This window comes from Mustela erminea, chromosome 2, assembly GCF_009829155.1.
Source record: "Mustela erminea isolate mMusErm1 chromosome 2, mMusErm1.Pri, whole genome shotgun sequence".
NCBI classification, from domain to species: domain Eukaryota; kingdom Metazoa; phylum Chordata; class Mammalia; order Carnivora; family Mustelidae; genus Mustela; species Mustela erminea.
The window spans coordinates 41,031,417-41,103,505 of NC_045615.1; the positions used below are offsets into that span (position 1 = coordinate 41,031,417).

The window sequence follows — 72,089 nt, forward strand, 5'->3', positions numbered from 1 at the left end:
GTAGTAGCTGCTCCATACCATGGGTGATGACCTGGCCACCCAGGAATCAAATGTTCTTCATATCCCCCACTTTGATCCTTTCTCTTCCTGAATCACATGTTTTCATGAGCAAGGACTATGCTAGCAAATCCCACTTCTCTAACACCAACTAAATGTGTTCTGGTACCAATTCCAATGTGAGGGAGTGTCCCCACACTGACAAGTTATTCTGTGGCAGCAGCTAAGTGTCTTACAATTCAAGTCCATTCTGACTCCCCGGAGATAGCTCCAGATTCCCCAAGATGAAGGCTTGGTTCTATAAGACTGCTTCCTCCCCACGTCAGGTACCAGTAATAAGCCCAAGTTGTCATCTGTGCTTCTGACAGCCTATAGATCAGAGGTTCCCAGGACTCCCTCTTCAGGTTCAATTAATCTGCTTGAGGGGCTTCCAAAACTCAGAGGAATATTTTACTTTCTAGATTACGGGTTGATTTTAAAAAGATGTGATATGATGGACACTGGGTGTTATATCCACTGATAAATTATTGAACACTATAGCTGAAACTAAGTGTGTACTATATGGTGGTTAATTGAATTTAAGTTAAAAAAATAAAGATTTAAAAAAGATATAACTTGGGAACAGTAAGATGGAAGAGATGCATAGGGCAAGGTATGAGGAAAGGACACAGAGCTTCCATGCTTTCTCTTAGCACTCTACTCTCCCTGAATCTCTACATGTTCCCTAACACAGAAGCTCTCCAAACCCTGTCCTTTTGGGGTTTTATGGAGGCTTCATTACAGTGGCCGAGTTGATTAAATCATGGGCCAGTGGTGATTAAACTCACTCTCTAACTCCTTTCTCCTCCAAGGAGGTGGGAGGGGAGTGCTGCTTATCATTGATATTCAGAAAGTGGTTCAGGATAATGGTCGGCACAATTGACAACTCCTGGCCAGACAAAACCAGCATAGGTTCACCTTGCTAAGGCCTTGGTATAAATCTTTCAGTGATTTGTTGAGATGACAAGCACAGAAGGACATGTAACAGACAGATGGTTATCCTATCACATGGTATCTGAATACGGACAACCAACCAGGCTTAGAAACTTCCCAAGAACATTATTTTAAAAAAGGAAAGTAAGGATGATAGAGCAGAATTCTATTAGGACTAAGAAGGAATTGGCAAACTAAGAACTTTGAAGCTGCCAATAAATGGCACCATATTATCTTTTTGAATCTTACATAAACAGTGGCTAAAGATGGAGGGGATAGTCTCTTTCCCGTGACCCCATATCTCTAGAAGGTGAATACCAGAACAAAATTGATACTTATGGTAAGAGTTATAGAGACTATAGTTGTTGGAACAAACCATGTATGCCTAAAGCATGAATCAAGATGATACGCATAAAAAACACCTCTAACTTGGAATGGCAGGAAGACTGTGAAGAAAAGGATTGAATATGATGTTTAAACAGTGTGGTAAAAGATTATAAAGAGCTATGTATATTATATTAAGTAATTTGCTTTTGTTGCCTGTACCTTTGTGTCATATTTAAGAATTTATTGTCTAAGCCAGTGTGATAAAGCTTTTACCCTGTGGTTTCTTCTAAGAGCTTTATACTTTCGGGTCTTATGTTCAAGTCTTATGTTCATACAGAGTTTATTTTTGTGTAGGGTGTAAGAAAATAGTCCAATTTTTTTTTCTTTTTCTCTTTTTTTAAATGCAGATATCCAGTTTTCTCAGGCCTATTTGTTGAGGACACCACTCTATCCCTGTTATGTATTCTTGGCACCATTAGGAAGGTCAGTTCATTGTATATGCATGGGTTTATTTCTGGCTCTCTATTCTGTTCTATTGATCTATAAATTTGCCTTCACACCAATATCATATTCTTTTAATTACTTTAGCTTTGTAAGATATTATGAAACCAGGAAATGTGATGCATCTAGCTTTGTTCTTCTTTTTTCAAGATTGTTTTGACTCTTTAGGGTCCTTTGTAGTTCCATGTGAATTTTAGAATGGTTTTTCCTATTTCTGTAAAAAATGCTATTGTGATTTAGATAAGGATTGCACTGAATCTATAGATTGATCCCGCTAGTATTGTGGATATTTTAACAACAATAAATCCTCCAGTTCTCAAGCATGAAATATTCTTCCATTTCCTTGTGTCTTTAATTTCGTTCATCAATGATTTGTAGTTTTCAGTGTATGCATGTTTTATCTCTTCAGTTAAGTTTACACTTAAATATTTTATTCTCTGGTGATGCTATTGTAAGTGGGATTTTTTTTTTTAAAGATTTTTATTTATTTGTCAGAGACAGAGGGAGAGAGAGTGAGCAAGCACAGGCAGACAGAGAGGCAGGCAGAGGCAGAGGGAGAAGCAGGCTCCCTGCCGAGCAAGGAGCCCGATGTGGGACTCGATCCCAGGACCCTGGGATCAGGACCTGAGCCGAAGGCAGCTGCTTAACCAACTGAGCCACCCAGGCATCCCAGGATTTTTTTTATAATTTATTTTTCAAATAATTCATTTTTTTTTTTAAAGATTTTATTTATTAATTTGACAGAGAGAAATCACAAGTAGACGGAGAGGCAGCCAGAGAGAGAGAGAGAGGGAAGCAGGCTCTCTGCTGAGCAGAGAGCCCGATGCGGGACTCGATCCCAGGACTCTGAGATCATGACCTGAGCCGAAGGCAGCGGCTTAACCCACTGAGCCACCCAGGCGCCCCTCAAATAATTCATTTTTAACGTGTAGAAACACAACTGATTTTTTGTATGTTGATGTTGTATCCTGCAACTTTACTGAATTCATTTATTTATTCCAACAGTCTTTTTGTGGAGTCTCTAGGATCCAGCAATACCATTCCTGGGTATTTATTCAAAATAATTGAATTTAGAATCTTGAAGAGATCCTCTGCTTATATAGGGCTAAATTTGGGTGACTCCATTTCGGACCTTAGTCTGGTTACTCTAACACTATCTTGGCCAAGTATGGAACATGCATTAGAGTGGGGCAAGGCTAGAAATAAAAGTCCACTTAGGAAGGAGTTTCAATGCTCCTCACCTAAGCACAAACTGAAGCAGAGGTGGTAGTGATGAAAATAGATGGACTCTTGGAAGGATTTTTATTGTAGAAGATGGGAGAATCCAAGATAACTCTATAGTCTGAGCTAGAAGTTGAGTGCTAGTACACTTAAACACTATAGAAAATACAACCAAGACAAAAAGACTTGTGAAGAGTTTTTAATTTCTCGAGAGGAAGAAGAAATTTTGACAAAATTTGAAACTTTTCTGTGCCACCTCTGGATATCTTGTACCAATTTGTATCTTTGGTGCCTATCACAAACCATTACACCTAGCTGAGGTTGATTAGTCGTTTCATAATCAAGTCTGACAAAACTGGTTATTTGAAGGTAGAATGTCCTTAGTTAGAACCTGATAGAAAATGGTTAACTTTGAAGGCATGGTTTCTAGCCATCTCATGCGTAAAGATTCTTTCATATGATCTAAATAAAATTATGGATCTCACTGGAGTAAAATTATGCTTTTGGAATGTGTTGATAAAATGTCTAATGACAAAATGTTATCCTGAATCTTTATTAACCAAAACAGAATATCATGCACTTAAAATAGAAGATTGCATTTGTGTATGCAATGCATTATTTATTATTTATTCAATCAACAATGATTAGTGTACATATGGAGTCACAGACCTCTTGAAATAACTCCAAGGACTCAAGAGGCCTCAGCTCACCATGTGGTGCTTGATTGTTTTGGATTAATTATTACATTGTAGACATTAAAGCAAGAAAATCTTAGGAAGTCACATAGAACCATCTGACTTCTAATGACTGAAACGTTCTATAAACGTCAAAATCCAGTCCCTTTAAAAAATGTTTAATAAATGTAATTTTGACATATCATTGGGAAACATGCTACTCCTTATAAAATCTTGCATAAGAGGTCCTGATAATCCAGAGTTTTCTTGGCTCCATGCTAAATCTCTGTTACAGTGATTTTCTCTTTACCCCATTTTAGCATTTTGTTAATCTCTGGTTTTACTCATTTTCAGTGCCTTACACTGTAAAATGATCTGATCTCAACACCATGCCCAATCTGGGCTATGTATATTTTCATACAATTTTAATTTTCTTTCATTACTACAATTATAAAGTTTTTAAATCCTTGAACTACTTATGAAAGACTCACTTTCTTATTAGCAAGTCCTTATTAATCTTATAAATTGGTACTGATACCTATTTAGTACATAAAATACTCACTCTCTAACTTTACAATTAACTTCAGCTGCCCAAAACGCATTACTAGATTGTGTTTCAGAGATATTTGGGTCAATAGATAGCATTATCTGCAAGAAACAGTGATTTCTTTCTTTTTTTTTTTTTTAAAGATTTTATTTATTTATTTGACAGAGAGAGATCACAAGTAGATGGAGAGGCAGGTAGAGAGAGGTAGAGGGAAGCAGGCTCCCTGCTGAGCAAAGAGCCCGATGCGGGACTCCATCCCAGGACCCTGAGATCATGACCTGAGCCGAAGGCAGCGGCTTAACCCACTGAGCCACCCAGGCGCCCAAGAAACAGTGATTTCTAATTCAGCTACTAGGTACATATATTAATTTGCCCCTTCCAACACTACTTAATCCTTAAACACACTACTATAAAACAAATTCTGAATAAAATCCTTTTTAAAAATTCACTTTCTTTGATAGTCTATAGTTCAGGTATCTTTTTCACAGGTAGAAGTAGGGCATACATGATTTACAAAGCCAAGGGAATTGAATGATTTTTTTTTTCCCAATGGTTCTGATGCGACAGATCTGACAGCATCTTGATTATTTGAATAGGTCAAGTCTTGCTGTATCATTGACCTTTACAATCCAGGTTATAGCAACCTTCATTTTGCAAGAAATTCTATTAGCAAAGCATTTCCTTGCATTTGAGGAAATGTTTACAAATATCAAACTCTTTTTAGGGAGTATATGAAGATACATAAATTAGTTATTTGGTTAAATTAATGTAATTATAACCATTATCAAAAAATTTGCTTATTTAATTCCATTGGCTTTATAAATCATGTATGCCCTACTTCTACTTGAGCTTTCCAGATCATCAAGATGCTGTCTTGTTTGATAGTACAGCCTCCTTTCTTGACTAAAGCTCTCCACAGTGTAGGGATAAAACACACCTCGATATCGTAAAAGCCATCTACAAAAAGCCCACAAAGAATATCATTCTCAACAGGGAAAACTGAGAACTTTTCCCCTAAGGTCAGGAACATGGCAGAGATGTCCACTATCACCACTGCAGTTCAAGACGGTCCTAGAAGTCCTAGCCTCAGTAGTCAGACAACAAAAAGAAATAAAAGGCATCCAAATTGGATAAAAGGAAGAAGTCAAACTCCCACTCTTCACAGATGACATGATACTGTATGTGGAAAACCCAAAAGACTCCACTTCAAAATTGTTAGAACTCATACAGCAAAGTGGCAGGATATAAAATAAATGCACAGAACTCAGTTGCATTTCTATATACTACAATGAGAAAGAAGAAAGAGAAATTAAGGAGGCAATTCCATTTACAATTATACCCCAAACCATAAGACACCTAGGAATAAACCTAACCAAAGATGTAAAGAATCTGTGCTCAGAAAACTATAGAGTACTCATGAAAGAAATTGAGGAAGTCCCAAAAAAATGGAAAAACTTCCATGCTCATGGATTGGAAGAACAAACATTGCTAATATGGCTATGCTACCTAGAGCAATCTACACATTGAAAGCAGTCCCAATCAAAATACCATCAACTTTTTTCCACAGAACTGGAATAAATAATCCTAAAATTGTATGGAACCATGAAAGACCCCAAATAGTGAAAGGAATATTGAAAAGGAAAACCAAAGCTGATGGCATCACATTTCTATTTACAAAGCTGTAATCATCAAGACAGTATGGTTTGGGTGTTATATAAAAACAATGAATCTTGGAACACTACATCAAAAAGTAATTATTTATGTGTGGTGACTAATATAACATAATAATAATTTTTTTAAAGATTTTATTTATTTATTTGAATGAGAGAGATCACAAGTAGGCAGAGAGGCAGGCAGAGAGAGAGGAGGAAGCAGGCTCCCCGCTGTGCAGAGAGCCCGATGTGGGGCTCGATCTCAGGACTCTGAGATCATGACCTGAGCCAAAGGCAGAGGATTTAACCCACTGAGCCACCCAGGGGCCCCAACATAATAATAATTTTTAAAAGATTGTATGGTATTGGCACAAAAACAGACACATAGATCAATGGAACAGAACAGAAAATCCAGAAATGGACACTCAACTCTCTGGTCAACTATCCTTCAAGAAAGCAGGAAAGACTATCAGATGGAAAGAAAGAAAAAAAAAAGTCTCTTCAACAAATGGTATTGGGAAAATGGGACAGCCACATGCAGAAGAATGAAACTGGACCATTTCCTTACACCAGGCACAAAAATAGTTTCAAAATGGATGAAAGACCTAAATGTGAAACAGGAATCCATCAGAATCCTAGAGGAGAACACAGGCAGCAACCTTTGTGACCTTGGCCACAGCAGCTTCTTCATAGATGCATCTCCAAAGGAAAAGGAGAAAAGGCAAAAAAGAGCTATTGGAACTTCATCAAGATAAAAAGCTTTTGCACAGCAAAGGAAACAGTAGAAAAAACAAAAGACAACCAAGAGAATGGGAGAAGATATTTGCAAATTACATCTCAAATAAAGGGCCAGAAATCTATAAAGAACTTGTCAAACTCAACATCTAAAGAACAAATAATCCAAACAAGAAATGGGCAGAAGACATGAACAGACATTTCTTCAAAGAAGACATCCAAATGGCCAACAGAAACATGTACAAGTGCTCAACATCATTCAGCATCAGGGAAATACAAATGAAAAGCACAATGAGATACCACCTCACACCAGTCAGAATGGCTAAAATTAACTAATCAAGAAATGACAGATGTTGGCGAGGATGTGGAGGAAGGGGAACCCTCCTACACTGTTTGTGGGAATGCAAGCTGGTACAGCCACTCTGGAAAACAGTATAGAGGTTCCTCAAAAAGTTGAAAATAGAGCTACCCTATGACCCAGCAATCGCACTACTGGGTATTTACCCTAAAGATACAAATGTAATGATCCCAAGGGGCATGTACACCTGAAACTTTATAGCAGCAATGTCCACAATAGCCAAACAATGGAAAGAGCCTAGATGTTCATCAACAGATGAATGGATAAAGACGTGGTGTATATGTATATACAGCGGACTACTATGCAGCCATCAAAAAACGAAAATCTTGCTATTCGCAATGACGTGGATAGAACCAGAGGGTATGCTATGTGAAGTAAGTCAATCAGACAAAGACAATTATCATATGCTCTCTCTGATATGAGGAATTTGAGAGGCAGGGCAGGAGTTTGTTGGGGGAAGGGAGGGAAAAATGAACAAGATGGGACTGGGGAGGGAGACAAAACAAAAGAGACTCTTATGCTCAGGAAACAAACTGAGAGCTGCTGGAGGGAGGTGGGAGGAATTAGGTGGCTGGGTGATGGACATTGGGGAGGGTATGTGTTATGGTGAGTGCTGTGAATTGTGTAAGACTGATGATTCACAGACCTGTGCCCCTGAAACAAATAATACATAATATGTTAATTTAAAAAAATAATAAAAAATAAAGCAAAATAGAAAAAAAAGAAAATGCAAATTTAATGAAAACAAGTTTTGTAATATTATGACCTGATAATATTAAACCTGATAAAGCAAATTCAAGGCAAAAACAGAGATTCAGTTATAATGGGGGGCAGCACAAAGTAAAGTAATATCAAAATTAATTTTGAAAAATCTATAAAATATTCAAGAGCTCTAGATAAAAATTAGTCATAAAATGTTCACAGGAAATTTTAAATTTAATTCTCTCAATCAGTGAGATGTAAAGTAGGTAAAATAAAAAGTAGAAAATAAAAATTATATACTTCATAATATTGATTTTTATCAGAAATTACTATTTTATTTTGTCACACATTTTATATGTGTCTGTTAAGATTCTTTTTTAGTTTGTTGATATAGTAAATAATATTTAGTGATTATCTATTGTGAAATTAATAAATCCCACAAGACCATAATGTATTTTCTTTTTTATAAATTATTGTATTCTATTGCTACAGTTTTGTTTAGAAAAATTTTTTTTACCCTCATGGAGGGTATTAATCTGTAGTTTTCTTTTAAAAGACTTATTCTTACTCCCACCTTCCATCTTTCCCCACTACTACATATAGCTAGTTTATTATCAAAACTGCATACTATTTTTTAGTATAATACAAAGATACCACCTACATCCCAGTTATACCATAGATAATTGTTTAAAAAGCATACTCCTGAGCCCCGACCAAAAACCTGAGTCAGAATCTGTTGAAATAAGATCTAAGAATAAATATTTTAGAAGGCACCAGAGACATATACACACTGAAATTTGGTCATATTTATTCTAATTTTATTTGTATATATAATTATTATATTTGAACTGTTATAGGTTGATTTAGTAGCTTTTGAGGGCATCAATTGAGCTATTATTATAATAAAATTAATTAGTGCACTTCCAGTTTCTTCTACCTTGCCTTCACATCCTCTCCTACATTTTGTATCTTAGAATAATATCTATATTAAAAGAGTTATAATATTTGCATTCTGAACTCTAATCGTAGTTTTTATATTTTGTAGAGTTGTTTCTGTATTTAAAAGAATTTCATATCATACAGTTAGGTCTTGCTTTTATATCCAATCTGACAATCTCTGCCTTTTAAATTGGAGTCTTTAGATTATTTACTTTTAACATGACTGCTGATGAGATTAGATGGAAGTTAATTTGCTATTTGTTTTGTATTTTTCCCATATGGTTTTGTTTCTCTTTTCTAAATTTGTCACGTTTTGGGTTCTTGAGTATTTTTTTTTAAAGATTTTATTTATTTATTTGACAGATAGAGATCACAAGTAGGCAGAGAGGCAGGCAAAGAGAGAGAGAGAGGAGGAAGCAGGCTCCCTGCTATGCAGAGAGCCCGATGCAGGGCTCGATCCCAGGACTCTGGGATCATGACCCGAGCTGAGGGCAGAGGCTTTAACCCACTGAACCACCCAGGTGCCCCGGATTCTTGAGTATTTTTGTGAATCCATATTACCTCCTTTGTTGGATTATTATCTATAACTTTTGGAAAGTTTTCAGCCATTACATTAACTAAGTCTTTTCTCCATTCTTTTGAAGACTTCAATTACACAGATAGAAGGCTGCCTGAAGTTGTCCCACTCATCACTGATGTTCTTTACATGACTATAAGTTCCTTTTTTCTTTTTGTGTTTCCTTTTGGATAATTTCTATTGTTATGTTTTCAAGTTCACTATTTTCTGCTGCAGTTCTTAACTGGCCTTCTATTATCTCAGACATTGTAATTCTCATCTCCAGAAATTTGGTTTGGATAATTTTTTATACTTTCACATCTTTAAACAAAAATATTGAATATATCCAATAGTTATAAGTGTTTTGATGTCTTTATCTGCTGATTCTAATATATATGCTGTTTCTGAGTCAGTCTAGTTTGATTTATTTTTCGTCTTATTAGGGGTCATATATCTTTGCTTTTTATATACCTGGTAATCTTTTTTTTTTTTTAAAGATTGTATTTATTTATTTGACAGACAGAGATCACAAGTAGGCAGAGAGGCGGGCAGAGAGAGAGAGAGGGGAAAGCAGGCTCCCTGCTGAGCAGAGAGATCAATGAGGGGTTCGATCCCAGGATCCTGGGATCATGAGCTGAGCTGAAGGCAAAGGCTTTAAACCACTGAGCCACCCAGGCACCCCATATGACTGGCAATCTTGATCAGAAGAAAGAATTTCTTTGTTTTGCCCTGTAGAATCCTGTATACATTTTGTATAGCTATAAATATTTTTGAGCTGCATTTTTAATACAGTTAAGCTATTTGGAAATACTTTGTTCCTTTCAGGTTTTGCTTTTAAGATTTCTTGAGAAGACCCAGAGAAGAATTTTGTTAATGATTTCTCATTACTGAGGCAAGAACATTCTGGTACTCTACACAATGCCCAGTGAATTACAAGGTTTTTCAGTGTAGCTAGTGGGTGTTCTCTGGGTACTATACTTTAGTACTTCAAGATAATTTTTTTTCAATCATGGATATTTTCTTAACATACAGGTAGCTCCATACTTTGATAAATACTCAAAAGGAAACCCTCTGTGGGTCTCTGTAGGTCTCTTCTGTGATGTTTTCTTCTTTCTTATAATCTGACTTGCAAATTCTATCCTCCTTTTTCTCCTCTAACTTTATTTCCTGAATTCAAAGATTCTGCTGGATTCTATCTGTGTTCCCTTCCTATATGCTGAAACCTGGGGATTTTCTAAGGACAGAAATCAGGGACAATTCTAGTTCTAATCTTAAGGTTTTCTCCCCTATCTCTCAGGGATTATTAACTAACATGTAGGGTAAACAATTGAAATTATATAGAATATATTTTCTGATAATTAAGGTATTATATTAGAAGTCAACAGTAATAATATGTCTAGGAAAGTTCCAAATATGTGAAAATTAACACACTCCCTCAGATCCATAGGTCTAGAAGAAATCACAAAAGAAAATAGAAAATAATTTAACTGAATAACAGCAAAACTACTACATACCAAAATTTAGAAGGGGAATATTGCTAAAAGGGTTTTAAAGGTAAATTTATATATATAAAAATTTACTTAAAAATAAGACACAAAATAGTTAATTTAACTTTGGTTTTGAGAAGGTACAAAAATTTCCAGTTAAAGCTAAAGCAAGTAGAAATAATAAAATAATGGCATGTATCAAAAAAAAACATGAAAAAATAGAAAAAAGTATCAAAGCAAAATGTTAGATTTTTGAAGATTAATAAAATTAGTAAAACTTTGGCAGAAATAATCAAGGAGAAGGAAGAGAGAAACCTAATTATCAAAATGAAGAATTAAAGAAAGGATGTCAATATATAGCTAACAGAAATTAAAAGGTTAAGGGAATATTACAGTCAGTTCAATGTAAGAAAATTCAACAGCTTAGATGAAAGGAATAAATTCCTTGAAAGATATATACTAAAACCAATCCAAAAAAAAAAAAAAGTATAGTCCAGTATTTACTACAGACATTGAATTTGAAATTTAAAGAAAGGAAAATCTTCTCACAATGAGAACTCTAAGACTAAATGACTCCATTGGTGAATTCTATCAAAGAGTTAAGAAAGAAGTAATATGAACTCCTTCATAAAAAAGAAGAGAAGGAAACACTAACCAAAATGTTTTATGAGGCCTTAAAACTTAAGACCTTAATACTGATATGCAACCTTGACAGAGTTCACAAGAAAATGGTTATATGGACTAATATTCCTTATGAACATAGATGTAAAAATCTTCAACCCAGTATTAGCAAAGTGGTTTGAAGAATACATTAAAAAAAATAATACATCAAACTCATGTGAGAGTTATACCAGGAATGTAAGGTTGGTTTGTCATTAAATATAATATAGACACACACACACACACACACACACACACACACACACACAATTTAGAAAGACCCACTACAGTTCAATAAAAAACAACAGCAGCAAAGACTATTAAATCCAATTTTACATAATGACAATTGATGTAAACAGACACTTCTATAAAGAAGATATATGAATGATGAATATGTATATCAAGAAGTGATTAACATCATTAGTCAACAGAGAAATGCTAATCAAAACAATGATAGGATTCCTACTGCAATGGAAAAAATTAAAAACAGTAACATTTGTAACCAAATGGTACAAAGTGTGAAACAACTTGTATCTCTCGGACATCTTAAGTGGGAGAGTAACCATTTGGGAAATGCATTGGCTCTTTCTCATAAAGTTCACTATATATCTATTTTATGACCTAGTAATTCAACTACTTTTCTACTTTCTTAAGCAACATAAAAAATATCTCTACAAAAGGACTTAGGAAAGAATATTTATAGCAAGTTTAATCATAAAAGCCAAAAACTTGAAATAATCCAAACATAGATCAAGAGAATGGATAAATAAATTGTGCTGTACTCACACAAATGAATGTGACCCAGCAATAAAATCTGAATGAATTATGATACATGCACCAACGTGGATAAATCTCTAAATCATTGTTTTATGCAAAGGATGACAGATACAAAACAATACATATTCTGTGGCTCCAAGTGTACAAAGTTGAAGGAGAGACAAAATTAATCGACAGCAACAAAAATCAGCACAATAGTTGCTATGAGGGTGGGATGGAGATTGACTGGAAGAGGACATGAAGTTGATGAAAAGTTACTGAGGTAAATAATCACATACGTGTATACCCTTGTGAAAACTCAGAATTATATATAATTCTGTGCATATAACTGTAAATTTTATTTTAATTAAAATATAAAATAGAAGGGGATTGGTTCTGAGTTCTGGGGCTGATTGAGGTTTCAGCAAGACTACAGAAATTCAGGGAATCTTCCAGTGAGTCGGTGGTACCCATGCGATCGACGGAATGCAGACCAGCGAGAATACTGGGGGACTTCTGCCCCATTTCTTTAGAATGTTGCTGCCCTTTCCCCTCCATGCTTAGTTTCCCCTCCATGTCTCCCTCTCCCCACAGGGAATAAAACCAAAAATGACAACAACAACAAACGTTTGGTAGAGCACTCCCTCACATACATCTACCTCAACCCCAGCTGGTAAAAATCAGGAAACAATCAGCACAAGAAATTACTATTTTAATACACTTTAGGTAATGATTTACTGAATGAACTCCCAGCTATTAAAACAATCAATAATTAAATTAAAATGTTTCCTTTTAGAGAGTTATGAGAGCTTGCAGGTGATTTTAATTAAAGAGTTAGTGTTGGTCTCCTAAGTTTATAAAATCCATGTAAGGAGATGCCTATCTAAGATTTTCCATCTTGCTCCAGAATTGTCGTTCAGCATTAAAGAACCAGTGGTGCAGCCGCTACTTTGCTCCTCCCTGCCTCTCATTTCAGCATTCCTGGTTCCTGATTTGATCCAGTCCGCACCCAGATGCTGTCACCTGGTTCCATGATCCCTTTAAGACACTGCTCCCTTAGACTTGGCTGTTGTCTCACTTCAGCTTCCTCACCTCAGCTCTAAGCCTTGGCTGCTATAGATTCACCTGTGGGCCTCTCATGCATTATGGAATATATTATCTGCTCCTTGGAACCCACTTGCATCGTGTGTCCTTCCAGCCAGTGTCTGGCAGTGGAAAACAGAACTGGGGAGGAAGATGATAGGAGAAAGAAACTGTGGGAAAGACACAGGCTTGGGACTAAAACAACCTGTTTAAGAAATGCTCTTAAGGGGTGCCTGGGTGGCTCAGCATCTGCCTTTGGCTCAGGTCATGGTACCAGGGTCCTGGGATGGAGCCCTGCATCGGACTCCCTGTTCAGCAGGAAGCCTGCTTCTCCCTCTCCTGCCCCCCCTGCTTGTACTGTCTCTCTCTCTCTCTCTGTCAAATAAATAAAATCTTAAAAAGAAAAAGAAAAAGAAAAAGAAATGATGTTCATTTGTTTAATACCATGAGTTCTCTGCAAGGGTGACATAATTGCACAGTCATGCAACTATCTTTAAGAAGGTGCTGTGGGCGAACTGTACTTTTTAAGGCATGGTGAATATGTATCGGTACAAATGAGTAGCATGAGTAGCAAAACTGCTCAAAGTATATGCTCAACGGTGTTTTGCATAAAAGTAGCACTACATCATAATATTGACAGTTCCAAAATACCATCCATACTCTAATTATATCCACTAAAAAAATTGCTGTTGGGACCTGTTGTTGTTGTTGTTGTTTAAGTATAATACTCATGACTTTAATCATCTGTTTCATGCTGTCTTTGAATATAATGACAAAAAATATTCACTTGTTATTTTTTCCTTTCTTTTTTTGTGTGAAGATAATGCAGCATTTTTTAACTTTAATGCGATACCATGTGCCTATCATGATCTGCTGTGTGCTTTTTGGCAAGTAATTTGTTAAAGTGGTAAAACTTGGCAATGATTTGCAAAGGAGAGTAGATTTAGAGTTAGTCATTTTCATTTACTTCGATTCAGTGACATATTCATGGACTAACAAGAAAGAGTTGAGGTTACAAATAACTTGTGAACTATCTAACCCACAGTCCATCTTCCCTATAACCTCACCCATATCGAGGAAAACCTGTGAAGTCTGTGGACATCTGACTAATGTACCACTGTGGAAAAAAGGTCAATGATCTAACAAGTGTCTTTTATAAATCCTCACAAATCAATCTTTATACATTCATATTTTATCCCTTATCAACTTGAAAACTATAGATTATATTCATCCTGAGGCATCATTTCCTTTGCTCATCCTAGGATGTTAATCCAGAATTTATATTTTGTGATTTTTAGATCATTAGGTCCTTTTATAAAAGATTTAATTTATTTGAGAGAGAGAGTGAGAGGTGAGCAACAGTGGGGAGAAGCAGAGGGAGAGGGAGAAGCAGACTCTTCTCAGCAGGAAGCCTGATGTGGGACTTGATCCCAGGACCCTGGGATCATGACCTACATCAAAGGTAGACGCTTTACTGACTGAGCCACCCAGGTACCCCTTGATCATTAAGTCTTGATATAATTACTTCTTCCTCCATTCCAATCAACCTATGATGGGGGAAGAAATTCTTCCCTTATGATTTACTCCTCAGCCCATCTGTCTTAATGGGCCAGTTTTAAAGAGTATCTTGAACACACTGGCCTTGAAACCAGAAAAGGGGGAAAAAAAAAAAAAAAAGGATAAGTGAACCTGCATCATTGTAAACTGAAAACTCCAAAAAAGCACTCAGAAGGAGAGGATCGGGCTGAAACCAGAAATTACACCATTTGGGCAAATCTCAAGATTGTCAAATTGTCTGAAAGCAGTTAGAGAACATATTCTCCCTTACATGTTCTCCCTGTATCTTAGGGGATAGAAACCTAAGAACTGAGAGTGGTTTGCATTTCCCCAAATCCCTGCCAGCAAGACTAGAGTTATAGTCCACAGATGGGAGATATTCACATGAATTTTGAAAAGCAAAAGAGAAGCAAAAGGCATTGTTTAGTCTATGGCAGGGGAAGTGGGCAGGAGCCCATTATGGGCTTAGCAGGAGGCAATAAGATTTTTTTCGGTCGAAATCTAGTTGACATATATTATATTAGTTTCGGATGTACAATACAGTGTTTGGACAAGTCCATAGGTTCTGCTGTGTTCACCACAAGTGTAGTTACTATTTGCCACCATACAAAGTGATTACAAAACCATTGACCATATTCCCTGAACTCTACTTTTATCTCCTTGACTTATTCATTCCATAACTGGCAGCCTGTACCTCCCCTTCCCCTTCACCCATTTTTGCCCATGTCCCACCATCCTCCACTCTGGCAACCATCAGTTTGTTCTCTGTATTTATGAGCTTGCTCCTGCTTTTTCTGTTCTATTTCTTAGATCCCCTTTACAAGTAAAACAATACGGTATTCGTCTTCCTCTGTCTGAACTTATTTCACTAGGCATCATACCCATCCATATTGGGTCCGTCCATGTTATCACATATGGCAAAACCTCATTATTTGTTATGGCTGAGGAATATTCCACTGTGTGCATTTGTGTGTGTGTACATTAATCTATCAATAGACATTAAGAGACAATGAGATTTTAATAGATAAACCTGTACTCTTTCCTGTGCATCGTCCACTCTCTGTTGTAGGCATTCGTAGAGGTTTCATGTAATCTTGTATTTCCTAGCTTCTTCAATGCCAGTGGCAGCTTTTCCTTACCTTCACTTCTCCAGTTCTTTGAGTGATTTTGCAAGATTTTAATTTCCTGTATTAAATGAATTTTTGCTGGACATACCTAGCATGGCTTCTTTTTAGTTATCTGAATTATGACTAGTAGAGTGTACAAGCCTTTCCATGCTTCCCTTGTGCAAGGGTCTAGAAAATTTTGAGTGAACCCCAAATGGAATATATGTATAGAGCCCTTTCCAATTATGCAAGTGTCTATACTTAAGGCCTTCAGTAAAAACTTTAATCCTGAACAAATGCATATCTTTTCTTGACGCCTGGATGGCTAAAACCTGACTTTCCTACAACCTGCATAACAAAACTAGGACAAGTTTATGGTTTACAATCTTACAGATCTACCTCCAAATCTTGGCTTTAATATTTACTTGACTCATTGACTCAGTTTCCTTAACGGATATTTATTGATCACTAATTGGTGCCAGAAGCCACAAGTACCTGCACTACCACAATGATTAAAAGAACCCCTGTCCCCCTCCCTCATATGCTTAAAATCTAGCAGCAAAGACTATAGAAAGAGAATTTGCAAGGGATAGAACATATAAGTAGAGTCAGGTACTAAGGAGTCTTTCAAATCACAGAAAGATTTTGACTTTACCATAAGAATGATGAGGAGACATTGAAGAGTTTTCATCAGAAGAGTGATTTGATAAAATTTTAGTTTTGAAAAATCACTCTGGCAAGTGGGTAAAAGGTGAATTGGATAGGAAGATGACTGGATGTAGAGATACAAATCAGGAAGCTGCAACATTAAACCAGATGCGAGAGTACAGGTCTCCGGAAGATAATCACAGCCTGAACCATGGTGGGGAGCATAAAGAGGAAGAAAAATGAACTGATTCAAGCCACATCCAGGAATGGGAACAAATGTGGGAATTAGACATGGTGATAAAGAGACATAAGAGTGAAGGGTCACTCCAAAGTGTAAGGCTTTAGGGAACTAGATGAATAGAATCATCATGATTAGAAAAGAAATACAGGAAAACAAAGTAGAGGTGAAGCAGGGTGTGGGTCAAAATGGCAGTTCTGTTTTAGACATGTTGGATTTAATCTGCTGACCATGCAGACATGTCAGGTCAGCTGATGGAAATAGGTCTGAAGTTTAGAAAAAAGTTCTGGTCTTAAAGATTCAAACACTGTCAAAATACGGATTGTAGTTGCAGCCACAGGAGTGAGTACATTGACTCACATTCATGTGCAGAAAGGAAAGAGAGCTAAAGTGTCTAGGAGTCATCATCATCATTATTACTTTTTTAAAATTATGTTAAACCTTACTATTTCATCTTGGACAGAAAGTCTGAGATAAAATATCACAATTTTTCTCTAATTTCCTGCATTTTTTTTATTTGAACAGATAAAATCACTACATAAAAGGTTATTTTGTTAATGAGTTAACAGAACTAATTAGATCACATATGTTAATTGGATCATTAATTGGATTCTAATAATATACTACTACAACTGTGATACAGTAACATACACATTTCCTACAGGGTAAGAATTCTCCAAGAGGAAAAAAAACCCTTTTAATCACAATTATCTATTAACATCCTAAGCAAAGAAACTGCTGTTTACAGGACAAAGAGCTTCTTTTTGGATAGTTACATCAAGTCCAACAGAAAAATCAATTTGTCCATTGCATGATATATTACATACATATTATTTTTTGTTTATTTCTTAGTCTTTCACTGTTTTCATTCTTTTCAGTATTCCACTGAAGTCCATGTCAAGTCCACATCAAAAGTTTTACTTCTTCACTGGAAATAATTCAACAAGAGCCATGGTATAAATTTTAAATATATCCATAAAATAAAACTCTCCAGTTTATAAACTTAATGTGTATAACTAAACATAATATTCATATTGAAGCTTTTTAAAATTTAAGAAATCTATTCACAAATTCAGTCATACTGACAAAATGTGATTACAATAAAATTTCTTTAACAGCATCCAAAGAAGTACAAATATTTTAACAGCTCAGTGAGCTTTCATAAACATACTAGGGTTTTAAGCATCTTTGGCAGGTGCTATTGAAATAAAAATTGTGTTCACAAAATTATTCAGTGAAATATACTCTAACATCTACACTCCATTATTTATAGGTAAAATTTTATTATGTATATATTCATAAGTTATCCAAAATACAAAGCTAGGTATCTTGAGAGGAAGATAATTTTTGTTTAAATTGGTCCAAATAGTACGTTTGCAATGCTTTTAATATTTCTTACTAGGTGGTTCCATTTTGATGAAATTATATTGTTTTATTAATTCTGAATGGGTCCATGGAAGATGAATTTCAAAAAATAACACTGCAGTGTTCTGTAAACACATTAGAGCTATGTATCTGTGCTGAAACTATTTACAAATAACCATAAAATGTTGCAAAATGCCACAAAAATTATTTCTTAATCTGAATTAATTTTTAGTGGAGACAAACTCAGTTCCAACATAGAAATAATAGATGTTCAAAAAGATATAACAATTAGAAGTGATTAAAAGTTTTGTGTTGTATGCTTATCTGTTATGTAAATAGCATCTATATAAAGCAGCACAACTTGAAATGAGAAGCTGAATGATGGTTTACATTTCTATAATTCTGAGAAGTTCATCCTTCCCTTCCTAGTTGAAGAAAGTTTTCACTAAATGTACATTTGGTTTTAAGAACAACAGGCTAACTGAGTGTTAAAGAGTTCCCCTATCACTGGCCCAAATACTAATTACATAGCAAATTTCAGCTAATTTCCTGGAAGTCGTTCAAATAGTTGAATGACTGTAGTTCAATGCTCCCTGAAGGATTAGTGCGTAGGAAGAATAATTCTTTAAAAAAAAAAAAATACATAAAGAAGAGCCTGCAGCAACCTAGGGAAAGTGGTCTTGGGTGGTCTTTCCATCAGATGAGGGGACGGTGAACAGTGCATCACCCCCCAACCCGGCAACACCCTAATATGATTTGAAAGACAAATTATTCAGCCACAACTTTTTAGCAATGCTAATAATCCCAATAATCCCAATGCTAATAATCCCAACCTCATTCAGGTTTCCTTCATTCAGGGAAACAGTCAAAAGCGTTTGCCTCTGCTTTTACCCAGACTTTGACCTACCATCGAAGCAATTTAGGCAAACCGTGTCTTGTATCTTTGAATATCAGTATCTTTACCCAGGCGCTGCCAGCCAGATTTCCATAAATTCCACTGCAGAGGCTTCCATTCTGATTCTCCTTTTCTTCCTTAGAGTGGGAAATCAGGATGCACCCGAGAGCCCTCCTCAACCAGATTTATAGCTCTGGGCAGAACTCATCTACAGATTTTCACATCAGAGCTTCCTTAAACGTTGGTAGCCTCCGTGAAAGAGTCATGGGGGCCAATGTTCTTTTTCACTTCCAGATTCTTTTTAGTCTTGCATGTCACGGACACCTCAGAGTGAATGGCATCCAGCCTCTGCTCACAGCGGAAGGCTGCGAGGAAAGCCTTTCTATAGTTGCTGTTCATCCAGCCATAGAGGAGGGGGTTGGCAAAGGTGGAGCACATGGCAATGATGTGGAACACGGTGAAGATGAGCTTGTACTCCTTCAGGTCGAGGACTTGGTTGTCAATGTCCACAGCAAGCTGGAACGCGTGGAGAGGCAACCAGCTGACCGCAAACACCACGACCACACACACCAGCATCTTGGTGGTTTTCTGCCTTCGCTGGTGGTAGTGATCATTGGCAGCTCCAGGGCTCACGTGGTTCTTAAGTTTACTCCAGATACGAGTGTAGGAGAAGGAGATGATGCCCAGAGGCAAAAGATACAGGATTAACAAGGAAGAAAGACTGTAGACCGTGCCATAGATGTTCTTCTCCTCGCCGGGCCACTTCTCTGTACAGACCATGATCTCAAAGTCAGGAATAATTTCAATCAGTGAATACTCGCGGAAGATGGCCAGGGGGCTGGCCAGCAGGGCGCTGATGCCCCAGGCCAGGCCGATAATCAGGAAGCTAATTCTCTTGGAGATCTTGCTCTCCAGGTGGTAGACAATGCAACGGTGTCGGTCCAGGGCAATTACTGTCAAGGTGATGGTGGACACTTGTACTGCCAGGCCCTGGGCATAGGGTACCAGGTGGCATAGGACGAGACCCATTTTCCACTCCCCCATTAAGGTGTAGGTCAGAGTGAATGGCAAGCACAAGGTGTTTACCAGAAGATCTGCCACCGCCAGATTGGCAATGAAAAAGTTGGTTACAGTGCGCATGCTCTTGAATTTGATCACCACGTGAATCACCAGAGAGTTTCCAATGACCCCAAGCAAGATGATGGAGCAGTAGGCTAATATGAGGATAATCCGTACCTCAATCAGCATGGTGCTGTCTATCAGCTCTGGCTCAGGGTCGTGGGCCAGCTCACCTCTGGGAGTGGTTTGCCTTGGATGATATTTCTCTACCTTCATTTCTTCCACTGTCTGGTTCTCATCAGGCTCTGCACCTACTGGGCCCATTTTCAGCTACCAGAAAAAGAATCTACAACTAAAAAAAAAAATATATATGTAGAAGATATATGGAACAAGGAAAATACGCATCACAAATGGACTGGCTTCATTTTGCTGAGGCTCAAAATGCCTGTCCCCTGATCCCTAAAATTTCACAGAGTATACCATTTTAAGAAAGCAGGCCCAATAATAAGTCTATTCACAAATACTGATGTGTTAAACCAGGTCCCTGAAACATGTATTACCAGTGGTAAAATATAATACCTCTAGTATAGACATAATTTCACGAGTGCTATCAAATGGATTCAACCTATTTTAAGTGGGATGAATGTTAGAAACTTTATCAATTAATTTTATAACTCTGACAAATTCATCAAATTCATCAAATTTCTGACAAGGAAAATGGCCTTCAATATCTTGACTGCTTTAAATGTATAAATATAGCAGCAAATTACACAGAAAAGAGAAGACTATTAAAACACTTTGCATGGTGCCTGGACTTTGGGAGTATAACGTATTTAAGATAAACTGAGCAGATTCCACTCCATAACCATGACTTCTAGTGTTTGGATTAGTGTTAAAAATAGGTAGACTGTATAAAATAGTTGCATTTTTTTTAATAGTTGCAGTTTTTGATAATTTGGATCAACTTCCTACTGACATACAGCAGAATCCCACCCAGGATCTACGGAGAAAATTTGTCCAAATCTTAAGTATAATCTCTCTCTAACCTCTAAATACCAAAGTTTTCACACTTCTCTTCCCCAGTCGCACCCCACCCAAAGCTTTCCTTCTGCATGCCCTACTTCAGTCAATGCTATCCCATGGATTACACCAGGTACAGTTAAAAAGCAGGCAACTATTCTAGGCTTTGTCAACTCCTTTAGCCCCAACATATAAGAGAGCCCTCAGACTGATCTGGTATACCTCTCTCAATACTCCTCATCATTTCTACCACATTGACTTTGTACTTCTCAGGTTCTTACCACTGTTACTCTAATACTCTTCTGACTTATCTCACTTCCTCTTCTCCTACTTTCATTCATTCATTCATTCATTCATTCATTCATTCTTAACAATAATAATTGTGCATCTGCAAAATGCCAGGCCTGGACCCACCCTTGTGATGCTTGCACTTACTCTAACATGCATTCAGCTAGATTTGAAAACCTATGTCAGGGGGCACCTGGGTGGCTCAGTGGGTTAAGCCTCTGCCTTCAGCTCAGGTCATGATCTCAGGGTCCTGGGATCGAGTCCCACATTGGGCTCTCTGCTCGTCAGGCAGCCTGCTTCTTCCTCTCTGTCTCTCTCTCTCTCTGCTTGCCTCTCTGCCTACTTGTGATCTCTCTATGTCAAATAAATAAAATCCTTAAAAAAAAAAAAAAGAAAAGAAAAAGAAAACCTATGTCAGGAACCAGGATTTGTGCTGGGGGGAATGACAAGAGGACAGCATCTCCACTCTCAGGCTCTTACCTTTGACAAGAAAGAGCCTACTCTGACATGAAAAGTGTTGTTCTGAAATTCAAATGTGATCATACCATTTCCCCCATGTCTCCAGATTGCTTAAAACAAAATAACATATTGGTTACTAATGTGAAATTCTCTTTTCAAGCTTATAAAAACATCCAGAGCCCAACATCATAGTAAGTTTTTAATGTAGTCATAATGACAAAAGGCTACCACCATTAATTCAGAACTTCTTTTAAATAAATTTGGTTTTTACTAATCATAATGACATCTACCTACTTTGGCAGGTGAGTCATATTTATTCAGCCCACAGACAATGCCTGGGTGGGCCCCCAGCCTTCCACTCCTTACCCTTCCTCTGGAGGGTTAACTCTTGCAGACTGTATTTCAGGCTCCCACGTCCACTGGGATGCTGGCTGAGTATGATCACAGGAGGCACTGGCAGATATTTAGAGGACAGAAGAAGGGAGAAGCCCCTGTCTTCTTCTCTGTCCCTCTCTCCTCTGGGCAGTGCTTCAGTAGCCCCTCTGTGCCTCTGGTTCCCACAGGATTAGTCCATAGTGATTCTATTTCCCATGGATGGCCCTGGTCCCTGGGCTTTGGTCACACCACCTACTCTCTGCGTCCCTCTGGCTGGGGATATTAATGACTCTTTGCTCGTGCTAGTCCTTGAGTGGCCTCAATAGCCTCTGTTCGGCTTATCACTTGTGGAATCAATTATCTGCATTTAATTTCCCCTCCCTCACATTCTCGAACAGGTTCTGTTTTGCATGATCTGCTGTTACCATGCATATATGATGTCATTAATTTGCTCTCCCATAATGGTTCTTGACGTGTATGTTGATACCACTGGCCTATAAAAGATAATCCCAACTCCATTATATGACATTCAGCGCTTTTCTTGAATGAATTCCTGCCTATCTTCTGGCTTCATCCCTCCTGACATATAAAATGCATATGTTATGCTTTACTCATACTAAACTGTTTCCAATTCCAGCAATGCATCAGCTTTTCTCATGCCTCACTACTTTCTCCATTCTGAACTGGGAAGCCTCTCAGTTACCTCAGAAATCTGTGTCCACTTCTAATACTGCAAGAAGCATAAGCCATAATGCAATTATTTCCTCACCTAGCCATTTCTTTCAGGACAGAAACTGGATCTTTTCCATCCATTGTTTAATCCTTAGCACACTACCTAATACATTGATGGTACTCAATAATTTGGTTAAACAAACGTGAAGGTAAAGGAAAGCATAATTTTACCAAACACCTGAAGTCAACAAAATTCAAAGTAATGATTCTTTTCCTTTCCTTAAGATAATTGCTTATACGGAATCCCTTTGCTTTGATGTGACAGTCTCGTGCTTATTTTCTGGTTCTCACTCAGGTAACCACCTCTGCAAGACTTGTTCCAAGGTCCCACTTACATCAATCTCTGATTAAAGCATTAAAAAGTTCCAGTCAGCATACACCATAAGGAAACTTCCTGTCTCAGGGGCCTCTCTCTCTCTCTCTCACACACACACACACACACACACACACACCCTTTTGGAGTCTTACTGCAGAGAGAGAGAGAGAGAGATTTCTATATACTCATATATATTTGCTTCATTGACATGTTCTAGTTCTGTCTGCATAAATTTCAAATAATGTGTTCCTAGACCCTCTTTTGTATTTGCCTCCATTTTCTAGAAATTAGGGGGAAAAAAAGTGAAACTCATTATCTAAATCTTCAAGTGTGTATTTGGTAGGCTGCACCACTTCCCTGAACCTAAAGGAGACTTTACAGAGCACAATTAGTCAATCCTGACAACTCATTAACAGGAATAGCAAGACTCCATGAGGTCTGAGTTTGAGGTTTGCCATGAGCTAAATTGAGAGTAAGCCTGAGAGAGAAGAATATTAGTTTATTGACTTATTTTGGTTTTTCTTTTCAGTTCCATTTTCTTTATTTCAGAGCCCTTTACTTAAAGCTTCTCTACAGAAATGGTTATTGATCTACAGGCAATTTGCATATGGGCACTAATCACTGTTTTCAAGCACACATCTGGCTTTCAGCCAGGTCAGAGCACTCCCGCAAATGTATCATTTTAGGGTTGGACTTCCAGAAAAGTGGAAGAGGAAAAGGGAGTCCATAGAGGGAGCTCACTAATTCAAAACTCAAAAGCACAACAATTAAAAGATGAGTCGATACGGGAAAAAACACTTTATTTGAAATAAGGCAATGGAAAGCATTCACTTGGGTCAAATCATTTTAGAACTGTGAATGGTAGAGTTTTCTTGAATAACTGAATCTTCAGTTTCTGTTGCAGAAATATTTCTTTGTAGAATAGGAAAATGAGTTAAGGCTTTTTTTTCTTTTCTTCTTTCTTTCTTTCTTTTTTTTTTTTTTTAAATTTGCAGGGCTTTTTGCATCAGTACTCTTATTACCACAGATGGCTTAATAAAACTTAACATCTTGTCAATCACAAAACCTTCCAGGAGTGCTTCTCAGGCAAAAAGGTCCCAGGAATCCTGCCTTACAGCCCATACTTGTTAGTCCTAGAGAGAGGGGAGTGGACTCCAAGAATGCTACATACAAGACATGATTGTTTGCTTCATAAGCAGAAAGTTGAAACTATTCACCTAAAGGTCTGGTAATGGATCACTTTCTTTGTGTTTGAACATCTGGCCTTTGCTTGCCAACAGCATTGTCTATCTCATGTCACTGACTTTAATGATGTGCCCCACTGCAAAACGTCTTAAAGCTTTTACTTTTGCCTCCTCCTCGTGCACCATATGCTCCTACCCAGTGGGTGAGCCCTTCTGGTGCAAAACCAGTGAATGCTTAAATAAATGTACTTATTCTTGAACAGCTTTAGCGAATCCAATATGACCTTCTGCTTTAGACAGGTGTTTGATTAAAAAGGGGTGGGGAACAGAAACCGTAACAACTTGCTGCTCTGGAAAGATGATGACCTCTCTCTAAGTAGGTCAAGGAAAGAGTAAAAACCTTCAGCAGAAAAGGAAAATTCTAGCTAAAGTAGAAAATGGTGATGGTACCACCCCAACCCCCACCTTCAGGCTAAAGGAGAGTGGGGTGGGGGGAGTCCGCACACTAGTGAGGACCTCCCCCATACCTTCTTCATAGGACTAGAGCTCTTTTGTGGGTATTCTTCCCAGAATGTGAATCAGAGTTAGAACTTACACTTACTTCCCCGGCGAGGGCGTTTCTGCTGAGACGTGGAAGCCAGACGTGCACAGCCGGTCCGTGCGATGATTGACCAGCCCTGGGATCCGAAGAGGCCACTGGAAGGTCCCCAGGGGCAAGTCCAGTTGCGCTGCGTCCTTCCCGACGGTGCAGGACCGTCAGCGCCACGCGGAGCCACGCGGAGAGGGGCGGCAGCGCGGCGTCCACCCGGCACCCGAGCCGCCGGGAGCTGGCGCTGCTCAGCTCTGCCGCGGACCTCTGCGGCCAGGCGCGCTCGGGCACCGCACTGCGCCGCGCACAGCAGCAGGGTGAGCGGGTGAGGATGCCAGGCCGGTGGGGGGCGGAGGCACGGGGGTGGAGGGTGCGGCAACTCTTCCCTGGAAGGAAGAGAAACAGGTGCAGAAGGTGGGGGGCGACAGTTCCGCAGCGCCAAGGGCTGGACGGAAGTTTCCGTGGCGAAAGAGGGGGACAGTGTCCACAGTGTAGCCTCTGCCTCCCGGTTTGGAAGCCCGCGCGGCGGGACCCTACTCAGCGCGGCGCCCCCTCGCGGATCCCCACCCTACTAACACCTGCAAACTGCTACTTTTCAGCCCGCTTCCCAGGTGACCCCAAGTGTGATACTCTGGGCGTGTGCAGCACCCCAACCTCCTTTCCCTTCCACAAACCCCTCCCTTTGCTCTCCGCTCCTCAGTTTCGCGGTAAGAAGCTCCTGGAGTCGGGGTTCACCAAATTGGCCAGGGAAAAGTCGAAGGCGAAAGCGACTGTGGGGCGCCCACCCAGCCTCGGACGAGGGTGCAGCGGTCCCTGGTGCAGCGCGAGCAAGAGGAGACCTCGGGCTTGCAGGGGGCCGATGCCGAGGTAGAAGCTCTCCACCTTGGAAGGGCTGAGAAAATCCGACAACTTCGACCAGGAGTTGTTTCTTCTTTTGTTTATTTGCTCACAGGAGCAGAGGTAGGGAGCTGGACCCGCGGAGAACCACAGAAAAACGCCACACAGTTGTGCCAAGGACAAACCCTGGGTACCCTCGCCCGGGGCTGGAGCGCAGGGCGCTGGTGCTCCTCTAACTGGGCGGACGCTGTGCTCCCGCGAGAAGGTAAAGCGAGTTCACATGCTTTTGCCCACCGTTGGCAATTCTTTTCACAGGTGTCTGCTGACAGTTTACAAGTTAGGTATTGCGGGTTCAGATTCAAAAGCCCGCGGGCAGTCTGGGGGCTGTGCGCTCCGGCTCCAGGCAAAAGCTCTATAGGAAGAGAACACAATGGGTGACAAACGAATCACAGTCTCTTTCTCCAGTTAGTTGATTTCCACATCCTTCGCTCTTCCATCATGACAAAGCCACTTGTGCCACTGAGTGCGAGCCTCTGGAATTCTTCTTTTGGAGAAGCCCTCTGCTAATGCCTTGAGCCCAGTGAGCTGAGGTAGCGGATCAGAGCAGAACAGGACGGTGGCGTCAGTCCACAACGCTGCAGAGTCTGTTTCCTCGAGATTCCTCCCGGGAAGCTCTATTTAGAGCCATTCCTTAGAGAAATTTACGACCAGTCTTTCTTTCTCTTGCTCATTTTTAGAGGGGGCAGCAGAGCCTGCCATGTTAAAAAAAGGAAAGCCAGAAATTGGAAACCACAGTCTTTCCTAACTATCCTGTGTTGAGGTTTTGCACTAAATACTTTCCCTCTGTGCCTCACTTCACTTCTGAAGTGAGGATGGTCAACAGAGAAAAAGAAAAAAGAAAAGACAAAAGTACCCTCTTCAAAAATATTAGTTATGGCATCCCCTGTAAAGGATTAGATTTTCATTCTTATCTGGGCTTGCTCACATCCTAGTAATACTGTGTATGTAAGGATCTTTACACAGTGTAATCTGAAATTGATCATCTGGTTAATGTAGAATTATGCCACAGGAGCATATTTCTGTATAAAAAGGAAGCCATTTGGGCTTTTCAATTACCAAGAAACAAAACTAAACAGAACTGCAAATAATATCCGGGATGTTCTACATAGTTCTACTTAAAATATGTTGGCAGATATACTTACCTTGGGGAAATATTCCTTGCTCATACATGTGTTTTATGCAACAGATTCAGCACTTCCTAATATGTTTGCTGTGAAGAGTGAACTCTGTACCAAGGAGTTGAAATTTTGGAAGACTAGGAATGGCTTGAAATAACAACCGCAAAAACATGCAAGAAAACAGACAAGCAATCAGATTAATTGCTTTGGAGAGCTGAACTGACTTGACTGACATTGATTCTATGAACATTTTTGCCTCCATTACAACTGGCTTTCAAAAGCTGCCTAGGACTCTTATACAAATATTTATCATAATTATTCCCATACAGACATGTGAGCTTTTAGGAAACACATAGTTCCACAAACATCTTCTCAGCAACTCTGAGAAGATTAAATGATCTCTTTAACTCTCTTCCAGTAAAATACAGAACCGAACGAAACACTGATCTATTGAAGTTAAAGTTGCTTTATCGCTTGTCTTATTATCAAGGATAGTTTTGGCAGTTAAGTCATGATATTTTTGTGCATTAAAGTCTAACTGATACCTTTTGATGTGCATATGCTCTGTGCTATGGGAACAGGAACCACTCTGATGAATGCCAATAAACCCTATTGAGATCCTGATATAAGTTTGTGGAAGCAATGGTGAAATGCAGATTAATACAAATTGAAATAGGCCAGGATTGGTGCTGCCTGATTTCTCTGGTGTCAAATCATTTAGCTCCTCAGGCAGTTCAGCAGCTTAGAAGAATAGATGTCGACTGTTCCTCAAATAGGATGCGGACTCCAACTCAGATGCCTACCAGACTAGGGCCAATGACATAAATGCATACACCAGCTAAGCTGGGGTAGACAGTGGGGAGTGGTGGGTGTTAACAATACCATTGAAAGCACAAAAGTACATGCCTTTTCTGAAGGAGGAGGCTGCTAATTCCACTGAGTTTCCTTGTAAAAATTTAAATTCAGTATTGTCAGATCTGACATTTTAAGAGAACAAAAATTCATGTTCTTAAACATCTTCCGAATTTTCAAGGAAAGAAATTAATTCTTGAAAAGTAAAGTCCCTAAGCAGGTCAGATCTATGGAGGCCAAAATAGAGATGGGTAGATAACCCACAGTCTTGTCGGTGGGCCTCCAATAGTGCCGCCTCTGATATGAGTATGTGATGTTTGATGGACCTCCTCAAGCACATTAGACATGGCTCAACCACCATTTCCCCTCCGCCACAAACCATTCCTCAGTGCTCATAAATATAAAAGTAATACAACCATAGATTAATTGCCAAATAAGTAACTTTCTTTTCCACTTTGGGTTGAATAGGTATTCTCAGTGAGACTCCAAAGTAAATGACTTGGCGATCAGTATTTTATGTTGTTAAGTTGAAGAAATTTCAGACAAACTCTTTGTTAGAAAAGACAAAGTTAGATAACATTAGTATAGAAGACCATTTATGATGCTTTTTTTTTTAGATGAAGTACATCATGATATGGATTTCCTTCAGTCTAAATTTATTTTGAAAGCAAGATACGCCACCCCATGGCATAAATAATTTTATTGTTTGAAGTAACTTACAACCATTATAAAAAGCAAAAACAGGGAAAAAAACATAGAAAGAAATACACATGATCTATAAAACATTGCTGTCCAATAGAACTTTCTGTAATGATGGTAATGTTCTCTATCTGTATTGTCCAATAAAGGAACCACGCAGCTACTTTTGGGCATTTGGCTTTTGGGCACTTGAAATGTGGCTAGTGAAAGGAAACTGAATTTTAAACTTAACTTTTTTAAAAGCACCAAAAACAAAAAGTGTGTTTTAATTCCTAATGGAAATTCTTCCTAGGGTCACTCCTGCCAGAAAGCCAGCTTTTTTTTTTTTTTTTTTTCTCACCTTAATGTCAAGTTTTCCTGAAAGACTTTTTATTTTAAAATATTTTTATTTATTTATTTGAGGGAAAGAGAGAGAGTGAGTGAGAGAGCTGGGGTGGGGGGGATGGGGTTCAGAGGGAGGGGAAGAGAGAGTCTCAAGCAGACTCCCCACTGAGTGAGGAGAGCAAGCCCAACTTGGGGCTCAGCCCCACAACCCTGAGATCATGACCTGATCTGAAACCAAGAGTCAGACCTTCAGCCAACTGAGCCACCCAGGCGTCCCTTGCTCTCCCTGAAAGACTATTAAGTAACTCTCAAGTCATACCAAACTGAATTAAATCCTGGTCAAAACAAAACACTGTAGAGCAGCTGGAGTGTGGAAGCTGATTCCAGAAGGAGAAAAAAGTGAGCTCCACAGCACCAAAAGAGAGAGCAGCAAGCCCAAAGAATTCTCTAAACCCCAGTAATGTAAGAAAAGCTCAGTGATGCTAATAAAATAATGTACTTAAGTCTGACTAAACAAAAGAAGTTTAATAGCTAGTTAGGAAATTTTTATAATCAAATTAGCTTAACAGTTATAGTGTTTAGGATATTTAAACTGATTCTGTCTTGCTTTATTTAAGTGTTCAACAAATTCAGTTATTTATTTATCCTTAGGTTTATTAAGTCCTACTTACAGGAATTCATGTTAAAGTTTCAATAGTATTCCCTTTAGTAAAAATTATAGAACCTAGATATCCTAATGGTAATTTGGTTATTTGGTTATAATATTGATTCTTATTGGTTGTAAATATATTTCTGATGGGATGTGTGTCTACCTTTCCTTTCAGGCAGGAAAAGGCACAGTGGAAGTTAATATCCGAACATTTACCGTGGAACTTGCATCAAGTAGACACAGAAAAAAGAGACTGTTTTATATGAATGGAGCTACAGGTGTTTTAACTTTTTAAACAAATCTTTATTTAAGATCAACTCAGTTTTTAAAAACTGGACGGTCTAATCACACTTGAGATGAAAAAGTAATGCTTCCTTCAACACCCTTGCAACCTTGGCTCATTTATAGCAAGCGAGCCAATAAATGTGTGAGTGTGCAAAAAACGGTCATCAAATAATCCATTTCATGAAACTGATTGGCTAGATTTTCTTTAAAATTTTGTAGGCAGCAGTATGTTATGAAGACAGGTGTCTCACTCAAGAAAAGCAACTAGTCATTCCAAGCGAAATAGATGCTAAATCCTAAATTGAGCATAAATATCATTTGCTATGATTTTTCTCTCTGGATTTGGAGTTTTTATTTTTGTTTTGGATTTTTAATTGCAAATTCAAAGTGATTAAGCAGGATTGTAAGCACTATATGCAACATTTTGCTGAGATTTTTCTCTTTCGGTGATCATCCAAATGGATATTGAGACTGGTAAGGAACCAAATCTAAAACGATATTGAAATGCAAATGATTCACAGTTCAAATTTTAACATCGAACAAAGGAAGGGACATTTTTATGTGGAATTCAGAATTTAATCAATGCAAATTTTCATTCGATTATCTGAAACATGCACAGAAGGCCCATGGCTAAAGAGGAAACACGCACCCTTTTAGAAATTTCAATTTTATTTAATAAGTGTTTATCCCTGTAGCATATAGAGACATAATTTGATATATATTTTTTGAATCATACTCAAAGCAAATTTAATTTTTAATTTTTCTCAAACAAATGCAAGCGAAATCAAAGCTCTCTCTCATGAAATTACTATGGGTACTTCTCGAGAAATGAGAAGTTAAGGATTTATACATAATTTTTACATATTACTTTGGAGATGGTAAAATGGCTTATTGAAGTAAAATTTTAAGACATTAATTAAATAATGCTAGTAGGATTTAATTCAGGACTCACTGTTCTTTGTTATAAAAAAGAATTGTGTAAAATCCATATGAATGTTTTACTGCTCACAACTCTTCTCAACAAATCTTTATTGAGTGTCTAATTCATTACACGTGCTGTGCCAGACAATATCCATGTAACCATGAATTACACACAGACCTGCCACTGATTGTCTCTGATCCATTAATGCTTTATACATTTCAAAGTAAAGAAGTACCACAAACAGATTAAGATTCTCTAGTGGACTCTGACATAATAAGTTTGGGGTCACAAGGAAGAAATGGTCAGTTTTTTGTTTGTCTGTTTTTTGTGAGTGGTGTGTGTTGGGAGAATCGGGGAAATGCTTTTTGGGGAAAGTAACACAACTCAGTATAAACTTAGCTAGAGACCATTTTTTGGCTTTCCCCAGCACAGGCATACCGTTTTCTTCTCCATTGCATCGACTGGGATGTGTGATAGCAAGACAATGTAGAATCCTCTGGGGAAGAACCATCATCTACATATGTCAAAGTAAATTTTTCAAAGTCAAAACCATTATTTACAAACAAAATATATAGTAAGTACATAACCAATATTTAATTGAGTACGAAGGGCACTGGCACAATAGCAGGATGCCAAAGGCAGATACCTATAGCTAGTCAACATAAGAAAGAATCTTGCATAGAACTGAGACCTTACATATAACATTGGTTGATAGCCTGGTATGCAAAAAAGCCATAAATTACAGAAACCATCTGCATCTCGCCTGGAAAATAACCAAACTTAATTTTCTCTAAGCTTGCTTCAAACTTAGAGACTGGGTTCTCACCAATGGTAAGTGATATACCAAATTAAGTAAGCTTCCATCGCCTGGCAAGTCCGCTGATACTTAGGCTCATAAGGCAGTGCTCCCATCTGACATAGAAAAGCATACGATGCCCACGCTGGTGTTTTTTTTGTTTTGTTTTTTGTTTTTTGTTTTTTTTTAATTGTTGCTTGACAAACTGTCCCCAAAATGAGTAGCATAAAACAGTGATTTCATGCTGCTCATGGTGGGTCAGAAATATGTGCACCGCTTAGTTAGGTGATTTCATCTCTGATCCGTGTGGCCTCAGTGGGAGGGGTGGAGCTGCGTGAGTCTCTTCTGGGATGTACCTTCACGCACATGCATGGGTCTGGGCTGGCTTCTCTGTGGTAGCTGGAGGATGCGTATTTATCTCTCTTCACACACGGAAAACTCAGAGCAGTCAGACTTACTGCATGGCTTTTGGCTTCCCCTAGAAAGAATTTTCAAGAGTATTCTAAGACACCCAAGCAAGAATAGCAAGGCTTCTTATGATCAAATCTCCCAAGTTCCAGAACATTTCTTCAGCTACATTCTTTGGGTGAAGCAAGACTCTCAGCTCAGCTTATGAAATGGGAGAAGAGGAATATGTTCTGCCTCTGCAGGGGAGTAGGGCATGTGTGCAGGGGGAGGAAAGGAACTGATAGTGACCTGAGAGCAACGTCATCCCTTTGCCTTATATGTATTTTGGATGTATCTGTGTGTGTGTGTGTGTGTAATACATCCATTAAAGAGGGACTCTTCTGGGAAGAGAACAGTAGCCTCAGAAATTCCACAGTGAATTTTTCTGCTTTGGCTTGCAATCTATAAAATTATCAGGGCCAGAGACTGCAAAATCTAAGATCTTTGCTGTCCATGGAGACCCTGGGGCAAGAATACATGAGGAAAATAGAAGGGGTGTTTCCAATATCTGCACTTCGGTGAACACAGTGATTGCGATAGGTGCAAATAAACAACTTTAGGTAGGTTTCTCCCATGATGACTTACTTAAAGTGAATGTACTTAAACTGGTTCTTAGAAACCCCGGGTAAGATGACAACATAACATTGCCTGATAGCCAATTCCAATATTTAAGTACACCATTCTCAACACAACTTTCATTGAGGAGTAGAGCCCAGGAGGAACAGTGGAGAGATCTGCTCTATCCATGTGTTATTGCTGAGTAATGCCCAGAAGTTGGTCTCACAGGATCTGGGCACTGACCCGGAATCTGGTTTGTTTGCTGTGTGATTTGGAAATGTCATTTGATCTTTCTGAGCCTCAGTGTCTCCAACTATAAAATAAGAAGTATGTTCTTAATACTTTAGAATAAGAGCACAGTCTTAGTTCTCAAAATTCCACAGGTTGGCTTTGGAAATCTTCAAAGTATTTCCTGTATCTCATTACTTCTGATCTCTCTCCCTAGCTTTTTCTTAATTTATTATCCATATTCTGTTTTCTTAAGGCCCCCCAAAACAGAACCATAATTAAACAGCCTCAAGTATTTTGAACAGCACAGTAATAGTTTTAGATTAATCTTGAAAAACTCTTTAAGAAAAATGAGGGGTGGGAAAAAGCATGTATTGAAATTTCTAAGGGCATCCGACAGTGAAAGTCAATGAAATTACTTAGCTTTTTCCCAACTAAAAACAAAACAAATAAATAAACAAAAAAACCAAAGATACCTGAATGGTTCAGTCAGTTAAAGTCAGGTAAGCATCCAACCTCAGGTCAAGTCATGATCTCAGGGTCCTGGAGTCCAATCCCCCATTGGGCTCCCTGCCCAGCTGAGAGTCTGCTTCTCCCTCTCTCTCTACCCTCCTCCCCTGCTCATGCTCTTTCTCTCTTTCACTCAGATAAATAAATAAATCTTTTAAAACATCATTTATATTACTTCATATCAAAGGAATATTACATGATTTAAAAATCAGCTTTGTTATAGTAAATTAATCATAACATTTGATAATTTGGTGATTGATTTGCCCTCTCTGAAAGAAGAGTTATTGACACGTGCTCATACTATGTGATGTTTTCTTTAGGTATAGACTCTGAAACACAGAAGTGAACATTTTCAGATGCCCCTAAGCCGATTGTTCCCAAACCGTACACCGAGGAAGCCCGGGCTGCCACCACAAATTCACATGGGATCTCGTGTGATATTTTAAATTTCGAAGAAATCACAACCATATTTAATATCTGTTAGATACTTGGTGTCTATTAGATGCTGCACAAAGTACCACCCTGGAATTTAGTTCACAGTTTCAACATTAAGTTATACTACAAGCCTCCCAATGACCTCATATTTTGGGGAATCTGGGTTTTTAGTGGCTGCCAAGATAAGAAACAATCACTGTGTGAAAAGTCACTGAGTAAAGGAAATGAGAGTAGTCATTTTCAAATTGATTTCAAAACGTGTGGAGTTGTGCAGGGCCCCAGAGACACACATATATCCCATTAGTAAGCAAGCCCTCTATTTAAGAATGAAAACACATTACATTATTTATTTATCAATTTATGTTGAAATCGTTTTTTCAAATGGAAATTAAACTTTAAGGACATAAGTGCTTATGAAGTTATTTGTACCCAACTCCTTGATAAATGGCATTGTTTTTTGGTTATGATTTGGCCTCCAAGTCATCATGACATGTCTGCCCTCAGGCCATATCTAACTGGGAATCACATTTTGTTCATGTAAGAAGAGTTTGTTTCATTGGGTTAATCATGGGAGCTTTTTAATTGGAATTGAAATTTTTGATTTGAAAATATATTTTTAGTGAAAGATACTCTGGGGAACCTATATTAGAAATAGTTACAGAAAGAGGATTTAATGAAATCTCGTGTGCATAGGCAGGCATACACTGCCTGTATTTTACAGAACTCTGTGAACTATTCTGCTTTGTCCCAGCCTAGCATGGACAACTGAGTTCCTCCTAGATTGGAAAGTAGGAAGGAGGGTGGGAAGGGTCATATAGGCCCATGAAGGAAAGAAGAGAGGGGACACTTACTAGCATAAATCAGAAATATGTATATATTCTATTTTATTGTAGTAGTGTTGTAGCTCTACTAAAATCATTACTAGGAAAACTATCGAATAACGCAGAAAATGTTAGTACAATAGAATATTCATTTCTAAATGCAAAACTGTATGTTTAATATAACACATAATTTTAAATAAGATTCTGAAAAATGACCAGGAGGGAAATATCCTTTAAAGCTAACTATACTTATGCTATGCGAACTGTGGTTTTGTTCTTTCATCCTTCTTCTCAAGCTTTCTTAAGCTCACCTTTTATTTTGACTAAAGAAAATAATAAATATCATATAAAAGTGTACTGAATCCATTATTCAGATATTCATGAAATCTCTTAAAATGAATAGGAGATTTATTGTTCTAGCCACATAGTTTGTTCCTCAAACCCCACAGCCTGGGGTAGCTCTTCCAAATTGGGGTCCATGTTAGAGTCACACATGACACAACTGAGAGGGTCTGATTCTGTAGCACTGGAAGGAACTTGAGTGCCCACATGTGATTCTGTCCTACACCCTCCCCACTCTCAACTCAGAGTCTCCTCACCTTGAAGCACCTACAACCTTTCCCTATGCCCATACTGGTATGTTTTTTGGTTATCTTTGTCTCTTCCCTAATTCAAACTATTATTCCAAATTCAAATCAAGACACAAGTAAATCACACTTTCAAGGATATAGACACCTTTCTCTCAGACTCTTATTTACTTTCACTGAATTCTGTCTATAATCTCCCTCAGTTTCATTCTTTGAGTCCATGATGATGCCACTTCTGTCCGAGATCGTTACGTTACTGTATGTCCATTCTCTTCACCATCTTCCTTTCCTCTTTGAATAACCCCTTAAAAATTTAAAAGGTAAAGTATGTGGATGTTCTCTCTCTCTCTCTTTTTTTCCCCTTCTCTTCTTTCCAACATAGCCTCTTCTCAGGAAAGCCTTCGTGGTAATTCATGTGAGTTGCCTGCTATGGGAGGAATCTTACCAGAAAAGTGAACCTGAGAGAAAGGTTCACTAACTGTGGAACTAACTTACTGTGGAATGATTGGGACCAGCCAATATGTAGAAGGGATGTACTTCTGGTTCTGTTTCTACCTGGGGATTTTAGCTGCTGAACCTCCGAACCCTCTGAAAACCTCGTTGTCACACATGAGTGATATGCTCAGGAATTTTGTTGACTCTTCAAAATAATTACTGAGATGTTCAATTTAATCCTTTAACATCTAGACCACACTTGAATGAAAATTACATTTCCTGGCATTTAGTCTATATTTTCCTTATCATCACTGAGTAATTCTCTCAATACTATTAAGTAAGAGCAAATATTAGAAAGTGTGATACTCTTCTAGCCATTCTGTCCTCTGGCATTTTTAAATTTTCTTCTCTTTTTTGGCAGTATAAAAAATAGCTCTGATAAGGGTTTTGACCGATTCATTCATCTTGTTCTTGGCTAACACATCAAATCTGATAAAGAAATTGTGTTGTTTGGAGATGCCAATTACTTAATTAAGTTGCCTGTCACAGGGAAGGCATACAGAAAATGTAAATATTGCCTTCTGTTCAGTGGATTATATATTGTATCCTAGGTATAATACAAGATTATATCTAGATAAGTGTAGCAGAGAAAATATGAATGAGGAATACAGTTCCATAAACCAGGGCTACATTTATCAAACCATGGTGTTAGGCTTCCCATTATCAAGTACACCTGAGGTCCCTCATAGTAATGCAGATTCCAAGACCCCCGGTTGGTCCGAAGCCATGGAAACTCTTAGGAGAGAGAGAGATGGCATCTGCAACATTAGCAAGCTTCCCAGATCATGTGAATGTGTATCTAGTTTTGACCAGTTTTCATCAAGGGGGGTGTCCTGCTAATACACCAATAAATAAGGGAGCAAATAAATGAATAAGGGATAATGGCAGGGAGCGTGAGAAAGAATACCTGAATTATCCCAATGTTTTCTGTTCTTCAGAAATTGCTGAGCAATTCATTTCCCATTGCTCCCACAGATTTAATGTTACAGTACCTCTTGTTTCCATAGAGATTTTTAGGTATAAATTATCCAACATCAATTCTTGGTGATACATCTCTTCGCCTAATTAATTTTTGAGTTAGAAGTCACTAACGAGAAGTTACTTCCTATAGGAAATAGTCCCGCACCAAGCCTAGCAGGTCTAATATCTCTGTCAGAGAGCTGTGAGCCCCCTGTGTCTCTCTTCAACACATAATATTTCCGGTTTCACATTTTGTGTGACAATTTCTCTACCTGATGAACACCTCTCTTCCCAACTTCAGACCCCAAGAGAAACAAAATCCAACAACAGTAACTTTTTAGTGCTTTTTGGGTACAAACAAGAGAATTGAAATGGAAAAGAAATTACCACTTTCCTTCATTTCCTTCCTTGATAAGAGGCCTGGATATTAAGCCATCTGCTGCTTGTTCATTTGATCAACGTAGAGAGAACCTTGTATCTTAAAGTCTGAATATTCAGGTTAAACTCTGAGTAAATTGTCATTGATATTTAGCAATCCTGACTTAGGTTATTTAAATTAATTTCTGGGTGAATTGTGCATGGAATGTTTATTTACATTTTCTCAATTCCTAAACTGTTTACTCTTTTGTACAGATAGCACAAGTTGCAGGGATTTAATTTAAAAATCACAAAAAAGTATCTAAGGAAGGAACAAGAATATAGGACAAGCATCCTCATTTGATTTAGCTTGATCTGTCCCTTCCTCCCCAATTGTAAACAGGGGCAGGGGAAGGCCAAAAAATAACAGGAAAGTGGCAGTGAACCTGTTCCCTGTTTGTTCCTTGTTTGTTCTTGAGTATTCTCTCATTTATTTAGTCTACTTCATGACTACAAAATATGTCATCAACATGTTGCTTTTCTTAAAAGTTTAAAACTCTGAAGAGCCATGTTCTCGACCCTTTCACTTAAAGGGTGTCATACTTTGACAATGGGCATCTAAGCCACCCTTAAGGACTAGAATCTGTAATCTATTAAGTATTTTCCCTCTTAGGAGCACTATAAAGATGGCTTTTTCTATGACTTGAAATAAGGATTTTTAAGGTGTTTATTTGAATTCAAATGTATCCTGTGAAATTTTTGTATAAAGTAAATAATAATTACTTTATGCTCTCAAAAGGATTCTTTGCTTAACAAAATATTTGCTACAGAATCAGTGAAAGTGAAACACATTATTTGATTTATAAAAAATTGAATTAATAGGAAAAAGACATATGTTAAAGATAAGGACTACAGCAACATGGGTTGTATGGTAGTTTGTGAGCAACTAGGATTGAACACAGATTTTTTTATTCATTTTGTACTTCACTGACCAACAACTTTGTGGCATGAATTTACTGTGTGCATATGATGGCTATCTAATCTTTCACGATGCTGCTGTAAACAGAGATTAATGAGATTGGGCCTACGTCATGCAAAAGCCTACAATCTGGTACCCAAGAAACAAGTTATTGAAGTTAATTATATCACAAGGTGGTAAGTCCTATGACAAATATGTGATTCATAGAGATCGTTTTATTTGTATCCTGCAGCTGAATAGCTTTCTATTTGATGGAGGCTGGGATAGAGGGTGGCAATTCTAAGCAGGTGAAACAGTAGCAAGCCTACTGAGATATGAAAGGATCTGACGTGAAGAACCAGCTGCAGGTTTAGGATGCTTTTTGCAAGAGCAGCTGGGAAATAATACTGGGAGATACATAATAGCCAGATAATTGAAGGTGTTGTACTCTACTCTAGATAGTTGCATTTTATTCTATTGGTAATCCATAGTCACCAAGGGATTTAAAGCATGGGAAAGGTGTTTAGTTTTGTTTTGTTTTTTGAGTTTTGTTTAAGAATATTCTGGTAGTGATGAGAGAATTTTTGGGGAGTGGGGTATGACTTAGAGCAGTGATTTACAATCAAGACAGATTGTAATAAAAGCATTACATGAAGAATTTCAAAATACTCTTGTTCCCACCCCAACCTTAAGGTTAAAAATCACATAGGACTAGGTTCTATATTTTTTTTAAAAGCCCCCTTATTAGTTACATATCGCTATATAACAAATTACCACAAACTTTTCAGCTAAAATAGTAAACATCTCAGAGTTTCTGTGGGTAAAGAACTTTAAGGCACTTTAACCAGGTTTTCTGCTTTCAGATCTCTCCCAAGGCTACAATCAAGATGGTGGCTAAGACTAAGGTCTCCTCTGAGGCTCACCTGGGGCAGGATCTGCTTCTAAGCTCGGATGGCTGTGAGTGGGATTTGGTTCCTTGTGGGTTGTTGGACTGAGAGCATAGCTTCTTGCTAGCTGTTGCCTGGAAGATCCCCACCCCTTTCTCTTCTTATAAGGCTCTCCCTACAAGGAGGCTTACTTCATCAAAGCCAGCAAGGGAGAGAGTCTGCTAGCAAGACAGAAGTTACAGTTTTATATAACATAATCTTGAAGGAGACTTCCCATCACCTTTGCCTTCCTCTATTGGTAAGGAATAATCCACATGGTGCCCACACAAAAGCTTGAATGCTAGGATTGAGGGAAAATTAGGGGATACCTTTGAGTCTGTCTTGTGACACACTCCATGTGATTCTGATAGTCATTTGGGTTTGAAAACAGTCACCCAGAGACTTTAGGGAATACATAAAAAAAATGGCAAGGATGAAATTTCAAGGACAGATCTCAAAAACTTTGGAAAAGAAATAACTACAAGAGCAGGTGATTATAGAGGTATTGGTTTTGTTAGGGAGGGGATAGCTGGATTATCAAGCCTTGAACTTGGTGATTGAGTATATAATGATGGCTTTAGCCAAAATAATAAGTCAAAAAAAAAAAAAACCCATTTTGAAAGAATGACAATGGAGTTAGCTTTAGATCTGTTAGAGTTGATGTACATATAGGGTATATTATGAAAAAAGTATTACAAACTGTCAAATATGGCCAAAAAAGAAAGAAAGAAAGAAGGAAAGAAAGAACAAAAAAGTGAGTACCATATGTTTTCAGAGATATGGAGTAGCATTGTTTAGCAGATCCTCTAGAGGTTTATTTTATTATCTCGGAAAATGCTCTTTGTTCAACTCACTCTTACAACTGATTAAAGTTCCCAAACTTGGGCGCCTGGGTGGCTCAGTGGGTTAAGCCGCTGCCTTCGGCTCAGGTCATGATCTCAGGGTCCTGGGATCGAGTCCCGCATCGGGCTCTCTGCTCACAGGGAGCCTGCTTCCCTCTCTCTCTGCCTGCCTCTCCGTCTACTTGTGATTTCTCTCTGTCAAAATAAATAAATAAAAAATCTTTAAAAAAAAAAAAAAAAAAAAAAAAAGTTCCCAAACTTAGTGAGGTTGCATGTTAACTTATATATTTTTGACCAATAGAGTTGCAAATGATTTTCTGGTATAAGAGATAACCCGAAGCTTGCAGTTTATTTTGTTGTAGGACATTAAGCACTTTGATACCTAAATTAACAATCTTATGTTAATACTTCTTCATCAAGTTGACTATAAATAACTACATCCTCAAATGCTTTCTGAATCACACCTATCATCTCACTGTTTCTGTCATCTTATAATAAGTTGAATAAAATATTTGACACGTGCTCACTTCGGCAGCACATATACTAAAATATTTGACACGTGTTGTTTATATCTGTGTGAGTCATAACACTGTACTAACCAACCAAGAGGCTTCTCAGGCTCTCTCCCTCCCCTTCTCTCCTTCTGAAATTATTTTAACTTGCAATCAAACTTTACCTTTGCTGACTCTCTGATTCACTAGGTTTTATTATGTATAATGATTTCTTGTTCATTTCTGGTTCTTATCTGGAACTTGGTGATTTGTTAGAACACCAAGTTAAATTCTTGTTCCAGTTTGTACATAGCAAGAGTTGTTCCTCAAAAAAATGGCAACAATGACCAGAAAACTGGTTTTATGATCTGGCCATTTGACGACCCCTCCAAAGATGGTAAAGGATCTATTCTCTGTTGCAGTGATAAGTGACAGGGAATTCACTTTCTTATTATTTTGTGAACATTTCTCTATTTCTGTACACAAATCAATTAAGGGAATCATTCTGTGCCCACTAGAGTGGAAACCATCTTTTTGAGGTCTGGAATAGTGAATTTTTCTGTTTCAGTGTTTATTATCCTAGCTGAGTTTATGGAAATGAGGTTGCAAGCTGTGTGCCCGCATATCTGTAATAAAGCAAAGCCTTTTTCTTTTGTATGAGTGTAAAATATTTCCTATTCCCATTAGGTACTAATTAATTAGATTTTGAAGTTCCTCTGATTAAAGGAGCTTTGTTGTAACTGGTTTGTAGAGGCTAATAAGACTAATATAAATCTCATATTTCCCCGTGTTTGTACAAAATAAGGAAGGTGAACTCATATTCATGGAATTCATATTTCCACGTGCTAAGCTTTTAAGAAAAAAATTCCTTTTCACTGAGAGAGTGAAGTTATATTTTTATGTAAGACTCCAGGTTCATGTGATTATAGTAAATCCTGATACATATTGGATTACTTAAATAAATTTTATTTAAAAGCACCTCTATACAACTTTTCCTTGATGTGATTATCATATCTGTGTTTGTTTTGATCCCAATTGATACTAGCTCTCTAAACTGCCTAGATTTCTAATACCGTTTTAGTGCTCAACTAACAAAATATTTATAATTATGGGTAAGGTAAAATTGTGTTACTCTAAACTGGATCACAGGGCTGACAAATTGTTTTGTATCAGCAGTAATCATGTTTTCTAATGTGCCAGTTTAAAATACAATATCCAAGATCCTTGGTTAACTTTACAATCTTGGACTAATATTAAACCTAGTTAATAAATAATCTTGGGATCCCTGGATAGCTTTTTTTTTTTTTAAGATTTTATTTATTTATTTGACAGAGAGAGATCACAGGTAGGCAGAGAGGCAGGCAGAGGGAGAGGGGGAAGCAGGCTCCCTGCCGAGCAGAGAGCCCAATGCAGGGCTCCATCCCAGAACCCTAAGATCATGACCTGAGCCAAAGACAGAGGCTTAACCCACTGAGCCACCTAGGCGCCCCCCTTGATAGCTTTTTAAGTAAGAAAGAACACTGATACCTAGCTCATGAAATGTACTTTTTATTATACATCACTTTTATCATTAGTCTACTATATTATAGAGTGGCTACCCTTCAGGTCTTGTTAATGAATATAGCCTGTTATTTTTGTCACTTTTCAGAGACATACAAATGATTTGTGAGGCTCTGGTGGGTGAGTTTTGTCTTCTCCATCACCGGTGTGTGATAAACAATCCTAGATTATGTATTTCCCAGTTAAATAGAAGTTAGCTAATTTGATTAAATGGTATAGTTTTTATGGGTTATTTGAACCTATGGCAGGAGCATATATGTATATGAAACAGAAGTGTATGAAATATGAGCTTTCTCTTGTTTGCAAAAGAAAAAGTTTTGCCCTAAAATAAAGTGCAAGACTATCTGAAAAAATACGAAAGAAACATGGTGAAGGGCAAAACTTGATTTTGTACAGCAAGCTGAAGGTTTGAGAGAAGTAAAATTTATGTGCTTTGGTTTATATTACCTGAGGATACAAAAGATTTGTGTTAAACATCTTGGCAAAGTTCACCCAGACTGATGGGCTTGTTCAGATGGTATTTTTTTAAGGAGCTTACAGTTTTTTTATCCCCAGATATTGCGTGAATTCATTAGAACATGGTTTTCTTTCCAGTAGGATAACTTTGCTTAGAGTACTTAGTCTGCTCATAATAAGATACCGTAAATTATTTGTTTGCTTTACCTTCTATGCAATCCGCCCAGATAACCGATAATCTGGAATAATTTTCTTGTGCTCCAGATTGACTGTTTCATGCCCTCGATTACTTAAGAAAACAACAGGAGAAGAGATTCATTTATTTGCATTATTAAAAAAGGATCTAGAAATAATTCAGTCTTTTTATTATGCTCCATGTTTCTTAATTAGCTCCAACAGTAGTTGTAAGATTTCCCTGAGCAGAGTTGTTAAAGAATAATTTTGTACTGGTAAAATGTTACTAATATAAATTTTTCAAAGATAAAAGATGGACTAGAAACCAAAGATGTTTTAACAATCTCGCTGACCACGTGTCTTCAGGTTCAGGGGAAACATCAAAGAAATTCTTATAAAAAATTATAGTAGCAGATTTGATGGTCTCCCCTTCTGATATTGTTGGTTTGACAATAAATTAACTATCGTCATTATGTCATTTTTGTAGCATGAGATTTACTTTGAGGTTTAAAGTGTTGATATAAACTCAGATTAGAATCTTTGTCTTTAGTCAAAACAATTTCTGAGCCTCCAGGAGAGGATCCTAAGAGATACTCAACAATTGCTATTTCAGGGTATATGCTATCAAGGTGCCTGGGTGGCTCAGTTGGTTAAGTGTCTGCCTTTGGCTCAGCTCATGGTCACAGAGTCCTGGGCTCAAGCCCTGCATTGGGCTTCCTGATCAGTGGGGAGCCTGCTTCTCCCTCTCCCTCTGTAGCTCCCCTTGATTGTGCTCACTCTCTCTATCAAATAAATGAATAGAATCTTAAAAAAAAGAAGAAGAAGAAGAATATTCTCTCGCATTCAGATTTCCAGGCTGATTTGCCTTGTTTGTCTTTGAGATTGTGCCAGGAAACTGAGTTAGGATTTCCAGAGCTTTTTTTTTTTTAATGAAGAAGCACACAACTTCATGAGAGCAGAGGACTGACCCAAGATCTGGTGATTCAAAAGTAAATTGCACAGAACTGGAAAAAAAAAAAAAAACCTGATAAATGATGTTTCATTTTGATTATTTATTTGGAATATTGCTGATACCATGTTTAATGTTTTGTCTTCTAAGGAATACATGGAGAGGCCTTGTTTCCTTCTCCTTAAGCTTTCTCTAGCCCTCAATTTAGAAGACTATGTATTTGGAGACTGAATTTTAAACTAAATATTGGTAAAATGAAATATGTTTTAAAACTGTATCTGACAGGGAGCCTGCATGGCTCAGTTGGTAAAGCATCTGCCTTTGATTCAGGTCATGATCCCAGAGCCCTGGGATCAAGTCGCACATCAGGCTCCCTACTCAGTGGAGAGTGACTTCTCCCTGTCTTTCTGACCCTCCTCCCTGCCTCTGTGCTCTCTCTCTCTCTTCCTATTTCAAATAAATAATAAATTTTAAAAAATGGTATCTGACTTTCACTGACCCCTCAGAATTTAGAAACAAATATTTTGACTAAGTCTCCTTACTCTTTAAGGCAATACAGTTATTTACATAGGCTTAATAATGATCTGTCCCACATTTTACCAGGGCACGATTGGACAAGTTGCTTCTTTAATGAAGGTCATCATAAGTACAACCTTTGAGAATGGATCTCATTTATTCAGATTTGGCAGGACCAACAGTTAAAGTAAGGATTGTACGTATGTATGTAGAACCAATACCTTCAGAACCAATAGAGTAATGCAGCTCTTGTACCTCTTTTATGGCTTAGGGGGTCCCTAATCTTCACAATTTAATGAAAGTCATTCCTGGAAGTATACACTGTAGGATCTATAGTAGGAAGAAAGTCACTCAAATTTATTCATTGGTTGAGAAATTTTCCTGGGCTTTGTTCCTTAGCCTTGAAATAAAAGCAAACAGCAAGGGGTTTTCAAAGTCCAATGTGAGATACCCTAAGACATTTCCAAGTAGAAATTATTCCTTTGGCATCAGGCATTACTCAATATTGCATGGCTCCAATCCAGTAAGATTAGATTTAAGGATGACCTTTGGATTTGCTGGGTAAGGGAGACTTGAGAAAGTGGGAACAGCCAAGTTAGGGCACTCTGTCATGGGACTTAGCTAGAGATGGAAGGAGAAATATTCATTGGCAGCTAGAAGTGGGGTGCAGTGTCAAAGAAGAAGATTCTTTGTAAAGATAGGTGGAACTTGATTGTGACTGGGAAGACCTAAAAAAAAGCATTAAAGGGATAATGGATGAAGCCAGGCTCTAAATAAAATAGAACAAGATACAGTCAAGTGCAAAGAGAGGTGTCATTCCTAAACTAGAGAGACAACTTTTAACCTGAGACTGGAGGGGAAGCACAGGAGGAAGAAGGTTAACATAGATACATTTATAGGTAGGGGAGAGGATGGAATTTATTAAGGACATACCTTAGAGTTATTTTAATTATGAAGTAGATGGCCTGTTGGCTTGTTCAGAATGTGAGTTTGGATTTAGTTGGGGGCTTTAGGGGTAAAGTGGTTTGCAAAGGCAGTTCATGCTGTTGAGTTCCTGTGTAACTTCCATCCCATCTCTGTGGGCGTTTTGCTCATGCACCCAGTAAGAATTCACTCTGCAGAGCAGGCCGTCTTCTCATTGAGTGCTCTCAGTGTTTGAGCAAACATTCATGTGGTTCACAAGTGTCATCTCTCTAGGTCTTTTCTCAGATACCCACCAATCCCTTCCCCCTGCAAGTCTCATTCTCGCTATTGCTCTAATGACTTCAAGAAGTCACTGGAAATTTCCTATAAATGTATGTGGACCCATACTTCTGGCCATCTTGTCTTCCAGAAAAATTTGTGAAAACCAGAAGTGCCATTTAAAATTATGCCCCACTTGAAGTCGTTCCTTCCAGACCATCTCTCGGGACCACCCCTTTGCTGGCGAATCCTATGGTTTTTCACTCCTCGAGGGAGCCAACTTAAGATGCAGAAGGATTTGGAAATTAAACTCGTATTTTCATCACTTTGTTGTAGTGATGACACTATGGAGTGTCACAGTCCTCCCCCTAGAGGTCCTGAATCTGTACTGAAAAAGAGGCATCCATTAGCAAAGTAGGCACAACACAAGAATGTGAGCCAGTTGCTTCTGTAACTTGGAGATTCTTTACTCGTTCAAGCCATGGAATTGTTTTTAATACATGTATTTGTTGGAGTGCCACTAGGAGTACCCAGGTTTAGGGCTTCATATATTAGTCAAAACCAAACAGTTCCTGATGGGAAAAGCTCAGATTGCATGTTTTCTCAGTGTCCCGTGGACAGGCGGTCACTCTCTTAAAAGTTTCTATTGAAAACCAACAGCAGTATCTCAACATAATGTTTTTGGCCAAGAAGACTTTGCTTTGAAGTCTGAGGGACTAGTCATTTGTGACTCCCCTGCTGAGCCCTGGGAGAGGTATTGCAGAACATAGACATATAAAGACTTATTAGATTAGTTGGATCAAAAGGGCCAAGTGACATCAGCTTACACTTCTGTCATCCAGTCATGAATGCTTCTCTTTCTCTGGGTTCTATTCAAATTTAACAGTTCCTAGATTCATGATAAGTTGGTTGGTGGAATATGACCAAAGGTAGTTTTCTGTTGCTCCTAAAATCCAAATACATCCACCAAGTGATCAATATATATCATTTTTAGGGGTAGTCAATGCAATTAATCTTACATTATAAAGAGGTATTTCTACATAACTAAGACCATGGGGCCACCAAAGCATGACTAAAGTAACAGATCTTGAATTTTCATAGGATTTATTTCTCATTCTTGATGGAAAATTTAGGGTGCTTGAAGCTTCTTCTCAGCAGGTCCCATGATGTGAGCACATACTTAATCCTTGGGTATGCTGCAATAATCAAAGTTTCCATTGATTTACTTTGGTACAAAGTTAGGGACCTGACAGTCCTGAGATGTAGGAGAGTGATGGGATATGGCTGTAGCTGCTAGAAAGAAGCAAAGTTCTGGTAATCTCTATGTACTGTGGTTAAATTGTAAAATATGTGATGTCCAAAGCTGAATTCCAGGTCCCAAGAGCTGTTTTGGTTTACTCTAGTTAACCAAATAGTTAATGGAATACACCTTAACCACCTTTAGTGGCAATTATTGCCTTATTCAATGTCTGTAGAGACTAAATAGAGGAGAAAGTGGGGGAAATAGAAGAATCACTGCTTCTGAATTTTGAAACACAGAATCTGAAACACAGAATCACTGCTTCGGTGTTTGATGGTGGCACTAATATCTGTGATTTCCTAAGACATCACTTTCTTCATTTTTGGCAAGGAAAGAGGGCTACACAGACATTACTTGATACTTCACGATGTCTCTCATTTCACAGAAGAGATAAGCAATGTGGAAGCCATGAGAGTCAGTGAGTAGATCAACACCAACCAGACTTTCAGAAATTGGGATGATTTGCACACTCTGGAGTCAAAGATTATGACCCAAACTCCTTAAACCAAATCATTCTAATTAACCTTGACTGTGATTAATGGAGAGCAATGGTTTCTGGCTTCTGAGCCCCAGGAATTACTAACTTTCTTCTCACTGAACAGTTAGGGGTCTGTGAACTGACTCAGACCCAAGAGTTGAGTTAGAGCCCATGGCTTTCCCTCATGGTAACTCCATGAAGTTCTAGTTTTCTTTTTCTCCTTCTTTTCTTTTTATGATGGGAGTGGGAAGCAGAGCAATGTGGCAGAGAATAAGAAGTTATACAACTTATTTTAGGTAATAATCTAGAGGGATGAAAAATCTTTCAGTCTTAGGGATCCCAGAGCTGATTAGCCATTAGTTATTAGATGGATCAAAATATTCTGCTTACTCTTCTAGGGCAAATGTCTATTATGGAATCCACACTAATCTTTCCTCTAACAGTTAAATTCTATTGTTTGGCTTTTTCCTCTGGGGACCCCATAATTTCCTATGGCAATCAGGAAGCCCATTTTAATGGCAGCCTCTCCATGCTTATCCCTGCTCTACAAAGAATAGTCACCACCATGTTTCTCAAGAAGATTTGTGCTGTTTTTACCAATGATTTTCCTCAGTGACCTGGTGAAGAGAATGTTCTGTATTCTCTTTCAGGGAAGATACTTAAAGGAACAAATGAATGGTTGATGTGTTATAAATACATGCCAACATTCATTTCTCCTTAACTTTTTGAATAGTATTTCACACTGCTAGAGACACCATTCTAGAGGATACACTTAAAAAATTTGTGAGGACTTTTTTGGAGACCACAAGGATAGGGATTGGGAGGGTACTACTTCCATTCAACAGGCAAGGTTAAAGGATTCTAGGCATCTTGAAGTACCAAGACAGAGCCTTACTATAAATATCCTGTGTGCCATATAATTCTTGAGTGTAATTGTGTATGGGAAAATTGAGTTGAGCCTTGGAATTACCTCTTTGTCATATAAGAAGTACAAATTATTTTTTGTATAGTTTTAAAAATTCTGACTTTTGTAGCAATACAGAGACATATAAATTGAGGGGATACTGTAATTTGTTTCTGTCCTTAACCTTACTAAGAGTTTTTCACCATTTTGGTAAATCTCATCACTCATAGTGTATTTATTTTATTTGAATTATCCATAAACTAATTTTATTAGTTCAAATTTGTAGGTGTTATATCACAAGAATGTAATTCATCTACAAAGGCTTCTATCTATATTACATATTTCAAAATATGTTAATATTCATGTCAATATTTAATATGGGGTTTTCTAATTTTATATAAAAATGGACAGTTACTACATTCCTACTCTTAGATAGGAACTCTGAAAACAAAAAGCTTAACAAAAAGCTTCATTTTGCAAAGAAAAAATATGTGTATTAGAGTTCCCAGATTTAAAGGAAGACTGTTTTTTTCCCTAGAATATTAAGAATAACCTAGGCATTAGGATAAAGCTTTCATTGTTTCTTACAAAATAGTGCAAAGAATCACAAACTTTATAAGCCACACAAATTGCTGAAAAATTAATTTGTCAGCTGTATGACAAATACAACAATGAAAAAAAATCCAAATAAAATCATTCCATCTATTCCACTGAGCAATTATATTGTTTCAAGATGAGGAAAAACATAGAAAATCATCTGTGTAATGAACTGCATTCAAGCAAATTTTTATGACAAGTGGATGTGAGCACCTTTTGTGTTAAAAGGAAAAACACTTCCCTAATTGCATTATGTGGGGCTTATAAAAAATAAAAGAAAAATCATGGAGGACATGTTATTTTTAAAATTACTGATAGCAGCATTTCCACTTTTGTGTGGAAGTAACAGCATTTGAAATTACCCTAAGGCTGTAAACAAGTAGAAAATTGAACAAAACAGAAAACAATTGTACTTACAGATTAGAAGATACGACAGGACCGTGGCCCTGGTAGAAAATAAACACATGAGGTGTGCTCTATAGTTCCACCAGTTTTCCACCAATTTTCTTCCTAGAGAAAACTTCAAGACTGTAGAAAGGTATAAAATAAAATTCTAAACATGGCCCATTAGTCTCACTGACCTGAGAAGACAGTGATTGGAATTTGGGGAGGTAATGTGATCAAGAATTTATAGGACAGAATATCAAAAAAAGAGAACCTTTAAGTGAAAGAGTTATATAATCTGTCTTTTGGGTCTTTGATTGAACAGTAATCTGTGCATGCATAGGGTGAGACCTCATGAGACTAGAAAAAAACAACACCCTTGGAAAGAAGAATTACTAGAAAACTGTAATACAAAAACTCCCCAGAGCTCATACAGGGGCTGAGAATGATTTGAGTTCTCAGTACCTAGAGTTGAGAGGACTCACTTGACATATAGGGCCATCAATTGAGATTCAAAAAATGGTTATGGCTAAGAAGTGGGAAAATAACCCAAGGGTAGAGGATACTAGAAAAGCTAGAAAAGCCACCCTGAAAAAACAAACAAACAAAAAAACTTAAAAACAAGCTTGTCCCACAAGTTACTCAGCTACCTACTAGGACAAATTCCAACAGGAGTAAAAGGAATACAATAAAATCAGACACTCAACAACATAAAAATTGTTAATATCAGGCATCCAGTAAAAAATAAGTAAACAATCAAAGAGGTAGGAAAATGTGGCTCATAACCAGTAGAAAAATCAGATAATAGAAACAGACACAGAAAAGGCAAATACGTTAGAATTAGTGAACAAGAACCTACTTAATAGTTTTTTTAGGTGTTCTGAATATTCTCAAGGATGTACATGGACACATCTTAATCTTCATAATTAAAAGGAAAATGGAATATGTGAAAAAGAACACTTCTAGATATGAAAAATACAGTATTTGAAATAAAAATTTTGCTAGGTGCAATTACCAGCAAATTAGACCCTGTAGGGCGGGGTTGGGGAAGAACAGTGAATTTGAGGTTAAAGAGCAAAACTAGTCAAAGGGAAGAAAAATATGTGTATGTATATAATACACTTACACACATACACATACATACATATTTGAAAAAATTATATCTGGCAGTTTTTCAGAGCTAATGAAAACTAAAGTTAAGCAGACTTAAGAATACAGACTATTCATATAGACAAAGAGGAACTTCTAAAATAAAGATGAATTATTCCATTTATCAAATGCATAATTTGCTAATATGCTTTAAATAGGCTTCAAAAGTTGTGAAGCAAAAACTGAAAGAACTAAAATGAGGAAGAAAAATGCACAATTAATCATTGTCTATTTCAACCTCCGTCACAGTACAGAGAACAAGTAGAGAAAAAAAACAATAAATTTATAGATGATTCAAACAACAATATCCACCAACTTATCTTTACTGACATTTCTACCAGCATTGCAAACAACTGGGCCATTGAGAAGGCAAGCCAAGTCATCAGGTGCACATGACTTGGACCCAACTCACAATGGTAGCATTACTCAGAACTATTTATCCTAAAACTTCAAATAGGTATTTGTTTAAAATATACATGTAACATACATCAAGATAGCCCACATGCTGGGCAATAAAACAAGTATCAATTAGTTTAAAGTGCCTCTGAAAAAAATGGAATTATATTTGAAAACACTTAAAGAAACATGTAAGGGCGGCTGGGTGGCCCAGTCAGTTAAGTATCTACCTTTGGCTCAGATCATGATCCCAGGGTCCTGAGATTGAGCCCTGCATCAGATTCCCTTCTCAGTGTTTAGTCTGCTCCTCCCTCTCCCTCTGTGTCTGCAAGCTCTCTTATTCTCAATAAATAAACAAATCTTTAAAAGAGAGAGAGTGAGAGAGAAATATATAACTACTGTGATTTTTTTTGCTTCTTTGAAGCCCCCACTTCTGCATATTGCCTCTTCTAGTAGAGCTGCTACATACATAGATCCACCCCCCCCATCACAGAAATGGACATATGACCTACACTGACCCATCAAATTAGCCTCTCTCCATGGGCATGTGTCCCAAGCAAGATCACACAAAATCTTTTTGTGGTGATTATTTGGACATTAGAGGAAAGAGAATCTGGGATCATTAAAGTAATAGAACATTTAAGTGGAATTTCCAGAGGTACTAAGACTCAAGAAATGTGAAAATCCAAAGCTAAATTGTTATATAAAGAAAATGGACAAGGATAACTTCAATAACACTTTGACCCCTTCACCAGATAAATTCTGTAGAAGTTTTCAACAATATTTTAAAAAGTAGGATGTTGCAATTTTCTTGGAGAATTTTGTTGCTGTCCTCAGAGTCCTTAACTCCACTCAAAAGGGATAAAGTTATGAGACCTTCCCCTGAGGCTTCCGTAGGACCTTCAGCCATGAAGCTTCCATGGGACCTCTCAAAGAGTTTGGAATATATACCCACAACTGGGAGGCACAGGACTAGCACTGGATTCACATCTGAGATAGCTACCTCAGCCTGTGCTAATGAGATCAAGGGTGCTGCATTGGGATCATCTGGAATTCTAAAGAGTATAATAAGGCATAAGACCCATGGATGTCTCCATGAACCAAGATGGATCACAAAGAAGAGAGTGGAGGTACTTGAGAATTATTTAGGGTCCAGCCCAACGTGGTTGCCTGGAAAGATGAAGAGAGCACAGGAGCACGATGTGGGATATGAATTCTGGACCTCCAGGGACTGTCAAAGAATTTGCTAGCAACTACCTAAAATTTAGACACATCTACCAGGTTAAAAGAAACTTTAATGGGCAACCATCAAATAAATTAGAAGTACCTCAAGGACAAAATATTAGGTTTAACTAACTTCCATATGCAAAGCATGTGACGATCCCCAGCCTCTTTAACCTACCCTTACCCCACAGCCCCCTTCCATTCCCTTCCATTCATCTTAGGGTATTTGAAAAAGTAGTTAACATATGAGGAAAGATATTAATGAAGAGAAAAGCAGATGATCTCACTCTTTTTCAAAGGCAGTTGCCAACCTCTTGGTGGACGGGGAAGAGAGGTAGAACATTTGCAGAAAAATTAAAGCGAGAAACCAAACCCTTGAATAGACACATACTTATAACAGAATTGAAGCTGTCACATGACCACACTTGACCACAGAACTGCCTATATCATTTAGAGTGAGCAGAAAATTCATAGGAGCTAAGTCTCCACCTCAGACTGTCCTAAGGGACCTCGATGTGTGATCACTTCAGGAGCACTGTACTCCTTGAACTCCTGGCGGATCTTCAGGGTATAGAAAGACTCTCTCTGAGAATGAAGCCAACCCAGCTGAAAGTAGCACTGAGAGATGGAGGGAGAGATGCGTCACCCTCTACATCTCATGTACGTGACCAGTTCAGTGATCTTCGTTGGTTCAAAGTGATTTGAGTTCAATTTATATCTCTTGCAACAGATAGAAAACGAATACACATCACTTCTCAGAAGTGTTACCCAGAAGTAACTAGTAGTTTATTATCTTTTCACTTTCAGTAGCAACTACACTTTAGACCAGCCCACAAAAAATTATGCATGAACACTGACAAGTCTCTATCATCTAGATATTGCAATTAACCATCTTTACCAATGTTCAAATCCACTAGTTGCATATGAAGCAAAGTGATCTCTCCACTTTCTCAGCAATACTGAGAAAAACAGACTGAAGAAAAGGTTGTAAGATTTGGATATTAAAAGACATGATTAGATGGCAGAGCTGAGGTTGGTTTTAATACAGACAAAATTATTTTCTTTATTGAGGTTCAACTTGTGTTCATCTAGAGTAATCTTAATTTCTTTTCAGCTTTTAAAAACTTTTTAAAAATTCCTTACTTATATTCAATTTAGTTATCATATACTGTATTACTGGATTCAGGGGTAGAATTTAATGATTCATCAGTTGCATACAACACCCAGTGCTCATTACATCAAGTGTCCTCCTTCATGCTCAGCATCCAGTTACTCTATCCCCCCAACTCCCCTTCCCTCCAGCAACCCTCAGTTTGTTACCCTAAGTAATGCAGTTTGCACTGATTGCATTTCCCTTGTGTATTAACAAAAACTCAGGCAGATTTTACCAAACCTGGCATCATGTCTTTTTCTTTCTTCATATTCCTTGGAATATAATGTGAAGACCACACTTTGTTTATCTGCAATTGGTACTTGGTTAAACATATTTGCCTTAATGATACTCTAAAATTACTACCCCATGGTTCAGTTATCTGCTGCAGAAGATTGCCAAGCTAACTATGGAAAACTGGGATAGAATGATATATCTCTTCCCTTTCATATAGAAGATTAAGATCCAATTCTATTTTTAAAGATTTTTAAATTTTCTACCTATTAGAGAATAGTTTCAGAATAACTCAGTTTTATTCTGTGCAGTTTCTCATCCTTGCAGTAAAATAGACATAACGAGCAAAAATAAGTCATGGCTAGAGTTAGCATTGTGGGATGATTCTCATGTTATTGTAAGTAATTATTTTAATCATGGTAATGACTGAATATCAGAAAGTTGTCATTAATAGCCTCACTTCTCTTGAACTTCCTCCCATATAATACATCTTCCAGACTCTTCCAGACTCGTGCTATTGTTCTCAAATCCTTTTCCATATGACTATGTCTCAGAGATTTTAAGGCTGAAGGAGAACTTTTTTCATAGAATAAGTCAGTATAGTTTCAATTTTCAAAATGTATTTTCTCAATCCACAGTCTTCTTTTTATGCTTTGCATAAAAAAATTTTTCTTATACTCTGTGCTTAATAAAATATATCTTGATCCAAAGATTTAAAACAGATTTATTTTATTTTTTTTTTTTTATTTCCAGCATAACAGTATTCATTATTTTTGCACCACACCCCGTGCTCCATGCAATCCGTGCCCTCTATAATACCCACCACCTGGTACCCCAACCTCCCACCCCCCGTCCCTTCAAAACCCTCAGATTGTTTTTCAGAGTCCATAGTCTCTCATGGTTCACCTCCCCTTCCAATTTCCCCCAAAACAGATTTATTTTTTAAGATTTATTTATTTGTGTTTGAGAGAGAGAAAGAGAGGGAGCAAGTATGCATGAGTCAGGGGAGAGCAGAGGGTGAGGGAGAGACAGAATCCCAAGCAGACTGCTTGCTGAGTATAGAGCCCAATAAGGGGCTCGATCTCAGGACCCAGAGTCATGACTGAGCAGAAATCAAGAGTCTGATATTAACCAACTGAGCCACCAAGATGGCCCAAAGCAGATTTAAATATAGGGATTTGAAAATACATATTTTAAGTGCAGCCTATGATGTTCCAAATATCCCGTCCAGAGAGATCTGAGCTTTGTCACTCGCCAGCTTGGGGGCCCAGGTTTTCTCAGCCATAAAAAAGAAACAGTAGTCTTTGAAAAATAAGAATAAAATATTTGTGAGGAATAGATGAGATAAAAAAAGTTTTAGCAGAGTACCTAGTAATAGATATTTTAGTTACTTTGTATCTAGAGTTAATTAATTAAGGCAAACTTGGTTCTTAGTTTCTTCAACACCGTTGACAGTTAGAAATTCACTATTTCCATGTTCTAAGCCTAATTTTCTTGAATAAGTTCAATGTGAAACTCTTATCAAAAGGCCAGGAAAACCCTTTCATCTAATACTCAGAAAGGAGTTAAATGAACTACCTAAAGTTGCCCTCAAATTACAGCTTGTGCTGACATTTGAACAAATGATTAACTTGGACTTAATCCCAAAGCGATTTGGACAGTTTAAATTCCTGTTATGTGACGCTTTAAAACATTTATTAAAGAACACGAACACTGGGGTTAGAAAAATATCCATTGACTGGCATGAATTCAGACCCTACAAAAAATGAAATCTTTCCTTTAAGTAGCATAAAGAAGGTAAAATCAAATAAATCAAAACTGAGATGACATTGCTATTTAAAAAGGGAAAAAAACCCACATTTTGTTACCTGTTTATCTTTGATAGGTTTCCATGAGAAATGTGTCTGTAGCTTACTCTGAATGAATATGGTTTCCAAAATATATAATACTTATGTCCTCTTAACTATGAAATTTAAAAAAAAGCAAACAATAAAAACAGGAGCAAAGGAGACATAGCTGAGGAACTTGATGGAGTACTAAAATTTTGTGATATGAGTAAGGCCATAAAATAGCATAAAACCATGCCTTTCAACCCTCGTTACTCATTAGAAATCCTCAGAAGTACTTCTTAAAACTACGTAAATGCCTGAGTCCCAAGCTTTGGGTTTATGATTTAATTAGTCTCATTTGTGGCCAAAGTGTTCATAATTTTTGAAAGCTGTGCAGGTGACTCTTACGAGCACCTGGTTGAGAAGCCCTGGATGAGGTTTTACAGGGTCCATTGGCCAGAGGGTCAATCCTGGCTCTGTTTTGTACTTGCTGTGCGCACCTGAGCAAATTGCTTTGCCAATCCAGGATTGAATTCCAATGATTCAATCCAGGATTGAATTCCAAGTTAATACCTAATAACTTAGGTATTACTATAATACCTAAGTTATTACTCCCTGCTTGGCCTGGTGCTGATTTTTTCCAATGCTATTTATTTATGAACTATTTCCCTGAAGATATTTCAATAGATAGTCCTTCACAGGGACCTAACAATATCTTTGTTCCCCAAGCTCTGAGTATGAGTGGATGCTCTCAGTCAGTGAAAGCCAACATTAGAGATGGTGGTCATCACTTTCTGTCTTTAGCTGTTTGGGCAAAATACTACAAACTGTCCACTACTGAGCATGGTACCTTCATAAGCTGAGCATTTTGCAACAAATATTATTTACTCTACAAAGGTCTCACTTTCAGCCATTTATTTAATATTCCATAGTACTCAAACGATAATATTTTAAGAATTCACTCTTCATGATTGCAATGACCTGCATGTACCGTGGTATCACTATAAAGCCAGCCTACAGCTAATTACAAACTAAATGCTTAGGATCAGTAATTTCTCTCTTTCCCTCTCTCACTTTCCTTTTAGAAATGTGATAAAATAATTCAAAGTATGCTGAAAGAAGGTTAATGAAAAATTTTTTTTTTAAGATTTTATTTATTTATCAGAGAGAGAGAGAGGGGGAGAGAGCGAGCACAGGCAGACAGAATAGCAGGCAGAGGCAGAGGGAGAAGCAGGCTCCCTGCTGAGCAAGGAGCCCGATGTGGGACTCGATCCCAGGACGCTGGGATCATGACCTGAGCCGAAGGCAGCTGCTTAACCAACTGAGCCACCCAGGCGTCCCGGTTAATGAAAATTTTAATTAAGCCCAGTCTCTGGGCTTATATATGTCTTTGATATGTGGAATTATATCAGTAACATACACAATCTTGTAACCAATACAAATATGTGAATAGAACATCAGAAATCTGTATTTTTTAAGAATGTAGTACAAATACTCCAAGAAAAGATCATTTCAGGCTCAAATTCATTTTAACCTTGGGAAGGGATTTACTACTTGTTTGAATAACAATAATACAGAGTAAGTAAATCAATAATTTATTAGACTATATTCTAAGATAGTTAAAAAGATGTTCACCTTTTGCAATATATTTTATTATGAATTTTTTATTAATTATGAAATAGTAAACCTTAACCCAATAAAGACCTCCAAATAAATAACCTCAATTTCTAGATGCTTCAAGTTGAATGAAAACTCCAAAGCACATACATATTTTTCTCTGTAAAATAGAGGCATTTATGGTATTTAGCGCTATTGTGAGGAATAAATGAGACACCCTATGGAAATATATATGTACAAGTGGAGGAAAGACTCTAAGGTAGCCCCCACCCCCACAATCTCCACCAAGGCATACAGTCACATATAAGAATCCGTGATTACATGTACATGATTACATTATATCAGATTGTAATACCTGTCTTGAGAGGAGACTCTCCTTTGATGGCTTTGCGGAAGCAAACAGCCACACTGGGAAGGTCCATATCTCAAGGAAATGAAGGTGAACCTTGGCCAAGGAATTAGGTATGTACAAATTAGAATCGTTACAGGTAACTGATAAGTTAATATTATGAAATATCTCTGTATCTTTAACAAGGCTTTCGGTCATTAGATCTTTTTCTTTTTAAGGTCTTATTTATTTATTTATTTGACTCAGAGAAAGCACAAACTGGGGGAGAAGCAACTCCCCACTGAGCGGGAAGCCCCAGGGCTCAATCTCAGGACCTGAGCTGAAGGCAGAGGCTTAACCACTGAGCCACCCAGGTGCCCCAGCTTGTCATTAGATTTTACATGTTCTCAATGGAAGTCAATATCCAGAGACTGTAATTATAGGGAAAATTTAGGTTGTTATTAATTTTTACTCAACATTTATATTAAGTAGACTTTTAACCATATACCTCTTTACCTGATATTTAAATACACTGTTTCTTTAAAAACAGTAACCCCCACTAAATTGTTAGGGGAAAAAACAGGATCTGAACGGCATGAAAAAGATAGCTCTAATCACCTGACAGTCTTCAGTGCATCCTGAAACAGGGTTTACAGACCTTGAAGTATTGCAAAGTTCTAGTCTTCATTAAAAACTACAGGAAACTTTCATGTAAGTAGCTGGAAGTTACATATTCTTCCTCCCCTTGTCATCTTCCTCCAGCCACCTCCCTCCTATCCTCAGAAAAATATCCACAGAAAGAAAACATTTTTTCTACATAATAGTGGGAGATGCATTGCTTATCTCCTCATTATGGGTTTGGTTTTGTTTATTTGATTGTTTTTGGTTTTGTGTGTGTTTTTTGTTTATTGTGGTTTGTTGTTGTTTTGTCCCTGCTTCCCTGGGGAAAAATGAATGATGTCTCTCATGGGAAAAATAGACATATTGAGAGTATCATGCTGGCCCACATTTTTGCAGGGAAGACTGCAACCACCCCCCACTCAACTATCTCATTCCACCTCTGTTTTCAGCAAATCTTAGAGACTGATGGCTAAAGTCCCGTGATGGTAAAGTCCTCCTGAATCTACTTGAGTCCCAGGGCTTGGTGGCAGAGTGAGGGACAGGGGTCCACTCTGGTGGATAAAGCGGAATTTTGTAGTGCAAAGGAGCCTGAGATAAGAGCAGAGAGACAAGGGAAGGAGGAATTGGTGGACAAGGAACCTAAATTTAAGGCTGGATGTAAAGATAGGAGTAAAGTAAATTGTCACGGGGCATACCCTCTTTTGAAAAGACATAAGTCCTAAGTGCTTTCCTTCTTGAGATTCTAGGGAAAGTGCAAAATAGACTTTTAATCTTTTTTTCTCAAGTTGTAATTCTCTATTCAATTTACTCTAAGATTCCCAGTAAGACTGTATAGACTGTATGTTTCTTTTCAGACTGATAGGAACAGTGTTGGGAAGAAGAGGGATGAGAACAAGAGAACCTCACTCATGGACAGCTGTTTTCTGGGTATTGGGAGAGATATCTTGTCCCATCACAGTCACTATGATTGAGAAATATTTGATTATTACCCAAAATCACAGAGTTGGTGAACAAAGAACTGGGACCCAAGCCCTTCTAAATCCAAGTCCAGCCTTACACTTAACCTATAAAATGTTTTTCACTTCAATGTATTGTCATAGCTGAATTGTGTCCTCCCCAAATTCATATGTTGAATTTCAAACCCTCAGTACCTCAGAATGTAACTGTGTCTATAAATAGGTCCTTCAGAAAAGTCACTGAGGGGGACACCTGTGTGGTTCAGTGGGTTAAGCCTCTGCCTTCGACTCAGGTCATGATCTCCGGGTCGTGGAATCAAGTCCAACATTGGGCTCTCTGCTCAGTGGGGAGCCTGCTTCCCTCTCTCTCTCTCTGCCTGCCTCTCTGCCTACTTGTGATCTCTCTCTGTCAATAAATAAAAAATTCTTAAAAAAAAAAAAGAAGTTGCTGAGGTAAAATGAGGTCATGAGTGGGCCGTAATTCAATATGATGGCATGTTTATAAGAAGAGATTTGGACACAGACATGCACAGAGAAAAAGACCATGTGAAGACACAGGGAGAAAATGGCCATCTTGAAGCCAAGGAGAGAGGCCTCAGAAGAAACCAATACTCCCAACACTGTGATCACAAACTTCCAGCCTCCAGAACTCTGAGGAAAACATTTCTGTTATTTAAGTCACCCGGTGTGTGGTATTTTGTTGTGACAGCCCCAGCAGACGAATACACACTTTATTCTGGTTTGCCACTTTTCTGAGACAGAATGAAGAAAACAAAGGCAATATTCACCCTGAAGAGCATTTTTCTAGTTGATTTAGAAATGTGTGGAAATTGACATTGTAAAGGAAATGACGAACTGATCTTTGGCTATGCCAACTAACAATTGATTTTTTTCTCCCTTTTCTATCCTGTGATTAATTTATTTTTCCTCAGAACAAAGTAATTTAGCACAAAGATGCATTCTAAATACATAGCAGCAGCATTATAAATCTTGATTTAAGCTGGGTCTGCACAGTACTCAGCCAGTGCTCCAAATTCTACTTTTACTGAAGCCAGAAACCTATTATAACAATGTCAAACAATATACCATTGGATCTCAGAATATGTGTCTAACTTATGAGTTTTGTGGTTTTTCACACAAGCTTGAGGTGCAAATCAGTTTTAAGAAACTGTTAGATCACCAAATGGGAAAGGTCTTATTCAAATATATTGCCATGAATCACCTTTAGTTAGATAGAGAGAAAATGTGCTTTATTCTAGGAATATAATCATTTCTGCTATGGTTCTTGTTTTAAAAATGTGAGTTGTTTCTTTTTTTAAAGATTTTATTTATTTATTCAATACAGAGAGAGATCACAAGTAGGCAGAGAGGCAGGCAGAGAGAGAGGGGGAAGCAGGCTCCCTGCTGAGCAGAGAGCACCATGTAGGGCTCGATCTCAGGACCCTGGAATCATGACCTGAGCCAAAGGCAGAGGCTTAACACACTGAGCCACCCAGGTGCCCAAAAATGTGAGTGTTCTGATGTGACTGTTGTGTTAGGAACAACTGGAACACCACACTCATTTCGTGTTTGCTTATGCACAACCTGGTCCATAAGAAAAACTAGATAAACACAGAAAACTGTGCTAGCTGAAGAAAGAGGGGTAGAAAAACACCCACCCATATACACAAACCTCTGAGAGTCAACTAGCTGGCCCTAATCACTGCATGTTAGGAGCCACATCTATCCACATCTGGTGATAGAATTTCCTGTCCAGTTTGACATAACCCTCTTCCACCACTCCACAATAACTCACAAGCTACAAGCCTTCCAATGCCCACTTACCCAAGCACACTCTGGGTCTTTTTCAGGGTCAAGTGATAAAATTTACCTTATCATCTATGGATTCCTTAACCTTTTAATATATATAAAACTGTGCTGCCATTTTAATTACAGTCCGGTCTTTTTATTCTTTTTTAAATTTAAAATCAATTAATTAACACATTATCGATTGTCAGTTTCAAAAGTAGAGTTCAGTGATTTATCGGTCTTGTATAATACCCGGTGTTCATTATATCACATGCTCTCCTTAATGTCCAGCACCCAGTTTCTCTAACCCTCCACTCCCTTCACCTATCTTTTTATTCTTATATGTCACTGACAGTTTTGGACTGTTGTGGCCCTAGCCACATATTCCTGATAGCTCTGTAGTTTCTATAGCGTGATTTTGCATAGTGCAGTGAACTTTGGGAATAAGTATATCCTAGCAGCAATAACTGGTTCTTTTTTTTTTTAAAGATTTTATTTATTTATTTGACACAAAGAGAGAGAGAGCACAAGCAGGGGGAGCAGCAGAGGGAGCAGGAGAAGCAGGCTCCCTGCTGAGCAAGGAACCCAATGTGGGACTCTATCCCGGGACCCTGGAATCATGACCCGAGCCAAAAGTAGAGGCCTAACCATCTGAGCCACCCAGGCGCCCCAGCAATAACTGGTTCCTGAATAGGCATTATCTGACCCTTTGGATGTGTTTATCCATTGTTTTTTTGTGGTTTTGTTGTTGTTGTTGCTTCTGAGATTTTATTTATTTATTTGACAGAGAGAGGGAGTAACAAGGTGAGGGGGAGGGCAGCAGGCAGAGTGAGAGGGAGAAGCAGGCTCCTCACTGAGCAGGGAGCCCCATGCAGGGCTCAATTCCAGGATCCTGAGATAATGAGCCCAAAGGCAGACATTTAACCAACTGAGCCCCCCAGGCGCCCTTATCCATTGTTTTTTTTTTTTTCTTGTAGCGGCTAGCCCAACCCTCTATAAGTTTGTTCTTTGTGCATAATCCTCCTTAGCCAAATCTAAGTCTGTGCCCTCTTCAGAGACTGACCATCTTTATTAGCCTCTTTCCTGCTCAAGGGGATGATGTTGCATTAAAAAGAAACAATACAGTGCACCAGTGTAAGGGAATATGATAGTTCCAGCATATGTTGTAGATGTACTCCTGAGGATAGTGAGGCATGCTCAATTAGAAGAAGGTGAGAAAAGGTATCAGGCAGACATAAATATTCATTACCATAGTCACTAAAGCAGGGCTGTGTGTCCTGACCCAGCATGAGAGCCAGCTCTCACTATTTTATCCTGAACCTCTTTAAATCCTTGTGACTCTCTAAGAATGTATGAGAATAAGTGATCTCATTCATGGATAATGCCCCTTCCCCTAAAAATATATCAGCTCAGCTGGTTCTATGCTGGGCTTATCTCCTCAAACAATTGGATTCTTCAACCTTTATTAAGGAGGCAAGTGGAATTCAAGAAATCTCCTTTACTTCTAAACCACCCCGCTCCTGTAATTGGAAGTCTGGGTGTTCTTTTTTACGAACTCCACCTGTAATAACTTGACTTCACTCACCTCTACACGTTCCTATTCCTCTCATAATTCAATATCTCAACCAATAATTATGTTTCTCTTATTAAATCACAAACATCTCAAAATGCAAATTTCTAACCAAGACATTATATATTAAAAATGAGAATGTCACATTTCCTTGTAGAACCTGCCTTAATAGAGGAAAGATCATGAAGTCTTACAACTGAGAATTTGGAAATACAAAAAAAAAATCCACATTTTTTCATAACAATTCAGGGGCCAATGGTTGAAATTATACTGAGAAACATAACAACACTGGAGAAGAATTTACATATTCTATAAGCATATCATATGGAAAAACTTTATAATCAGAGTGTAACATGAATATAACACTGGAAAGGGATAAACTAAATAATTCTAATATTTAATATTTTCAGGAAATAAGTGACATTTTTAAGATGACCCAAATAGTGTTAGAGCCTTCAAACCTTATTTGGGTGCCCATTCCAATATATTATACTGTGTCATTGGGTGGAAACTTGGTGTTATATAGGAAGACTTAGAAGAAGCAAACTTCTAGCATTGGGATTCCTAAAAGAGCATCACTACATAGATGTAGGTTTGAATTTTGTCTTCCCAAAAAGCTTAGCTGAAGTCCTAGTTCCAGGTACCTATGATTATGACCTTATTTGGAAATAGAATCTTTGTAGATGTAATTAAGATGAAATCATTAGGGTGAGCCTTAATCTAGTAGGACTAGTGTTCTTTTTTGTTCTTATTTTTGTTTTTAATAAGATTTTATTTATTTATCTGAGAGAGAGAGCATGAGCAGGGCAGAGGCACACAGGGACAGGGAGAGGCAGACTCCCTGCTAAGTGGGAGCCTGATGTGGGTCTCGGATCCCAGGACTCTGGGATCACAACCTGAGCTGAAAGTAGATGCTTAGGGAACTGAGCTCCCCCCGCCACAGGCACCCCTCCACCAGTATTCTTTTAAGACGGTATTTATAGAGGGAAAAAACATCCATGTGACAATGCAGGCAGAGACTGGAGTGATGCATCTACAAACTGGGGAAACCAAGGATTACCAGCCAACACCAGAAGTTAAGAAAATGCCATGAAGGATTGCCCTGAAAGTTTCAGAGACAGCATGGTCTTGTCAACACCATGATTTCAGACGTCAGCTTCCAGAACAGTGAGACAATAAAGTTCTGCTGCTTTAAGCCTTTCTAGCAAGCCTTCCTCTGGTACTTTGTTAGGGCAGCCCTAGGAAATTAATACAGCAGCTATTTCCACGTTGGAGCAGACATTGAGCCCAGCACGAGAGGGTTGTAGCAGACCTTGTTAGCTACCTAGCTGAAATCCATCTATGCCCCATCACTTTTCTCCCCCACTGAGAGAACACTGAATGAGCTCAAACACTGAATATCCATTTACCCACCATGTACCTGGCCTCTCCTAGTGATTCCATTTCCTCTACCCGGAATAATGTTTTGTTTTGTTTTGCTTTTCTTACACTGAGCACATTTGGCAGTACTGTCCAATGAGTTGTCTGCTGCTGCATAAATCTACTGCGGGGCTTCTGGGGAAGCTTGCTCCCTCTTAATAAGCAACATAAGACAGGATCGACACTCTTCTTTGCCTTTGGACATTATAATGTGAGAACAATATCTAATATCTGTGCAGCTGCTTCCTCCAGCTTACGTGATTATTCGCGTGATTCAGCCAGGTTGAAGCTATGAAGGGAAAAGCCAAAAAGAATCACAGAATTCAACCTGGATACCGGCCAGCATAGGCCACTGAATCCACCAAACCCTTTAACTGCCTATTCTGGGCTTCTTGCTGTGCAACAGAGTAAGTATCTTTATGGTTTAGCTAGATTTTCTGTGACTTGTTCCTGAAAGCATGCCAACAGATCCAAATATGAAGGCACCAGAAAGTGCTAGACGTCCTGTGTACTCATTCTTCCGTCCCAGGAAGGCAGAACCCAGGAACCCTCTTTCCGTGGAGCTCTGTAGTTCCAGAGACTGGCTATGGTTTCTGCCAGAGGAAAGCAATTGGCTTCCATAAACCAAAAGAGCATTTCTGCATTTTAGATTATTTTATGCAAAATGTATTCGGCAAGATTTTTACATTATTTGGTAGTAGGAGCAGAACAGGAAATACAATAACACATTTTGGTTTATAATAAATGAGAACATGAATATACTTCAGTTTTTTCAACTATTCCTGCTCTAGGAACTGCCTTTGTAACCTATAATGATTTCTGACAATCATTCTCTTTCTAGTCTTCAAATCCTTTTCTGATTCCCTGCATGATTCAAAACCTAAATACTATAAAAATATCAGTTTGAGAAAAGATCAGAAATTCATCTGACCCCATCATCCATCAGATATTTGAATTCTCTCTGCAGTATCCTGACTGAAAACCATTTGGTCTTTAATTTTCCTGCTAGTGACTGTAAACTCACTCCCATTAAGGGACACCTTCTTTATCCTCAGAGAGCTTCAATGTATGAAAAGTTCTTTTCATAGTTAAAACACCTCTTCTTGGATCTTTTATAAGTGGCCTTAATTCTGGGCACCTGGTGACTCAGTGGGTTAAGGCCTCTGCCTTCAGCTCAGGTCATGATCCCAGGGTCCTGGGATTGAGCCCCGCATCAGGCTTCCTGCTCAGGTGGGGAGTCTGCTTCCCCCTCTCTCTCTGCCTGCCTCCCTGCCTACTTGTGATCTCTGTCTGTCAAATAAGTGAATTAAATATTTTGGAGGAAAAAAAAAAAAGTGGCCTTAATTCTATCCGCTGGCACCACAGAAAAGCTCAACTCCTCTTCCAAGTGATAACCCTTAGTGATGGAGGACAGCCACCTGGTGAGTCATCCGCCATCGGGGAGAGCACCAGTTCTTACCTACAGATAAAAACAAATCTCCATTCTTTACTGCTGCTTTATGTAAAACCTGCAAATCACTAAGACAACAGGTGTTAATGGAACTGTCCTGAGCTAATTGGATATATGGTATACGGTCATATTATTCATAGAATATAGGACCTCATTAATTTTTTTTTTGCCTTTTTTTACATTTCTTTGAACTCAGCCCAGTTTAGAGCAAATTACATGGAAATAACCACCATCAAAACAAAACAAAAACAAATAACTGCCATCACACCCCCCACACCTTCCAAACACACATCCTCCAAGATTATCTTTCCAATGCAGTGGATTAGAACCATCCTTTTCTTTAGCCATTATGACTTTATTAATGCATTGTAAGGTTCATTAAAGCTCTTAGCTATTTACCCTCTCTGTGGCTAAGCTCTCAGGCTCTGCTTGAATATTTATATTATGTTCACATTCTCCCCATAACATATTATCTTGATGGCTTTGGCCCATACATCCAACTATTTATTACTTTTTGGATTATGGGCCAAACACCCACACATTTCCTATCTCACATGGTTTCATTATTTCTTTAAATTTCATATATGTCTACAGAGCAAATGTGAGCCTCTTCTTTGTTTTTAATCGCCCAACTTAAATTGGCCCTTTCCTCCAAGTAGAGAAATTTAATCTTTGTAGATTTAAGACCCCCAGCTGACATTACTTACAATCACTTTTACATTCCAAGAAGGTTTGAAGGATGCCAATGAGATAGGAGGCAGGTGGTGGGAAGTTGGCAGGAGGAATGCATCTGCTCTGGTTGCCATCTGACCATGTGGACATCTGTCGAGTCATCTTCAGGCTCATGGCAACTTAGCTCTATTACATGTAAGTCCTGTTGTATTATACTTTGTTCCCTTCCAGAAGTCCTCTTCAGAACTTCTTGTCTTTCTGTGACACAATGGACTCTTTGAGCACACAGTTCAGACTGCTGTTCTGTTGCCAGTATGGAGCTCATGGACTCTGAGCTGGGATTCCATGGAATTTCTATCTGCCTAGACACAACAGGCAGCCAGAGCTCCTCTACTGACAACTACTTTTTACAGGAGAGGGCACACAGTTTCCCCCCTGCCACATCCCCCTCCACTCATCCTGGGGGGCATGAACTCAGGGGCCCGGCACCATTTATGAAGAAGCTAGCATCACCAAAACTCATATCACTATTCCTCATCCACTTCTCCTTCTCCAACCAGAAGAACCTTTACCTTGGATGCCAGAATTCATGTTCTTTCCTTCTGTGTATTTATACAAATGTATTATCTTATTAGAATACTTCTCTTTTTCTGCAAGTCCTAAACTTTAAACTCAGGAACCAATAAAGAATACTTTTTCTCTGTTCTACATTCCTTCCCTATAGCAATGAATATGGGATTACCTAGCTGACTGGGTGGGGGCGGGGTGTAGCATCAATAGAAAATGGAAATATCAGATGAAAATACTCTAGATAGTATTTCCAAATGTTATAATAATGCCTACAACTTATGACTAATAAATAGTGCTACAGAGAACAGAATTGAGAACAGAGATCTCTGGAGTATAACCAGAAACCAGAAACTAGAAACCTTCCTTTAAGCTAAATCAATTCCTGAATTTTTAGCTATTTAAACAATTTTGATGTTCAAGAAGGTATTTTTCAAAGATAAAATCTCTCTCTTTGTATATTTGATTAAATAGTGCTAACTCTGCCCAGGGGGCTACTGAAATGTATTCTTTCATATAATAGCTCTTATTATGTGAACATGATTTTGCCCTAATGTAAGCTTACCAACTTTTAATAATCTTTTTATATTTTCTAGGATTTCCAATAATAATAATAATAATAATAATAATAATATAAAGTATCTATTCATAGTAATTTAAATATGTAAATTTTAATTTTTAATAAAATTTTCCATAATAGTAAATGTTCTACTAATTTATTTTTCTATATCCATCAGTTGGAAGGCAGTCTTGGTTTGGAGCACCTAGATGCTCTCAGATAGCCTCTTCACCAACCCTTGGCTGAACTTCTCTCTTAACCAAGACTATACTTTTTAAAAGAGTAATCCTCAGGGCACCTGCATCAGAATAATCTAGAATGATTGGTAAAATTGTAGATTTCTGGGTACCATGTGAGACTTACTGAACTGGCATACAGAGCAGACAATAGATTCCAGGTATTTGCATTTGTAGGCTGCATCCTAAGTGATTTTTGTAAATGATACAGTTCCATTCATTCTATCTATTTTCCATCAAAAAAATTTCTTCATTCTATCTATTTTCCATCAAAAAAATTTCTTTCAACAGAAAAGGTAAAAGTAATATGCCATTTAAGAAATATTTCAATGTTAAAAACAGAGGAAACAGGACTGGAAGAGATTATGCTGAGTGAAATAAGTCAAGCAGAGAGAGTCAATCATATGGTTTCACTTATTTGTGGAGCATAACAAATAGCATGGAGGGCATGGGGAGATAGAGAGGAGAAGGGAGTTGGGGGAAATTGGAAGGGGGGTGAACCATCAGAGACTATGGACTCTGAAAAACAATCTGAGGCTTTTGAAGGGGCTGGGGGTGGGAGGTTGGGGGAACTAGGTGGTGGGTATTATAGAGGGCACAGATTGCATGGAGCACTGGGTGTGGTGCAAAAATAATGAATACTGTTATGCTGAAAATAAAAAATAAATTTAAAAAAAAAACAGAAGAAACTATAAACATGGCTGTTCACTTCCCATATTTCAACAATTGAGTTGATCTGTCCAAGTGAAAAGAAAGGAGAACAAAAAAAGAACAAGGATTAGAACGCATGTATCTTAACTATAATTCTAGTATATCTGTTTAATCTTTGTAGTCAATACCTGCTGGTCCCCAAAACTGTGGGTTTTATTTCCTTTGGAGATCAGAAATCTTTGTGTAGCTTTCACACTTTTATAAGAATTACCTTACTAGTAATGTTTGAGCATCCCTCTAACAATTCGCTAATATTTATTCTTGGTTATATTTCTGTAGTTTCTTCTTTTAAAAGGTTTCTTTAAGGACTGCCTTCATTCATCCAAAATGCATTTATTAAGAGTCTTCCCTGGAGCAAACACAGTTCTGGGTAAAGGCGATATAGCTTTAAATAAAACATACAAAAAATTCTGCATCATGAATGAGTATAATTTATTGGTCTGTTCTCCTTTAATTATTCATTTTAATTACTAATATTTAACTAACTTTATACTAAGTATTTTGACTTTTTGCTTTTAATATATTTAGTTTTCTCCAAACTTTATGAAATACAACTCCCCAAAGTTTTAGGAACTTATTTATTTATTTATTTATTTTAAAGATTTTATTTATTTATTTGACAGAGAGAAATCACAAGTAGATGGAGAGGCAGGCAGAGAGAGAGAGAGAGGGAAGCAGGCTCCCTGCTGAGCAGAGAGCCCGATGCAGGACTCGATCCCAGGACCCTGAGATCATGACCTGAGCTGAAGGCAGCGGCTTAACCCACTGAGCCACCCAGGCGCCCTTATTTATGTTTTCTACCCCGTCTTCTTCCATCCCTTTCAGTAGCACTTTATTTAAAAAATTCCAAAGAAATGATCACTCATTTGTTGAAATCTCAAGAGTGAAGAATAACTAACAATAAATGGCTGTTATGCTACTTTCTGAGAACAGAATGTTGACTAGGAGAGTACATTTTAGAATCAAAGACTAATAAGTTGAAAAGAAAAGGTAGAAAAATATTTGCCATGAAACATTAGCCATAAGAGAAATGGAGTGACTTCATTAATATAAAACAAGACTTCAAAACAAGAAATATGACAGGATGAAAGAAAGCTATTTCATAATAATAAAAAGGGCAATGTGTCAGGAAGGAATAGCCATTATAAGTACATGATTATATGAAAACAGATCCTTAAAATATATGATGTGAGAAATGACAAATTAAAAGGGGAAATATATAATTCAACTTTACAACTGGAAATTTAATATTCTGTTGTCAAGAAATGGCATAACAACTAGACAGAAAATCAGTAAGGATATAGAACCCTTGAACAGCATTATCAACCCACTTGACCAAATTCTTATATATGGAATATATATGGAACATTCTACCCTACAGAAAGCAGAACACATTTGTTTTGTGCACATAGAACATTCTCTATTATAGACAATATGTGAAGACATAAAATAAGCTTAAATGCATTTGAAAGACTGAAATCATACAACGTAGGTTCTCTGACCACAACTGAATCAAATTAGAAGTTGGCAACAGAAAGAAAATTGGAAATACATAAAATATGTAGAAATTAAACAACTCTTCTAAATAACTTCTAGGCTGTGCTCGCTTCGGGAACACATATACTAAATAGCTTCTAGGCTAAAGAAGAAATCAAAAAGAAAGAGAAAATAAAATATAACAACTGAAAATAAAAATAAAAATGTATTGGATGAAGCTATAGCAGTGATTAGATGGAAAACTATAGCTTTGAATGTTTACATGAGAAAGGAAGAAAGATCTAAAATCCATAATCCTGGTTCCATTCTAAGAACCCAAGAAAAGAATAAATCTAACCCAAAGTTGCAGAAAGGAAATAAATAAATATCAGACCAGAAGTGAATGAAATAGAAAATGTAAAAGCTAGGGAAAAGTAAAAAATAAAATCAAAAGCTAATGTTTTTAAAAAATCTACAAAATTGATAAACTACTGATGGGAATATAAATTAGTATATTCGCCCACCATTCATGACTCACCACTCATCTAATCCTGATTGCCTTCCAAAGGCCCCACCTCTTAACACTGTCATTTTGAGGGGTAGGATTTCAATGTATTAAGTTTGGGGGGACACACACATCCCATATATAGCATGTACCAAGCTGAACACAAACATATACTACAACTCAACAGTTATACTCCTACATATATGTTCAACAATAATAAGTAGTTGTGTCAAAAAATATAGAAATATATTCATAACAATTTTGTTTATAACTAAAAACTGGAAAAACCCATCCACAGTGAGTTGGAGAAATATAAATAAACATTCTGGAGAATGTAAATAAACACACACACACACACACACACACACACACACACACATACTCTCAGACTACTACCCAGCAATGAAAAAGAATAAATAGGTATCACACAACAACTTAAATGAACCTAACAGACATAAAGTTGAACAAAAGAAGCCATGTGCAAGACAGTATATACCATATGATTTATTTAACCTAAAGTTTTCAAACAGACAAATCTAATCTATGGGTACAGTAGTCAGAATAATATTTAACTTTCCAAGGAGAGATTGTCTGAGAAGAGGTAAGAGGAAAACATGCATTCTGAAAGCTTGCTGTTTTCTGTATTTTAACTGGGAAATGATCACACAGGTGTATACATTTCACATACCCATGTTTATCATTTACTGAAAATTCATTCACCATTATAGTTAAAATTTGGCACTTTATTGTATGCAATTATATGCCAGTAATTAACAAAAATTATATCTCTTATATTATAGTAAAGAATAAGTCTGAATAAAAAAGACAAAAATTGCAGACATTGATTAAAAATTAAATTCCTAATACAACATTAAATTCAGTGAAAATTGTAGCTAAGATATGATCTCAAAATAAGTAATGCATGAATATAATATATAATATAATAAATTAACATGTGAGATTTATGAATATAATAATATTTAGTTAGTGAAAAATTAAAGACTTCAAAAACCTAATATTTAAATATTTCTACCAGACCATTTTAGAGGGAAATTGATGACCTTAATAAAACTTAGCTGCCCCCTCCCCTTCAGAAGGGTAAGCAGTGTATATGACAGAATTAGAAAAATAAATCCAGGGGCACCTGGGTGGTGCAGTGGGTTAAAACATCTGCCTTTTGCTCAGGTCATAATCCCAGGTCCTGGGACTGAGCCCAGGCTTTCTGCTCAGCAGGGAACCTGCATCTTCCTCTCTCTCTGCCTGCTTCTCTGCCTACTTGTGATCTCTGTCTGTCAAATAAAAATAAAATCTTTAAAAAAAAGAGAGAGAGAAAGAAATCCATAACATTTGTCTGGAGAGCAATTCAGCTCATTGTGAACCCAAATCTATGAATATGCTTACAATAATACAATAAACTCAAATGGAAAGTTTTATTGTAAAATATGTCCAATTTTTTCACAACTACATGACTTATATTATCATCCAAACTTTGACTAAGACTAAAATATTTTAAGCTCTCTCTCTCTTTTTTTTTTTTAATTTACATTTATTTATTTATTTATTTTTCAGAGAGAGAGAGAGAGAGAGAGAGAATGCAAGCACACAAGCAGCGGAGTGGCAGGCAGAGGCAGAGAGAGAAGCAGGCCCCCTGTTGAGGAAGGAGCCAGATACTGGACTCATTCCCAGGACTGGGATCATGACCTGAGCCAAATACAGCAGCTTAACTGACAGAGCCACCCAGGCGTCCCAAACTCTTTCTTGATTTAACCAAACTGAGAAACAAAGGAAAAAATAAATGAAACATTCCAAATTGGTTTGAGTTCACAATACATTAAAGTCCCATCAAAGGAGCTATAAATGGATGGTAATTTATTCAGTATTTGATCCATTTGACATAATTACCCACTTAAGATTTTTCACATTATCCTTCCTATGAAAGCAGGACTATCACAATTTTAAAGTCTTAAGCAAATATAAAACTGATTTTTAGCTGAGTGAAATAAGTCAAGCAGAAAGAGTCAATTATCATATGGTTTCACTTATTTGTGGAGCATAATAAATAGCATAGAGAACATGAGGAGATAGAGAGAAGAAGGGAGTTGAGGGAAATTGGAAGGGAAGGTGAACCATGAGAGACTATGGACTCGGTAAAACAATCTGAGGGTTTTGAAGGGGCGGGGGGTGGGAGGTCGGGGTACCAGGTGGTGGGTATTGTAGAGGGCACGGATTGCATGGAGCACTGGGTGTGGTGCAAAAATAATGAATACTGTTATGCTGAAAATAAAAAATAAATTTAAAAAAAAAACAAAAACAAAAACTGATTTTTAGGATAAAATCGTAATGATACATAGGTAAGACTTATTAAACATTATGCAACCTCAGCATTACATGCCTATTATTTCATAGGCATTGTTATTTTATTATTATTTCATATAATATTCATCACAAGTCTATGAGATAGTATTCTTATTATCCCCATTTAAAAGATGAGAAAACTGAGGCATAGAAAGATTAAGTTGCCCAAGGTCATCAGCTAGAAGTGATAAAGAATTGAATTGTCTAATCTCAAAGGAAATTCTGTAACATAGCATGGGCTAGAGTTCAGTAATATACCAAGAGAAACACAGTGTATTCTAAATTAAAACGTGAAATAAATACAACATGTGATTTAGTGGTGGCCTCACATTGCCAATTCTGTGGTAAGCCCCCCAAACAAAGCCACATATGTCCTTGTGATACCACAAACAAGATGATTTAAGAATGATAAACTATTTACCTATCTTGTGCTCCATTTTGCTAGTGCTTCTTCTGGGAGCTAGTTGCCTGATTCAGAAAAGAAAGGGGGGGCAGGGCAGGAGGACTTTAGATAAAATGGACTAGATAAAATGGTCATTACTAAATCTATCGCAAGTTACCCAAGGATTTTCTAAGCCTTAATATAACAAATTCAACATGCATTATACAAATCTCAGGCACC

At 37.7% G+C, this 72,089-nt stretch overlaps 2 protein-coding genes across 3 annotated transcripts; one reads left to right on the top strand and one right to left on the bottom strand.

The window, feature by feature from the left end:
- Positions 1-18,127: 18,127 nt before the first annotated feature.
- NPY2R (neuropeptide Y receptor Y2) lies at positions 18,128-25,090 on the bottom strand. 2 transcript variants are annotated; one of them, XM_032332713.1, is made up of 2 exons: positions 25,011-25,090; positions 18,128-20,387 (listed from the first exon to the last, which is right to left on the bottom strand). In XM_032332713.1, exon 2 carries the CDS (start codon positions 20,357-20,359, stop codon positions 19,211-19,213), a length of 1,149 nt encoding a protein of 382 aa, XP_032188604.1. In that variant the 5' UTR covers positions 20,360-20,387; positions 25,011-25,090; the 3' UTR covers positions 18,128-19,210. The 2 variants fall into 2 exon arrangements, with proteins under 2 accessions (XP_032188604.1, XP_032188603.1); XM_032332712.1 differs by having other exon boundaries at positions 25,005-25,090.
- On the top strand, positions 25,039-38,880 carry LOC116584414. The gene is made up of 4 exons (XM_032332714.1): positions 25,039-25,315; positions 25,598-25,865; positions 25,951-26,100; positions 38,760-38,880. The coding sequence occupies exons 1-4, from the start codon at positions 25,073-25,075 to the stop codon at positions 38,792-38,794; spliced, it is 696 nt and encodes a 231-aa protein (XP_032188605.1). The 5' UTR covers positions 25,039-25,072; the 3' UTR covers positions 38,795-38,880.
- The last annotated feature ends 33,209 nt before the right edge of the window (positions 38,881-72,089 follow it).

Excerpts from the sequence above, each read along its gene's own strand:
- LOC116584414 (XM_032332714.1), top strand. The coding sequence starts at position 25,073 with ATGATTGACCAGCCCTGGGATCCGAAGAGGCCACTGGAAGGTCCCCAG. Across the intron at positions 25,316-25,597 it reads GCGCCGCGCACAGCAGCAGG|CCCGCTTCCCAGGTGACCCC; the intron begins GTGAGCGGGTGA and ends GCTACTTTTCAG. Across the intron at positions 26,101-38,759 it reads CGCTGTGCTCCCGCGAGAAG|ATCTCTCCCAAGGCTACAAT; the intron begins GTAAAGCGAGTT and ends TTCTGCTTTCAG.
- NPY2R (XM_032332713.1), bottom strand. The coding sequence starts at position 20,359 with ATGGGCCCAGTAGGTGCAGAGCCTGATGAGAACCAGACAGTGGAAGAA.